This window comes from Pristiophorus japonicus, chromosome 4 (genome assembly GCF_044704955.1).
Source record: "Pristiophorus japonicus isolate sPriJap1 chromosome 4, sPriJap1.hap1, whole genome shotgun sequence".
Lineage (NCBI taxonomy): Eukaryota > Metazoa > Chordata > Chondrichthyes > Pristiophoridae > Pristiophorus > Pristiophorus japonicus.
Genome location: NC_091980.1, coordinates 8495455 through 8567543, shown reverse-complemented (window position 1 = coordinate 8567543; position 72089 = coordinate 8495455). Strand labels below are relative to the sequence as shown.

General features: G+C 49.3%; 1 long non-coding RNA gene across 1 annotated transcript; it reads right to left on the bottom strand.

Moving 5' to 3' along the window:
* Nucleotides 1-11992: 11992 nt before the first annotated feature.
* LOC139261989 (uncharacterized) lies at nucleotides 11993-50759 on the bottom strand. Its single transcript, XR_011592853.1, has 2 exons — nucleotides 50626-50759; nucleotides 11993-13904 (listed from the first exon to the last, which is right to left on the bottom strand). It is a non-coding gene; the product is annotated as an uncharacterized lncRNA (long non-coding RNA).
* Between the last annotated feature and the right edge of the window lie 21330 nt (nucleotides 50760-72089).

Genomic DNA, 72089 nt, shown 5'->3' with positions numbered 1-72089 from the left:
TGTTGTTGCCATTTGTGGGCGCTTGCTGTGCACAAATTGACTGGCGTTTCCTGCACAACAACAGCTACAACACTTCCAATGTACTTCATTGGCCATGAAGCGTTTTGAGACGTCCTGAGGTCGTGAAAGGCGCTATAGAAATGCAAGTTCTTTCTTTTTAACTCTACGATGAAACCAATTGGGCTAGAAATTCGTCTGGGCCTGATTTCGGACCCAGACTTGGTGCTGCGCAGTCAGTGTGTGCCCCCATCCAGAGGCCCGAGGTTGGCTTGAAACCGGGCATCGAGCATCATTAACATTTTAAACTGGTTCCACTCCCCCCTTTACTGACTGCTCCTCCCTCCGTCCCACTCCTCCCCTTTACTGCCAAAGTGCATGACCTCACACTTTCCAACATTATACTCCAGCTGCCAAATTTTTGCCCACTCGCTTAGCCTGTCTATGTCCTTTTGCAGATTTTTTGTGTCCTCCTCACACATTGCTTTTCCTCCCATCTTTGTATCGTCAGCAAACTTGGCTACGTTACACTCAGTCCTTTCTTTCCAAGTTGTTAATGTAGATTGTAACTACTTGGGGTCCCAACTTCAAGGTGCTGCACGATTCATTCACACCACACCATTAAACTCACCGTTATTTGCCCAGCAAATTCAGGGGGCCAATGACGGAGACAGATGACACATAGATTACAACCTGCGTGGTGTATGAGCAAAGCAGCGGTAAGATCCACGCACTAACAGACTGCACAGCTTCCTGCCCGCTGTGTTTCAACAAGTTAGAGTTGGCAAGGGCTGCAGTTATTGTGAGTAACTGTTGACTATGAGGAAGGATAGGATAGGCTGGGGTTGTTTTCTTTGGAACAGAGGAGGCTGAGGCGAACCTGATTGAGGTGTAAAAAAATAATAAGGGGCCTAGGTAGACATATTTCCCTTGGCAGAGGAGTCAACAACCAGGGGCCATAGATTTAAAGTAATTGGGGGGGGGAGGTTTAGAGGGGATTTGAGGGGAAATTTCTTCACCCAGAGGGTGGTGGGGGTCTGGAACTCACGGCCTGAAAGGGTGGTAGAGGCAGAAACCCTCACCACATTTAAAAAGTACTTGGATGTGCTCCTGAAGTGCCGTAACCTGCAGGGCTATGGACCGAGAGCTGGAAAGTGGGATTAGGCCGGGTAGCTCTTGGTCGGCCGGTGAGGACACGATGGGCTGAAATGGCCTCCTTCCGTGCTGTAAATGTCTAACGATTCTATGACGTGAGACTCGATGGGGTCTACAAGGGAGCAGCAGCCAGGAAATGGGAGGGGTACACGGCGGGTGTGGGGGGGGGTGGGGGATGGGAGGGGTGTTAGGGGTCCATGGTTGCGCTGAAGGGAGGATTGTTGAGGGAAGGTGGAGGGGGAGGGAGGGGGAACCGAGGGCCGGAGTGGAGAGCTTTCAGAGTGCAGCGGTGAGCCTGATTGGGTAGATTTCGGCCAGGTGAGACAAGGGCTCGGGATCAGATGTCCCCAGTTCCCGATCTCCCCCCACCCCCCTCTCCCCGGGTTGAGAGATAGAGATGGTGGGGTCCAAACCCAACAATCAGTAACCAAGGCAACACCAGTGACCCCAACATGATGAGGGGTGAGGGGGGGACGTTAGCAGGCAAATTGGTGTCTGCCTTAGTGGGACCCATCCAGTGCCCACACCTGGTTTTACCGTGGGGTGACTGCTGCCAACCTCCAGCCTGCTCCGCCATTCAATACGATCATGGCTGATCTGATCTTGGCCTCAGCTCCACATCCTCGCCCCCTCCCCATAACCCTTCAATTGGCGCTGAAATCCCGGCCTCCCTGGGTCCGTACGGAGTGTGTACGGAATGTGTATGAATTGTGTACGGGTGTGTACGGATTGTGTACGGGGTGTGTACAGGGTGTGTACGGGGTGTGTACGGAGTGTGTACGGAATGTGTATGAATTGTGTACGGGGTGTGTACGGATTGTGTACGGGGTGTGTACAGGGCGTGTACGGGGTGTGTATGGAGTGTGTACGGAGTGTGTACGGGGTGTGTGCGGGGTGTGTACGGAGTGTGTACGGAGTGTGTATGGGGTGTGTACGGGTTGTGTACGGAGTGTGTACGGGGTGTGTACGGATTGTGTACGGAGTGTGTACGGGGTATGTACGGAGTGTGTACGGAGTGTGTACGGAGTGTGTACGGAGTGTGTACGGAGTGTGTACGGGGTATGTACGGATTGTGTACGGAGTGTGTACGGAGTGTGTACGGAGCGAAGGTTCACCAGACTGATTCCCGGGATGGCAGGACTGACAGATGAAGAAAGACTGGATCGACTAAGCTTATATTCACTGGAATGTGGAAGAATGAGAGGGGATCCCATAGAAGCATATAAAATACTGACGGGACTGGACAGGTTAGATGCAGGAAAAATGTTCCTGATATTGGGGAAGTCCAGAACCAGAGGTCGCAGTCTAAGGATAAGGGGTAAGCCATCTAGGACCGAGATGAGGAGAAACTTTTTCACCCAGAGAATTGTGAACCTGTGGAATTCTCTACCACAGAAAGTTGTTGAGTCCGTTGGATATATTGAAAAGTGAGTTAGACGTGGCCCTTACAGCTAAAGGTGATCAAGGGGTATGGAGAGAAAGCAGGAATGGGGTACTGAAGTTGCATGATCAGCCATGATCATATTGAATGGTGGTGCAGGCTCGAAGGGCCGAATGACCTACTCCTGCACCTATTTTCTATGTTTCAATGTTTCATTCCGGAATCAACCTCGTGAACCTTCTCTGAACTGCCTCCAATGCAAGTATATCCCTCCTTAAATATGGAGACCACACTGTATGCAGTATGGAATGCAGAAATTCAAGGAGATACCTTCTCGAGGGCAATTAGGGACGGGCAATAAATGCCAGCCTTACCAGTGACACCCACATCTCAGGAGCAAATTTTTTAAAAAACGGAATCTGCTCAGAAGAATTCTTCACATAACTGTTCGATCCCAAATTTAAATAATAACGTTCGCCACAACAGGCGGAGGATCTGAGAAAGGTTCTGGCTTCCCGGCACTTTTCCTCACAGCCCAATCTCTCCCGGCATTTAAAAAAATAATTTTAACGACCATGCTCCCGTGACGAACCGGCAGCGCGCATGCGCAGTCTACCTCCAGTCCCTTGGCATTATGATAGTTTTCCCTCAACACTGAGGCAGCATTGCTGCTTTCTCTTGCCTCAGCATGCCTGGCCCGGGATCAAGTGTCGTCATACCGTCTCACACAACAAAAGGCAAAGCACACGCCCACCTCGGCCCTGAGCACATCATCATTGCAATGACATTCAGTGATGCAAGTAGACATTCCCGACTCATTCGCCTCTGAGTCAGCAGTTTGTGGGCTCGAGTCCCACTCCAGGGACTCGAGCTCAAAATCTAGGCTGACACTCCCAGTGCCGGAGGGGCAATGCTAAGGGAGTGCCGCACTGTCGGAGGGGCAGTGCTGAGGGAGTACTGCACTGTCAGAGGGGCAGTACTGAGGGAGCGCCGCATTGTCGGAGGGGCAGTACTGAGGGAATGCTGCACTGTCAGAGGGGCAGTACTGAGGGAGTGCCGCACTGTCGGAGGGGCAGTACTGAGGGAGTGCCGCACTGTCGGAGGGGCAGTGCTGAGGGAGTACTGCACTGTCAGAGGGGCAGTACTGAGGGAGCGCCGCACTGTCGGAGGGGCAGTACTGAGGGAATGCTGCACTGTCAGAGGGGCAGTACTGAGGGAGTGCCGCACTGTCGGAGGGGCAGTACTGAGGGAGTGCCGCACTGTCGGAGGGGCAGTGCTGAGGGAGTACTGCACTGTCAGAGGGGCAGTACTGAGGGAATGCTGCACTGTCGGAGGGGCAGTACTGAGGGAGCGCCGCACTGTCGGAGGGGCAGTACTGAGGGAATGCTGCACTGTCAGAGGGGCAGTACTGAGGGAGTGCTGCACTGTCAGAGGGGCAGTACTGAGGGAGCGCCGCACTGTCGGATGGGCAGTACTGAGGGAGTGCTGCACTGTCGGAGGGGCAATACTGAGGGAGTGCTGCACTGTTGGAGGGGCAGTACTGAGGGAGTGCTGCACTGTCGGAGGGGCAGTACTGAGGGAGTGCCGCACTCTCGGTGGGGCAGTACTGAGGGAGCGCCGCACTGTCGGAGAGGCAGTACTGAGGGAGTGCCGCACTGTCAGAGGGGCAGTACTGAGGGAGTGCTGCACTGTCGGAGAGGCAGTACTGAGGGAGCGCTGCACTGTCAGAGGTGCTTTCTTTCAGATGAGACGTTCAATCGAGGACCCGCATGCTCCCTCGGGTGGAGGTAAAAGATCCCATGGCCACTATTTCAAAGAAGAGCAGGGGAGTAATTCTGGTGTCCTGGACAATATTTATCCCTCAATCAACATAACAAAAAAAACAGATTATCAGGTCATTATCACATTGCTCCCTCAGCACTGCAAGTATCAGCCATGATTCATATGCTCAAGATTCTGGAGTGGGAATTGAATCTACACAAACCTTCCTGACTAACTGGGCAAGTGTGCTGCCCACTGAGTCACAGCTGATACTGGCCTGCTCTTGCTCCTATTTCTTATGTACTTCATTAGTTGTAAAGCACTTTGGGACATCCTGAGGTCTGTGCCATATAAATGGAACCTCTTCCTTTCTTTTCTTTCTTTCTGTGTTGAATAAGCTGCCTGTTCAAAGAGTGCTTTATGGCCTTGCGTGAAACTATGTTTAATCCAGTAAGCAGGTTAGTGCAAAGATTACTGAAAATGCACAGTTTCTGATCGGAGGGGAAAATCACTGATGGACCGTTGAGAGACAAAGCAGTTCTCTGTAAAGATCCTAAAATGGTGACTGTGCCTGAAATTTCTTCTACTGTTGTGGCCACAAAGCAGCAAGGTATTTGGGATTGTACAGCGGATTGGATCGTGGGGATCAGGGGGTGGTTAAGCGATTAATAGCCACGGACATGCGCATTGAAATAAAAGAGAGACTTGGGTTTATATAGCACCATTCACGACCACCGGACATCTCAAAGCACTTTACAGCCAATGAAGTACTTTTTGGAGTGCAGTCACTGTTGTAATGTGGGAAATGCGGCAGCCAATTTGCGCACAGCAAGCTCCCACAAACAGCAATGCGATAAGGACCAGATAATCTTTTTTTTTTGTGATGTTGATTGAGGGATAAATATTGGCCCCAGGAAACCGGGGAGAACTCCCCTGCTCTTCTTCGAAATAGTGCCATGGGATCTTTTACGTCCACCCGAGAGAGCAGATGGGGCCTCGGGTTAACGTCTCATCTGAAAGACGGCACCTCCGACAGTGCAGCACTCCCTCAGTACTGCCCCTCCGACAGTGCGGTGCTCCCTCAGAACTGCCCCTGCGACAGTGCAGCACTCCCTCAGTACTGCCCCTCCGACAGTGCGGCACTCCCTCAGTACTGCCCCACCGACAGTGCGGCGCTCCCTCAGTACTGCCTCTCTGACAGTGCAGCACTCCCTCAGTACTGCCCCTCCGACAGTGCGGCGCTCCCTCAGTGCTGCCCCTCCGACAGTGCGGCACTCCTTCAGCACTGCCTCTCCGACAGTGCGGCACTCCCTCAGTACTGCCCCACCGACAGTGCGGCGCTCCCTCAGTACTGCCCCTCTGACAGTGCAGCACTCCCTCAGTACTGCCCCTCCGACAGTGCGGCGCTCCCTCAGTACTGCCCCTCTGACAGTGCAGCACTCCCTCAGTACTGCCCCTCCGACAGTGCGGCGCTCCCTCAGTGCTGCCCCTCCGACAGTGCGGCACTCCTTCAGCACTGCCCCTCCGACAGTGCGGCACTCCCTCAGTACTGCCCCACCGACAGTGCGGCGCTCCCTCAGTACTGCCCCTCTGACAGTGCAGCACTCCCTCAGTACTGCCCCTCCGACAGTGCGGCGCTCCCTCAGTGCTGCCCCTCCGACAGTGCGGCACTCCCTCAGTACTGCCCCTCCGACAGTGCGACGCTCCCTCAGCACTGCCTCACCGACAGTGCGGCACTCCCTCAGCACTGCCCCTCCGACAGTGTGGCGCTCCCTCAGTACTGCCCCTCCGACAGTGCGGCACTCCCTCAGCACTGCCCCTCCGACAGTGCGGCACTCCTTCAGCACTGCCTCTCCGACAGTGCGGCACTCCCTCAGTACTGCCCCTCCGACAGTGCGACGCTCCCTCAGCACTGCCTCACTGACAGTGTGGCGCTCCCTCAGTACTGCACCTCCAACAGTGTGGCACTCCCTTAGTACTACCCCTCCGACAGTGCGGCACTCCCTCAGCACTGCCCCTCCGACAGTGCGGCACTCCGACAGTGCGACGCTCCCTCAGCACTGCCTCACCGACAGTGCAGCGCTCCCTCAGTACTGCACCTCCGACAGTGCAGCACTCCCTTAGTACTACCCCTCCGACAGTGCGGCACTCCCTCAGCACTGCCCCTCCGACAGTGCGGCACTCCCTCAGCACTGCCCCTCCGACAATGCGGCGCTCCCTCAGCACTGCCCCTCCGACAGTGCGGCACTCCCTCAGCACTGCCCCTCCGACAGTGCGGCGCTCCCTCAGCACTGCCCCTCCGACAGTGCGGCACTCCCTCAGCACTGCCCCTCCGACAGTGCGGCACTCCCTCAGCACTGCCCCTCTGACAGTGCGGCGCTCCCTCAGCACTGCCCCTCTGACAGTGCGGCGCTCCCTCAGTACTGCCCCTCCGACAGTGCGGCGCTCCCTCAGCACTGCCCCTCCGACAGTGCGGCGTTCCCTCAGCACTGCCCCTCCGACAGTGCGGCACTCCCTCAGCACTGCCCCTCCGACAGTGCGGCGCTCCCTCAGCACTGCCCCTCCGACAGTGCGGCGCTCCCTCAGCACTGCCCCTCCGACAGTGTGGCGCTCCCTCAGCACTGCCCCTCCGACAGTGCGGCGCTCCCTCAGCACTGCCCCTCCGACAGTGCGGCGCTCCCTCAGCACTGCCCCTCTGACAGTGCGGCGCTCCCTCAGTACTGCCCCTCTGACAGTGCAGCACTCCCTCAGCATTGCATTGGGAGTATCAGCCTAGATTTATGTGCTCAAATCCCTGGAGTGGGGCTTGAACCCACGACCTTCTGACTCAGAGGCGAGAGTGCTGCCCACTGATCCACGGCTGACACAAAAGTAAAACTGCAGCTGGTTAAATGCTCGGAGGCACGGATGATGTGGACAGCAGCGGACGCTGTAAGTCGGAGAGCAAACGTTAAACCAGGCGCACGGTGTCAGCATTACAAAGCCTTGCAGGAGACTGGAGATGGGAAACACTTCCTTGGATGAGCGAATGCGCAACAACAATCTGTGTTCATAGAGCGCCGTTAACGTAGAAAAACGTCGCAGGGCGCTTCTCAGGATATTAATCGGAAAATCAATCAATGCTGCATCAAGGAAGGAGGGGCACCTGAAAGCCCGGTCAGAGAGAACGGTTTTAAGGAAGGTCGTAAAGGAGGAGAGAGGTGCCTCAGCCTGACAGGGACTCTAAATGTGTGACATGTGACCAATACTTTACATGTCTATGATAGGCAATTTACATATGTGAGTTTCCTTGTGTGACAGTGTGACATACACTTTGTCTTGATTCCTGGTATGAGAGGGTTGTCCTATGAGATCATGGTAGATGCAGAGAGGATGTTTCCCCTCGTGGGGGAATCTAGAACTAGGGGGCATAGTTTCAGAATAAGGGGTCGCCCGTTTAAAACTGAGATGAGGAGGAATTTCTTCTCTCAGAGGGCCGTGAATCTGTGGAATTCTCTGCCCCAGAGAGCTGTGGAGACTGGGTCATTGAATATATTTAAGGCGGAGATCGACAGATTTTTGAGCGATAAGGGAGTCAAGGGTTATGGGGAGCAGGCAGGGAAGTGGATTTGAGGCCAAGATCAGATCAGCCATGATCTTATTGAATAGCGGAGCAGGCTCGAGGGGCCGAATGGCCGACTCCTGCTCCTATTTCTTATGTTCTTATGAGGAGAGTATGTGTAGAATAGTCCTATACTCTCCGGAGTTTAGAAGAATGAGAGTTGATCTCATTGAAACATACAAGATTCTGAGGGGGATTGACAGGGTAGATGCTGAGAGGTTGTTTCCCCCAGGCTGGAGAGTCTAGAACTCGGGGGCACAGTTATGTATGTAACTACGTAATACTTGCCACCAGAGGGCATGACTGTTGGAGTCTGTGGAAATGTATTTGCATCTAAGCTGATACCATACGGTATTTGTGTGCCTCTTGCAATATATTACAAGAGGGAGTCCTGGTCCTTCCAGAACTTTCTGCATAAAATCAGTCAGCTTGCGTAAACAGCTAAACCTGGTTGGAGATGGCTGATGGCCATCAGACAGCTAGGAGACAAGTCATGCTGAGACAAGTACCCCCCCCCCCCCCCATGGTGCTCTCCTATTGTCTACATGACAAGAGTTCCATGTCACTCCACCCTTTTCTATGTGCTCAAACCACCAGCCACTATCTCTTGTAGAGACCTTATCCTTTTGATGTAAACAATAAACTGACCAGGAAATTGAACAATCCTGACACAATACAAGACAGGTGATATTACCTCATTCTCTGGTCAACTGATAACCCTGACAAAAGGAAATATCTGTAAACCATGTCAGGACCAGGATATAGTAATTAACTCTTTATCTGTATTCACTGACTGTGAGACAGAGCAATACACAGGGAGAGGCCATAACTTGGGTTTTACTGTATAAATATCTTGTGAAGCTGTACCATTTGGGAGGTGTTCACTTAGCCCTTGACTGAGTGTAACCTGCCCCTTGCTAGCAAGCGAATTAAAGAAACTTCTGCCGGAGCTGTAAGTGCCGGAGTCATTCTTTTCGGAGGTCGAGATTTCGACAAGTCCCAGTGGTCACCTGCACACACGTGCAGGCCCAGTATAAAAGGTTGGCTGCCATGTTGTTTAGGCACTGTGGAGTTGTAATAAAGAAGACTACGGTCACACTAAGTTTAGCTCAGCCTCGTGGAGTTCTTGTATACACAAGAGGCACAGTCTCAGGATAAGGGGTCGGCCATTTAGGACTGAGATGAGGAGGAATTTCTTCACTCAGAGGGTGGTGAATCTTTGGAATTCTCTACACGTGGATAATGAATCATTAGTATATTCAAGGCTGAAATCGATAGATGTTAGGACTCTAAGGGGATCAAGGGATATGGAAATCGGCTGGGAAAGTTGAGGCAGAAGATCAGCCATGATCTCATTGAATGGCGGAGCAGGCTCGAGGAGCCGAGTGACCTCCTCCTGCTCCTATTGCTTGTGTGACAGACAGTTTACAGACACTTTACATGCGTGACATGTCAACACTGACTGAAGAAATCTCTTCCCTCGATTTCCTCCTCCTCCTCATCAACATCATCTGCCTCCTGCTCTACCTTCCATTGCTTCCGGAGCGGAGGACGGAAGCTAAGAAGGGGGTGAGTATTAGCCCCTTGGGGTGGAGGACACACACAGAGACGGGGTGGAACACTTCTGAAGGAGTGCTGCTACACATCAATGCCGTGGCGGCTGTGTAGGGTTGCATGTACCAGCCTGTCTATCACACTTATAAGAGAGTTTTGAGCGATAGGGGAGTCGAGGGTTATGGGGAGCGGGCGGGGAAGTGGATTTGAGGCCAAGATCTGATCAGCCATGATCTTATTGAATGGCGGAGCAGGCTCGAGGGGCCGAATGGCTGACTCCTGCTCCTATTTCTTATGTTCTTATGATCTACTCACCTCACACAGCTAGAGCAACGGCCACTCTTGCTTTCTGTCTCCTGCCAAAGCCGGTCTCTCCAAGGGAACCTCTCCGCAGTCCGCCACTTGAACACACGAGGCACAACATCACGCATGACCCATCGATTTCAGCTACCTGGCAGCTCAATCCCTGAGCCGAAGGCTCCCCTAATGACCTCCTGCGCACCCCCCCCCCCCCCCCCCAATCCGGTACTGCAATCTTCAACCATTCTCCGCTTTCTAAGGGGTTGGCAAAGAGTGGCACCACTATGCCCGGCCGGAATGGAGGTAATTGGGTAATACCCCCTCGTCAGTCACTGCTGTCAGTGACTGGGATTGATTTTACGTACATATCAAACACCCCCAGGGCAGGTACAGCACGGGGTTAGATACAGAGTAAAGCTCTCTCTACACTGTCCCATCAAACACCCCCAGGGCAGGTACAGCACGGGTTAGATACAGAGTAAAGCTCCCTCTACACTGTCCCATCAAACACTCTCAGGGCAGGTACAGCACGGGGTTAGATACAGAGTAAAGCTCTCTCTACACTGTCCCATCAAACACCCCCAGGGCAGGTACAGCACGGGGTTAGATACAGAGTAAAGCTCCCATCTACACTGTCCCATCAAACACTCCCAGGGCAGGTACAGCACGGGGTTAGATACAGAGTATAGCGCCCATCTACACTGCCCCATCAAACACTCCCAGGGCAGGTACAGCACGGGGTTAGATACAGAGTAAAGCTCTCTCTACACTGTCCCATCAAACACCCCCAGGGCAGGTACAGCACGGGGTTAGATACAGAGTATAGCGCCCATCTACACTGCCCCATCAAACACTCCCAGGGCAGGTACAGCACAGGGTTAGATACAGAGTAAAGCTCTCTCTACACTGTCCCATCAAACACTCCCAGGGCAGGTACAGGGGGTTAGATACAGAGTAAAGCTCTCTCTACACTGTCCCATCAAACACTCCCAGGGCAGGTACAGCACGCGGTTAGATACAGAGTAAAGCTCTCGCTACATTGTCCCATCAAACACTCCCAGGGCAGGTACAGCACGGGGTTAGATACAGAGTAAAGCTCCCTCTACACTGTCCCATCAAACACTCCCAGGGCAGGTACAGCACGGGGTTAGATACAGAGTAAAGCTCCCTCTACACTATCCTATCAAACACTCCCAGGGCAGGTACAGCACGGGGTTAGATACAGAGTAAAGCTCCCTCTACACTGTCCCATCAAACACTCCCAGGGCAGGTACAGCACGGGGTTAGATACAGAGTAAAGCTCCCTCTACATTGTCCCATCAAACACCCCCAGGGCAGGTACAGGGGGTTAGATACAGAGTAAAGCTCTCTCTACACTGTCCCATCAAACACTCCCAGGGCAGGTACAGCACGCGGTTAGATACAGAGTAAAGCTCTCTCTACACTGTCCCATCAAACACTCCCAGGGTAGGTACAGCACGGGGTTAGATACAGAGTAAAGCTCCCTCTACACTGTCCCATCAAACACTCCCAGGGCAGGTACAGCATGGGGTTAGATACAGAGTAAAGCTCCCTCTACATTGTCCCATCAAACACCCCCAGGGCAGGTACAGGGGGTTAGATACAGAGTAAAGCTCTCTCTACACTGTCCCATCAAACACTCCCAGGGCAGGTACAGCACGTGGTTAGATACAGAGTAAAGCTCTCTCTACACTGTCCCATCAAACACTCCCAGGGTAGGTACAGCACGTGGTTAGATACAGAGTAAAGCTCCTTCTACACTGTCCCATCAAACACCCCCAGGGCAGGTACAGCACGGGGTTAGATACAGAGTAAAGCTCCCTCTACACTGTCCCATCAAACACTCCCAGGGCAGGTACAGGGGGTTAGATACAGAGTAAAGCTCCCTCTACACTGTCCTATCAAACACTCCCAGGGCAGGTACAGCACGGGGTTAGATACCTTTTTACGCAGCGAGTAGTTAGGATCTGGAATGCGCTGCCCGAAAGGGCGGTGGAGGCAGATTCAATCGTGGCTTTCAAAAGGGAGTTGGATAAGTACCTGAAGGAAAAAATATTTGCAGGGCTACGGGGTAAGGGCGGGGGAGTGGGACTGGCTGAAGTGTTCTTGTAGAGAGCCGGCAAGGGCTCGATGGAGTGAATGGCCTCCTTCTGTGCTGTAACCGTTCTATGGTTCTGTGTCAAATTAGTCACAATATAGAAGAAATACATAGAGTATCAGTGTGCTGTATGTTGCTTTTATTGATTGTAGGTTTTTCTGAATCAAGTGAGAGATGCTTGTCCTAGAGTACGAGGCACTTTCCATTTCACCCAGTGTCAGCCTCAAACACTCCTGATCACAGGTTAGATAGAGTGTAAAGCTCCCTCTATACTGTCCCATCAAACACTCCCAGGGCAGGTACAGCACGGGGTTAGATAGAGTGTAAAGCTCCCTCTACACTGTCCCATCAAACACACCCAGGGCAGGTACAGCACGGGGTTAGATAGAGTGTAAAGCTCCCTCTACACTGTCCCATCAAACACTCCCAGGGCAGGTACAGCACGGGGTTAGATAGAGTGTAAAGCTCCCTCTACACTGTCCCATCAAACACTCCCAGGGCAGGTACAGCACGGGGTTAGATACAGAGTAAATCTCCCTCTACACTGTCCCATCAAACACTCCCAGGGCAGGTACAGCACGGGGTTAGATACAGAGTAAATCTCCCTCTACGCTGTCCCATCAAACAATCCCACGGCAGGTACAGCACGGGGTTAGATACAGAGTAGATCTCCCTCTACAATGCTCCAACAATGTATCTCACTCCCAATCTCAGATGTGTGCATTCCACAGCGGAACTGCGTCAATTTTCTATTCCTCACCTCATTCAATCTCCATTGGCCTCAATACGCATGAGCCAACATTTAGTCCCAACTGGTGAGGAAGTAGGTGGCAGTGGCGAGATGGCCATTGGGACCTAGGCTGGGACCTCAGGTGGGAGCCTTACAGTCAGCAGATTGAGGAGACTGGCCTCCCTGCAGTCCGAGCTAACTTTGCACCAGGCCCCAGGGGGAATGGCCAGTGTTGAACCCACTGCATCAACAAATCTCAGCCTTGTATCAGCTGAGAAACAAAGATGACCCTCTAAGGACAACAGATTAGACAAGAGAACGTCCAGGAAGTACGAGAGAAGATCTTACAGCGGGAGCATATCAATACTGATTTAAAACATTATTCACATCAAACTCCTTCATCTTGATACCATTCATTGTCAGTCTTGTTCTCGGAGAAGTTGTGTGAAGAACTCGTGCTTTCCCAAAAAAGCCCACCCAGAATTGGCCAAAGGGTCATAAGTCACACGTCACGCTGCATCCGATGTCACAAGTCATGCTGTGTTCGATGTCATAGGTCATACTGCCTCTAATGTCACAAGTCATGTTGCGGTGTTCTGATGTCGCAGGTCACACTGCCTCTGATGTCACAGGTCACACTGCCTCTGATGTCACAGGTCACGGTGCTCAGATGTCACAGGTCACGCAGCCTCTGATGTCACAGGTCACGGAGCTCTGATGTCACAGGTCATGCTGCCTCTGATTTCACAGGTCACACTGCCTCTGATGTCACAGGTCACGGAGCTCTGATGTCCCAGGTCATGGTGCTTTGATGTCACAGGTCACACTGCGTACGATGTCACAAGTCACGCTGTGTTCGATGTCAGGGGGTCAATTTGTGTCCAATGTCACAGGTCATGTTGTCTCCGATGTCGGGGTCACGTTGCGTCCAATGTCAATGGTCTCGCCGCCTCCGATGTCAAGGGTCACGCTGCCTCCGATTACAGGGGTCATGCTGCATCCGATGTCAGGGGTCATGGTGCTCTGATGTCACAGGTCATGTTGCCTCTGATGTCAGGAGTCACGCCACCATGGCTCACACCACGCTGCTCTGCGGCGGGTACCTCCAGATTCGGTAGATGATGACGGACAAGGCGGGGCCAAACATGAGGAAGATCATCAGGAAGACGGTGGCCAGGATCACCAGCACAATGGCCCAGATTTCTAGCACGTGCGCGGAAACCGCGACGTCCGGCGCTGAGCTTACACCGTTCATCGTTCACCTTCTCGCACCGCACGGCAAACAAACTCCTTGCGCCGCAACCTCCTGCAACAACAGATAGGGACAAAAAGCAAGAAGGAAAGGTTATTACCAACGTCTCACCATGTCGGACAATCCCAGCCACCCACCTTCCCCGGGCTCCCCCACTCCCACCCGCCCTGGGGTCAACCCACCCACCAGGATTATCCCTGGGGTCTCCAGGAACTGCAGATTCATCTCCAGGACACCTCTGCGCAAAAAAACCCAGGGAGAAAAATGATAGGGCCGTTAAAAAACAAGGTGCTTTTTTGCCATTTTCTGAGATCACCTGTTTATTAAGTATAAAAATATTGGAGATCAGCAGCGGGGGAGCCAGGAAAAGGCTGTTTGACTGAGGGTCAAGAATCATCCAATCAGATGACCAAGAGTCTGCTGGCTTTCCGATTGGCCGAGGGAAGATGGGGCGCCACATGGATGGACGTATTGGGCAACCAATGTCGGCAGAGCATTGGAGGGGGCAGGGTTATGTGAGGAAACTGCCAAAGTCTCACAGAATTGCCGACCCCTGCATCGGAGCAGGATCGGGTTGCCGATATTTAAAATCTAGCCCCGAGCATCGCTCTGTGAGCAGCAAGACTCGGTCCCGTATCGCGTGATTCAATGAGGCGCCCACGCTGTCTCTCTGAAAGGCTGCTGTTTATCTGTTCCTATCTTGTAATGCGAGCCAGTCCTGCCTCTGCCTTATAAATAACTTACAAAGTGCTGGCTTTATCCTTTGTTTGCATTGAATGTAATCTGCAGAGCTCTTTGTGGTTGCCTTGTCACGGTTACAGGACGGTTGATGAACAGTGGTGTATATTTAAGGAGATATTTCACAACTCTCACGAAAAATATATTCCAGTGAGGAGGAAAAGGGTGTGAGAAAAGATAGCCATCCGTGGCTAAATAAAGTAAGCATACAAAGTGGCCAAAACCAGTGGGAGGGCAGAAGACTGGGAAGCGTTTAAAAGCCAGCAAAGAATGACTAAAAAAATGATTAAGAAAGGGAAGATAGACTATGAAAGTAAACTAGCACGAAATATAAAAACAGATAGCAAGAGTTTCTATAGGTATATAAAACGGAAAAGAGTGGCTAAAGTAAATGTTGGTCCCTTAGAGGACGAGACCGGGGAATTAGTAATGGGGAACATGGAACTCTGAACAAATATTTTGTATCAGTCTTTACGGTCGAGGACACTAAAAATATCCCAACAGTGGATAGTCAAGGGGCTATAGGGGGAAGGAACTTAACACAATCACAATCACTAAGGAGATGGTACTCAGTAAGATAATGGGACTAAAGGCAGATAAATCCCCTGGACCTGATGGCTTGCATCCTCGGGACTTAAGAGAAGTAGCGGCAGGGATTGTGGATGCATTGGTTGTTATTTACCAAAATTCCCTGGATTCTGGGGAGGCCCCAGCAGATTAGAAAACTGCAAATGTAACGCCGCTATTTAAAAAAGGAGGCAGACAAAAAACAGGAAACTATAGACCAGTTAGCCTAACATCTGTGGTTGGAAAAATGTTGGAGTCCATTATTAAAGACGCAGTAGCAGGACACTTGGAAAAACATAATTTGGTCAGGCAGAGTCAGCATGGATTTATGAAGGTGAAGTCATGTTTGACAAATTTGCTGGAATTCTTTGAGGATGTAACGAACAGGGTGGATCAAGGGGAACCAGTGGATGTGGTGTATTTGGACTTCCAGAAGGCATTTGACAAGGTGCCACATAAAAGGTTACTGCACAAGGTAAAAGCTCACGGGGTTGGGGGTAATATATCAACATGGATAGAAGATTGGCTAACTAACAGAGAACAGAGAGTCGGGATAAATGGTTCATTCTCGGGCTGGCAATCAGTAACTAGTGGGGTGCCGCAGGGATCAGTGCTGGGACCCCAACTATTTACAATCTATATTAACGACTTGCAAGAAAGGACTGAGTGCAACATAGCCAAGTTTGCTGACGATACAAAGATGGGAGGAAAAGCAATGTGTGAAGAGGACACAAAAAATCTGCAAAAGGACATAGACAGGCTAAGTGAGTGGGCAAAAATTTGGCAGATTGAATATAATGTTGGAAAATGTGAGATCATGCACTTTCGCAGAAAAAAATCAAAGAGCAAGTTATTATTTAAATGGAGAAAGAATGCAAAGAGACTAGAACTAGAGGGCATAATCTTAGAATAAGGGGCCGCCCATTTAAAACTGAGATGAGGAAGAATTTCTTCTCTCAGAGGGTTGTAAATCTGTGGAATTCACTGCCTCAGAGAGCTGTGGAAGCTTGGGCATTGAATAAATTTAAGACAGAGATAGACAGTTTCTTAACGGATAAGGGGTTATGGGGAACGGGCAGGGAAGTGGAGCTGAGGCCAAGATCAGATCAGCCATGAACTTATTGAAGCCGACTCCTGCTCCTATTTCTTATGTTAAATCGAGGCCCCGTCTGCTCTCTCAGATGGATGTAAAAGATCCCGTGGCACTATTTCAAAGCAGAGCAGGGGAGTTATCCTCAGTGTCCTGGGGCCAATATTTATCCCACTCAATCAACATCACTGAGAAAAAACAGATTATCGGGTCATTATCATATTGCTGTTTGTGGGAGTTTGCTGTGCGCTCCACCAAAATATCTCCTTATATGGTTTGGAGTCCAGATTTGACTGATAATTGCTCTTGTGAAATGCTTTGGGAAGTTTTATTACGTTAAAGGCACTATATCATTGCAAGTTGTTGCTGTTGTTGCATTAGGCATTGCCCAGCAAAACACAGAGACAGATTGGGTGCGGAGGATGAAGAGTATGTTACAGAACACGCCAGGTTTCCTCCCTGCTTTCACCAACACTGAGGTCGGAGAGATGACGATCAGCACCGAGTATGTGTAAGGACAGAATAAACGTCGCAAAGTCCAAACTGCCTGTCCCCTTTGTCATAGCCCCCAATCCCACCCACCCACCCTTTCCCCATATTCCCCAACCCCACCCACCCACCCACTCCCCATATCCCTCAATCCCACCTACCAACCTTCTCCCCATATCCCCCTATCCCACCCACCCACCTTCTCCCCTTATCCCCCAATCCCACCCACCCACTTTCTCATCATATCCCCCAACCCCACCTACCCACCTTCTCCCCATATGCTCAATCTCACCCACCCACCTCCTCCCCATATCCCCCAACCCCACCTACCCACCTTCTCCCCATATCCTCAACCCCACCTACCCACCTTCTCCCCGTATCCCCAACCCCACCCACCCACCTTTTCCCCTTATCCCCCAACCCCACCTACCCACCCACTCCCCATATCCCCCAATCCCATCCACCCACCCTTTCCCCATATCCCCCAATCCCACCCACCCACCCTTTCCCCATATCCCCCAATCCCACCCTCCCACTCCCCATAACCCCCAACCCCACCTACCCACCTTCTCCCCATATCCCCCAATCCCACCCACCCACCTTCTCCCCATATCCCCCAATCCCACCCACCCACTCCCCATATCCCCCAATCCCACCCACCCACCTTCTCCCATATCCCCCAATCCCACCCACCTTCTCCCCAGAAAGCTCAATCTGTGGCTTGAATAGAGTGAATGAGGGAGAGACTATTAACGTGAGGAGAGATTGATGTAGATTGGGTCTATCTTCTCTAGAGTTTAAAAGAATGAGACTTAATCTAATTGAAATCTATCAAATTCTTAGAGTGCTTGAAAGGATAGATGCTGAGAAGATGTTTCCCCCTGGCTGGAGAATCTAGAACTATAGGCCCTAGTCTCAGGATAAGGGGTCGGCCATTTAGGACTGAGTTGAGAAGAAATTTCTTCACTCAGAGGGTGGTGAATCTTTGGAGGGCTGTGGAGGCTCAGGCGTTGAGACTATTCAAGATTCAGATCGATAGATTTTTGAGCACAGGGAGAATCGAGGGATATGGGGATCGGGCGGGAAAGTGGAGTTGAGGTCAATAATCAGCCACGATCTTATTGAATAGTGGAGCAGGCTTGAGGGGCCGAATGGTCAACTCCTGCTCCTAATTCTTATGTTCTTATGTCCTGCTTGGGCAGTCAGTGGGGTCAATTTAAAGTTGTCACTAAGAGAGAGAGGAAGAAGGTCAGAAGGACTCCCCCTCAACGATCTCCCCTCGGCCTCGATGACCGACGACAAAATACTTGGAAGAACTGTGATAGACAGAATGGATTCCTTATAGAGGACCCCACAGTACAACCTGAAGGATCAAACCTTCCTCGCAAACAGTGGACAACCATTGACCGCCTCAGAACTGGATAACTCAGATGAATACGTGGCTTGAGGAGTAGTGCAGAAAGGAGGGATTCAAATTTCTGGGACATTGGAACCGGTTCTGGGGGAAGTGGGACCAGTACAAACCGGACAGTCTCCACCTGGGCAGGACCAGAACCAATATCCTATGGGGGACTGTTTGCTAGTGCTGTTGGGGTGGAGTTAAACTAATATGGCAGGGGGATGGGAACCTATGCAAGGAGACAGAGGGAAATAAAAAGGAGGCAGGAGCAAAATATAGAAAGGAGAATAGTAAAAGTGGAGGGCAGAGAAACCCAAGGCAAAAAACAAAAAGGGCCACATTACAGCAAAATTCTAAAGGGGCAAAATGTGTTAAAAAAAAACAAACCTGAAGACTCTGTGCCCCAATACGAGGAGTATTCGGAATAAGGTGGATGAATTAACTGCGCAGATAGCAGTTAACGGATACGATGTGATTGGCATCACGGAGACATGGCTCCAGGGTGACCAAGGCTGGAAACTCAACATCCAATGGTATTCAGCATTTAGGAAGGGTAGACAGAAAGGAAAAGGAGGCGGGGTGGCATTGCTGGTTAAAGATGAAATCAATGCAATAGTAAGGAAGGACATCAGCCTGGATGATGTGGAATCGGTATGGGTGGAGCTGCGGAATTCCAAAGGGCAGAAAACGTTAGTGGGAGTTGTGTACAGACCACCAAACAGTAGTAGTGAGGTTGGGGACAGCATCAAACAAGAAATAAGGGATGTGTGCAATAAAGGTACAGCAGTAATCATGGGCGACTTTAATCTACACATTGATTGGGCTAACTAAACTGGTAGCAATGCGGTGGAGGAGGATTTCCTGGAGTGTATTAGGGATGGTTTTCTAGATCAATATGTCGAGGAACCAACCAGGGAGCTGGCCATGTGAAATGAGAAGGGACTAATTAGCAATCTTGTTGTGCGAGGCCCCTTGGGAAAAAGTGACCATAACATGGTAGAATTCCTTATTAAGATGGAGAGCGACAAAGTCAATTCGGAAACTAGGGTCCTGAACTTAAGGAAAGGTAACTTCGACAGTATGAGGCGTGAATTGGCTAGAATAGACTGGCAAACGATACTGAAAGGGTTGACGGTGGCTAAGTGATGGCAAACATTTAAAGATCACATGGATGAACTTCAGCAAATGTACATCCCTGTCTGGAGTAAAAATAAAACTGGGAAGGTGGATCAACCGTGGCTAACAAGGGAAATTAAGGATAGTGTTAAAGCCAAGGAAGAGGCTTATAAATTGGCTAGAAAAAGCAACAGGTTAGGTGAGTGGGCAAATGCATGGCAGATGCAGTATAATGTGGATAAATGTGAGGTTATCCATTTTGGGGGCAAAAACATGAAGGCAGAATATTATCTGAATGGCGGAAGATTAGGAAAAGGGGAGGTGCAATGAGACCTGGGTGTCATGGTTCATCAGTCACTGAAAATGGGCATGCAGGTACAGCAGGCGGTAAAGAAGGCAAATGGTATGTTGGCCTTCATAGCTAGGGGATTTGAATATCGAAGCAGGGAGGTCTTACTGCAGTTGTACAGGGCCTTAGTGAGGCCTCACCTGGAATATTGTGTTCAGTTTTGGTCTCCTAGTCTGAGGAAGGACGTTCTTGCTATTGAGGGAGTGCTGCGAAGGTTCACCAGACTGATTCCAGGGATGGCTGGGCTGTCATATGAGGAGAGATGGATCAACTGGGCCTTTATTCACTGGAGTTTACGAGGATGAGAGGGGATCTCATAGAAACATATAAGATTCTGACGGGACTGGACAGGTTAGATGCGGGAAGAATGTTCCCGATGTTGGGGAAGTCCAGAACCAGGGGACATAGTCTTAGGATAAGGTGTAGGCCATTTAGGACTGAGATGAGGAGAAACTTCTTCACTCAGAGAGTTGTTAACCTGTGGAATTCCCTGCCGCAGAGAGTTGTTGAGGCCAGTTCACTGGATATATTCAAGAGGGTGTTAGATATGGCCCTTATGGTTAAGGGGATCAAGAGGTATGGAGAGAAAGCAGGAAAGGGATACTGAGGGAATGCTCAGCCATGATCTTATTGAAGGGCGGTGCAGGCTCGAAGGGCCGATTGGCCTACTCCCGCACCTATTTTCTATGTTTCTATGTTTCTATGGTCACGGTCGATGCTGCCACCTTCTCCATAGGTGGAAGGTTCAAGCAACCCCATCATGTGACTGTGGAGCTCCTAATCAGACCCCGGAGCACATCATCGAGCACTGCCCTCAGAGGGAAGTCACAGGCAGCCTACAAGATATCCACGCTGTTACACCGGAAGCTTTGGCCTGGATATCCGACTTAGCTATTAACATTTGATTTGCTTTGCTGCTACCGTATGGAAGAAGAAGAGGAGAACTTTCTTCACACACAGGCTTGCTGGGACATGGGAAGCTCGGCCGTGGGGAGTGGTTGACACAGAGAACATGACCTCTTTTATAAAAGAAAACTGGATAAATATTTGAAATCGATGAAGAGAGCGAGGTGGTTGGGTGAAGTTTGTATTGCTTCAGTAAATCACCAGAACAGATACATAAAATTACATAGAACTACCAACACAGAAACAGGCCATTCGGCCCCATGGGTCCGTGCCGGGGTTTATGCTCCACACCAGCCCCCTCCCACCCCTCTTCATCTCACCCCATCACCATATCCCTCTATTCCTTTCTCCCTCATGTGTTTATCCAGCTTCCCCTTAAATGCATCGATACTATTCGCCTCAACCCCTCCCTGTGGCAGCGAGTTCCACATTCTCACCACTCTCGGGGTGAAGAAGTTTCTCATGAATTCCCCGATTGGCTTTATTAGTGATTATCTTATATTGATGGCCCCCTAGTTCTGGTGTCACCCCACAAGCAGTAACATCTCTACCTCTACCCTATCGAACCCCTCCATAATTTCTGTGGGTTCGCCCCTTGGCCTTCTTTTTCCAAGAGCAAAGAGCCTCAGTCTTTCCGGAGAGATATAATCTCTCAGTGCTGGTATCATTCCTGTGAATCATTTAAGCATCACCTCCAGTGCCTCGAAATCCTTTTTTGTGTTATGGGGACCAGAACTGTGCACGGTGTCCGTGTGGTTCGATAAAAGTTTAGCGTAACTTCCGATATGACGGGCCGAATGGCCTGCTTCGGTGCTATTCATTTCTCCGGTTCTGTGTATGGGAACACTGGCTGGTTCCAATGCACCCTAGCACAAGAGGTCAATCAGAGGTGCAGAGGTGATGCTAATATTTTCCCATGCCGTGTGAGATTTGCTCTCGACCTTTTACAGAAACACACATGATTGCGTCAGAAGCCAAGGGTCACGTTTAATGATGGTGACCATCATTATGAGGAGTGATTAAAATGTCTCATCATTGCATTAGGGGCCTCACGTTGAAATGATCCAGCATTACTGGATAAACAGACAAAACCATGGCAACAATCCAGCCGTGAACCTGGGTAACTCCCTGGGTTAACATTCTGAACATTCAGCCCCGCCACCACGCTATAAATCCACCCCAGAGCGATAGATTAAAGAATTCTCTGCTCCGTCACTCTGCATCTAACCCATTCTGTGCCTACCCTGGGAGTGTTTGATGGGACAGTGTAGAGGGAGCTTTACTCTGTATCTAACCCCCTGTACCTGCCCTGGGAGTGTTTGATGGGACAGTATAGAGGGAGCTTTACTCTGTATCTAACCCCCTGTACCTGACCTGGGAGTGTTTGATGGGGATAGTGTAGAGGGAGCTTTACTCTGTATCTAACCCGTGCTGTACCTGCCCTGGGAGTGTTTGATGGGACAGTGTAGAGGGAGCTTTACTCTGTATCTAACCCCGTGCTGTACCTGCCCTGGGAGTGTTTGATGGGACAGTGTAGAGGGAGCTTTACTCTGTATCTAACCCCGTGCCGAGAGTTTTTTGCTGACACTGGATTGCTGGAATGGGAAGTTTAAATCCACGAATGCTAAATTCTCCTGTCAAAAAAATAACCAATTGAGTGAGTTCTGATAGTTTAAGAAGTGATTGCAATAACAGTGTGGCCTGAGGATATCACACAACAGATGGATAGGGAACTTTGCCCAATAACTCTGCAATAAAGCTCTTGTGCAAGTGTGATTATCTAAACAAATACTCCCTTTCTGCAAACAAAGTACACAAGCGATGCAACTTTCATTATGACTAAACCACACCCTCCCCTGCACAGTAGTTCACTGGGTAGTTTTGGACTCAGTATCGTATCCTAACTCGTGACCTACATTGCCTCCTGGTCCGGCAACCCATCGATTTTTTTCATTCTCAGCCTTGTTTGCAAATTCTTCCTCGGCCTCACCGCTCCCTGTCTCTGTAACCTCCTCCAACCCTTCAACCCTCTCAGATCTCTGTGCTCCTACAATTGTGATCTCTTGCTACCACGTCTGATTTCCATCACTCCACCGTTGGTGGCCGTGCCTTCTGTTGCCTGGGCCCCAAGCTCTGGAACTCCCTCCCTAAACCTCTCCGCCTCTCTACCTCTCTTTTCTCCTTCAAGACGCTCCTTAAAACCTCTTTGACCAACCTTCCCTAATATCTCCTTATGCGGCTGCGTCTCAAATTTTGTTTGATAATCGCTCCTTGGGACGTTTTACTACGTTGACGGTTAATTAGCATGGCCGCCAATGATGGAGTGATGGAAATCGGACGTGGCCAAGAGGTCACAATTGGACGAGCCGAGAGATCTCGGAGAGTTGAAGGGCTGCAGGAGGTTACAGAGATAGGGAGCGGAGAGGCCGAGGAGGGATTTGAAAACAAGGTTGAGTAGGTTGGGCCTCTACTCATTGGAGTTCAGAAGAATGAGAGGTGATCTTATCGAAACGTATAAGATTATGAGGGGTGCTTGACAAGGTTGATGCAGAGAGGATGTTTCCACTGATGGGGGAGACTAGAACTAGAGGGCACGATCTTGGAATAAGGGGCCGCCCATTTAAAACAGAGATGAGGAGAAATTTCTTCTCTCAGAGGGTTGGAAATCTGTGGAATTCACTGCCTCAGAGAGCTGTGGAAGCTGGGACATTGAATACATTTAAGACAGAGATAGACAGTTTCTTAAACGATAAGGGGATAAGGGGTTATGGGAAGCGGGCGGGGAAGTGGAACTGAGTCCATGATCGGATCAGCCATGGCCTTATTGAATGGCTCGAGGGGCCGTATGGCCTACTCCTGCTCCTATTTCTCATGTTCTTATGTTAAAGGCGCTATATAAATACAAGTTGTTGCAGTATATGCGAATGTACAACCAGCGATACTGAATGGGAAGCCCGTTTTATATCGCTCCCTATTTATACAGCCGTAAAACTCAATAGAAAGGTAAAAAGAAAAAGAAAGGACCTGCATTTATACACCGTCTTTCACAATCTCGGGACGTCGCAAAGCTCTTTACAGCCGATGATGTAATTTTTGAAGTGTAGTCACTGTTGTAATGTAGGAAACGCCGCAGACAAATTGCGCGGATCAAGATGGGGAGGGGTGTAAAACTACGCTGCCGTCTCGCTAGCTCCCATTGTCCACTGTCGCACAAAGACAAGATCTGCCCCGATACATTTATCGAGTGAGTAACTGAGATAAACTGGCCAGGAATTTCCCAGACTCAATCCCTGGACCTGCTCTGAGCCAGGGAGCTAGTACCCACCCTAGAGAGGAGGGAATAATAGCTCAGGGTTCCTTTTTTTAAAAATTTGTTCACGGGATGTGGGCATCGTTGACAAGGCCGGCATTTATTGCCCATCCTTAATTGCCCCTTGGGAAGGTGGTGGTGGGCCGCCTTCTTGAACCGCTGCAGTCCGTGTGGTGAAGGTGCTCCCACAGTGCTGTTAGGGAGGGAGTTCCAGGATTCTGACCCAGTGTTGATGAAGGAACGGCCGATATATTTCCAAGTCTGCATGCTTTGTGACTTGGAGGGGAACTTGCAGGTGATAAGAACATAATAACATAATAAATAGGAGCAGGAGTCGGCCATTTGGCCCTTTGAGCCTGTTCCGCCATTTAATAAGATCTTGGCTGATCTGATCTTGGCTTCAATTCCACTTCCCTGCCCGCTCCTCATTACCCTTGACTCCCTTATGGTTCAAAAATCTGTCTATCTCCGCCTTAAATATATCCAATGACCCAGCCTCCACAGCTCCCTGGGGCAGAGAATTCCAAAGATTCACGACCCTCTGAGAGAAGAAATTCCTCCTCATCTCCGTTTTAAATGGGCAGCCCCTTATTCTGAGACTATGCCCCCTCGTTCTAGATTTCCCCCACGAGGGGAAACATCCTCTCTGCATCTACTGTGTCAAGCCCCCTCAGAATCTTACATGTTTCAATGAGGTCACCTCTCAATCTTCTAAACTCCAATGAGTACAGGCCCAACCTGCTCAACCTTTCTTCATAGGACAACCCCTTCATCTCAGGAATCAACCGGGTGAACCTTCTCTGAGCTGCTTCCAGTGAACTTTTCTCCCTCCCCTCCTGACGACAATGGCACGTGCTGAGGTTCTGAGCATGGTGCCAGCTCGCCGCGATCTGGCAATGGGCTTTCATCCAGGTCGTGGAGAGCTGGCACCACCGTGATTGGAGAAAACCTAAGCCTAGTTTTTAAAGTATGATTTCATCTATCCCTCTCCACAAACTGGATGTTAGTGTGCCATATGATTACAAGAGTAAAGATGTCTTACTGCAATTATATCAGGCCCTGGTGAGACCACACCTGGAGTGTTGTGCACAGTTTTGGTCTCCTTACCTAAGGAAGGATATACTTGCCACAGAGGGAGTGCAACGAAGGTTCACCAGACTGATTCCTGGGATGGGGGGATTATCCTATGAGGAGAGATTGAGCACACTAGGCCTATATTCTCTCGGGTTTAGAAGAATGAGAGATGATCTCATTGAAACATACAAAATTCTTACAGGGATTGACAGGGTAGATGCAGGGAGGATGTTTCCCCCCCGGGCTGGGGAGTCTAGAACCAGGGGTCACAGTCTCAGGATAAGGACTGAGATGAGGAGGAATTTCTTCACTCAAGAGGGTGGTGAATCTTTGGAATTATCTGCCCCAGAGGGCTGTGGAGGCTCAGTCTTTGAGTATATTCAAGGCTGAGATCGATAGATTTTTGGATATTAAGGGAAACAAGGGATATGGGGACAGTGCAGGAAAGTGGAGTTGAGGTAGAAGATCAGCCATGATCTCACTGAATGGCAGAGCAGGCTCGAGGGGCCAAATAGCCTACTCCTGCTCCTAATTCTTTTGTTCTTCTGTTCTTATGTATGATTGATACATCTAAGAACCAACAAATGGTTGATTTCTGTTCTTGTCTGGAGCTTTCCAATCACTCAATGCGCAGAGAGGCGATGCTTATTGAGGTTAGCGGGGATGGCGGTAGGTTATAATTAGTGTTGAATTGGGCTCCGGTCAAAAACCTTTTCATTTCAATATATCTCATACTGGTGCCGATGATGGATTACAACAACAACATCAACAACTTGTCTTTAAAATGTCCCAAGGTGTTGTAAAACAAATCAAATAAATTTAACACCGAGCCACATAAGAAGAAATTAGGGCAGGTGACCAAAAGCTTGGTCAAAGAGATAGGTTTTAAGGATCGTCTTAACAGGAGGAAAGAGAGGTGGAGAGGCGGAGAGGTTTAGGGAGGGAGTTCCAGAGCTTGGGGCCCAGGCAACAGAAGGTACGGCCACCGATGGTGGAGCGATTATAATCAGGGATGCTCAGGGGGGCAGAATTAGAGGAATGCAGACATCTCAGGGGGTTATGGGGCTGGAGGAGATTACAGAGATAGGGAGGGGCGAGGGCCATGGAGGGATTTGTAAACAAGGATGAGAATTTTGAAATCGAGGCATTGCTTAACCGGGAGCCAATGTAGGTCAGCGAGCACAGGGGGTGATGGGTGAGCGGGACTTGGTGCGGGTTCGGACACAGGGCAGCGAGCACAGGGGGTGATGGGCGAACGGGACTCGGTGCGAGTTAGGACACGGGGCAGCGAGCGCAGGGGGTGATGGGTGAGCGGGACTTGGTGCGAGTTAGGACACGGGGCAGCGAGCACAGGGGGTGATGGGTGAGCGGGACTTGGTGTGAGTTAGGACACGGGACAGTGAGCACAGGGGATGATGGGTGAGCAGGACTGGGTGTGGGTTCGGACACAGGGCAGCGAGCACAGGGGGTGATGGGTGAACGGGACTCGGTGTGAGTTAGGACACGGGGCAGCGAGCGCAGGGGGTGATGGGTGAGCAGGACTGGGTGCGAGTTAGGACATGGGGCAGCGAGCACAGGGGGTGATGGGTGAGCGGGACTTGGTGCGAGTTAGGACACGGGACAGTGAGCACAGGGGATGATGGGTGAGCAGGACTGGGTGCGAGTTAGGACATGGGGCAGCGAGCACAGGGGGTGATGGGTGAGCGGGACTTGGTGTGAGTTAGGACACGGGGCAGCGAGCACAGGGGGTGATGGGTGAACGGGACTTGGTGCGAGTTAGGACACAGGTCAGCGAGCACAGTGGGTGATGGGTGAGTGGGACTCGGTGCGAGTTAGGACATGGGGCAGCGAGCACAGGGGGTGATGGGTGAGTGGGACTTGGTGCGAGTTAGGACACAAGGCAGCGAGCACAGGGGATGATGGGTGAGCAGGACTGGGTGCGAGTTAGGACACAGGGCAGCGAGCACAGGGGGTGATGGGTGAGCGGGACTTGGTGTGAGTTAGGACACGGGGCAGCGAGCACAGGGGGTGATGGGTGAGCGGGACTTGGTGCGAGTTAGGACATGGGGCAGTGAGCACAGGGGGTGATGGGTGAGCGGGACTTGGTGCGAGTTAGGACACGGGACAGTGAGCACAGGGGATGATGGGTGAGCAGGACTGGGTGCGAGTTAGGACATGGGGCAGCGAGCACAGGGGGTGATGGGTGAGCGGGACTTGGTGTGAGTTAGGACACGGGGCAGCGAGCACAGGGGGTGATGGGTGAACGGGACTTGGTGCGAGTTAGGACACAGGTCAGCGAGCACAGTGGGTGATGGGTGAGTGGGACTCGGTGCGAGTTAGGACATGGGGCAGCGAGCACAGGGGGTGATGGGTGAGTGGGACTTGGTGCGAGTTAGGACACAAGGCAGCGAGCACAGGGGATGATGGGTGAGCAGGACTGGGTGCGAGTTAGGACACAGGGCAGCGAGCACAGGGGGTGATGGGTGAGCAGGACTGGGTGCGAGTTAGGACATGGGGCAGCAAGCACAGGGGGTGATGGGTGAGCGGGACTTGGTGTGAGTTAGGACACGGGGCAGCGAGCACAGGGGGTGATGGGTGAGCGGGACTTGGTGTGAGTTAGGACACGGGGCAGCGAGCACAGTGGGTGATGGGTGAACGGGACTTGGTGCGAGTTAGGACACAGGTCAGCGAGCACAGTGGGTGATGGGTGAGTGGGACTCGGTGCGAGTTAGGACACGGGGCACTGAGCACAGGGGGTGATGGATGAGCAGGACTTGGTGTGACTTAGGACATGGGGCAGCCGAGTTTATGTAGGGTAGGATGTGTTTAGTTTGCTGACGCCCCCGTAAAGTCTCTACGGACCGTACTTTGAGGACCGGCGGTCTATATAACGTGCAGAGTAAGACAAGAGAGGGCATGAACGGCTGGCCCACCGTTAGATACAGGCGCACAAATCACTCTGAGACCTATCAGATTCCCAGGCGTGCACACTCGGAGAAAGGTGGGCTGGAAAGATGGACTTCAACAGGCTGCGATCTTCTCCGTCCATTGGGTGCCATCATCCGAATACAAAAAACCTAGGAATTCACACACAGGGACGTCAAAAATAAGGGCGTTCATTATAAAGACCATTATTACATCTCTCCGTGGACGAAGTGTATCCGGGAGGGCGCTGAGCACCTCGAGTCTCATCGCCGAGAGCATGCAGAAATCAAGCGCAGGCAGTGGAAGGAGCGTGCAGCAAACCAGTCTCCCCACCCACCCTTTCCCTCAACAACTATCTATCCCACCTGTGACCGGGACTGTGGTTCTTGCATTGGACTGTTCAGCCACCTAAGGACTCATGTTAAGAGTGGAAGCAAGTCTTCCTCGATTCCGAGGGACTTGCCTATGATAACATTCCTGAATTTGCTGAACACAAATATTCACAAGGTGATAGACATTGGCGCCGAGGATCTCCTTGGAGCTTTCTCCCGATCTGTCGCTGATTAACGCAGAAATGTGCAAAGTGATATGTTTGGGTAGGAAGAACAAGGAGAGGCAATATAAACTTGTAATGTATTTGCTTCAAGGGTTCTTTGCTGAAGAATTCATAGCAACACATTGCTATTCAGAACTAGTTGGTTTATTAGCGAAAGGTTTAACAATCACACTACACATTACCAGTTCATCCACCAGGCTCACAACCACCTGCCTCATTGTGGATCCCCCGAACCCAACTGGCTGGGGTTTTATTGAGTCCTGTGAACATCACGTGACTGGCTAAGCCACTCACAACTCAACAGCTCTAACAACCTGTGAGCATACTCACCAGTGCACACGTTACACCCCCCCCAAATAACGTGCGACCAAACCCAACCATTCTGTTTTGGAGTCTCGGGGAATCAAGGGATATGGAGATGGGCGGGAATGTGGAGTTGAGGTCGATGATCAGCCATGATCTTATTAAATGGCAGAACAGGCTCGAGAGTCCATAGGGCCTACTCCTGCTCCTATTTCTTATGTTCTTATGTTCCCAACTCACCAGCTCAACAAACCTGTGAGCATACTCGCAGGTGCATACATTACAAATGTAATATAGTTCCACCTAGTGGACTACTGTGGTAATGCAGCCTCTGCTGTATATAATAAAAAGGTCAGGTCACCTGACAAGTTTGTGTGTTAAGAGCCATCTTGCAAAGTCTGAGTGCGTTGTGATGTTGTAAGGAATATCACATTGGCGACATAGGATCAAATTTCTGAATACCCAGGCTGAAATTTTTGTTGGTGAATGATTCAGCCAACTGATAGAGAGAATTTGAGAGCTTATTTGTTTGCAGACCAGCTAAAAATCCATAGTGAATTACAAGCACAATTGGCTGAAATGAAGAGTCCAGATGGCTGTGCCGATGGGAATAAAAGGGCGCTTAGGTGCATTTCAACGCGACGGTGAGACTTTTGAAGCATATATGGAGTGGCTAGAAATGTTTTTCACCACAAACAATATAATCAAAGTCCCCAATGATGAAAACAGTAATCGTGTGGTTTTCGAAAGAAAACGAGCTATTTTCCTGACTGAAGCAGGCCCCGAGATGTATGAAACCCTGAAAAATGTGCTTGTTCCCGTCAAGCCAAAGGACACATCACTTATGGAGATTCTAAGCAAGTTAGAACAGCAATACAGTCCTGAGCCCCTGAAAATCGCTGAAAGTTACTGTTTTGGAATTCAAGATCTATTAATTGAGGAAAGATTCAGTGAGTACATTGTAGCATTAAAGAAGCTATTCACTGTCATTTCGGAAACTTTCAGGGCCAAGCATTGCTTGACCGCTTTGTTTGTGGGATGAAAAATGAAGCAATCAGAAAAAAGTTGTTCACAACTCCTAACTTGACTTTTGATTTAGCTTGTCAGACAGTTATGTCAATGGATATGGCCGACCAATACTCTCGAGAATTTTGAGCCATTTCCAGTCATCAAACAACCGAGGTGAATCGCCTGCAGGTTAAAAGTAAAAGGCAGTTGGGCCCCAAGCCCTCAGCAATTGGCCAAGGTAACAGAGCATTGAAGTCGTGCTATCGGTTTCTGGGACGACACTTTGCTCAAAGTTGTCCATATGTGAAGGAAGAGTGTTTCTTCTGCAGGAAAACTGGGCATCTTGCGAAGGCAGGCCGACTGAAGAGTAAACCAGCTTTCAAGGCTATAAGTAGAATTCCCCAGAGACTATATAGCATGGATGAAAAGCAACAGGATGAGGAGATACACGTCATCAGGAGCACGAGGGTATCTCACAACAATTCGCGAAGTATCGTCATCCAAGCAGACATTGCAGGAACCAAGATATCCATGGAAATCGACACTGGTGAGCGTGGCACTGCAATTGCTATACCTCGACAAATTGCGTGATTTCCCACTGGAGAAATCCAAGATAGAGCTGTGAGGCTACTCGGGAGAGAACATTTCTGTGGTAGGTCGTATCACCGTACCGGTGAAATACAAGGATCAATTTCAGAGCTTGCCTCTAATAGTAGTGGCAGGAGACAAGCCTGCCTTACTAGGTAGAAATTGATTGGGATCACTGAAGCTGGATTGGAATGAGATTTTTCATGTTGAAGCAAGATTTGCATCGAAGGATGATATTATCAAGAAGTATCCGAAGGTGTTCTGCGAAACAGGCTGTGCGATCCAAGGCTTCAAAGCGAGTGTCAGGGTACAGAAGGACACTAGACCAGTTTACTACAAGCCACGTCCCGTACCATATGCACTCAAGGAGAAAGTTGAGCAAGAACTCAAAAGACTAGAGACTGAGAACATTATCTCTAAGATAGATCTATGTAATTAGGCTACACCCATTGTTGTTGTACCTAAGTCCGATGATAAGGTATGGTTGTGTGGTGATTATAAAGAAACCATAAATCAGGTTCAAAAGGGTAATGTCCCCAATACATTGCCAAATATAGAAGTTTTTTTTTTAAAACGCTGACAGGTGGTCAGATTATCTCAAAGTGATATCTCACAAATGCCTACTTACAGCTGGAACTAGATGAGGAGTCCAAGTCATGCTTGACTATAAATACCCATCTAGACCTATATCAATTTAATAAGCTACCGTTTGGAGTGCCTTCCGCCCCTGCCATATTACAAGGGGTAATGAACCAGATTTTGCAAGGTATTGAAGGGGTAGTATGTTATTTAGATGACATACTAATTTCACCAAATAGGAAAATTCATAAGAACATATTGAAAGAAGTGCTCAATGACTAGAGAAGCATAGAGTATGAGTGACTGCTCGCAAGTGTGAGTTATTTCAAAACTCAGTGGAGTACTTAGGGTACAGAGTAGATAAAGATGGTTTACATCCAACCAAGGGAAAGCTGGATGCAATCAGAAATGCACTCACTCCCAAGAATGTCACTGAACTTCAATCATTTTTGGGTCTTTTGAACTATTATGGAAAGTTCCTATCAAATTTGGCTACAGTATTACATCCACTGAATGAGCTGTTGAAAAAACAGGTCCATTGGAAGTGGTCAGAAGAATGCGATGCAGCATTCAAGGATTGTAAAACCTAGTTGGTAGAGAGCACCATGTTAGTTCACTATGACGTATCTAAGGAGATCAAGCTAGCATGTGACGCCGCTCCATGTGGAGTTGGGGCAGTGATCTCTCATGTACTACATAGTGGGGAGGAGAGACCAATTGCTTTTGCTTCACGAACTCTCAGTGCCAGTGAGAGTAATTATGCGCAAATCGAAAGGGAAGCTTTGGCATTCATTTTTGGAGTCAAGAACTTCCACAAATACTTATTATGGACTGTAAGCCCCTGACAGCAATCCTCCATCCAAAGTCCCCAGTTCCAACATTAGCTGCAGCCTGAATGCAAAGATGGGCTTTGATTTTGTCAGCATATACATGTGACATTGAGTACAGATGATCAGCCGATCGATCTTGAATGTACTCAAAGACTGAGCATCCACAGATGATGCATCACATGCTAGCACAAGTCTTTTACACGGGTTATACAATACAAGCAGCTTGTTGCAGCATAAAATGTTTCTGGCTTTCTCAAAAGCAATTACTTGTTTTTTACCCTATACCCAGTTCTCACCTTTATGCAATAACACATGTAGGGGCTCTGTGGGTGCTTAACCCATTAGGAAGTTACCAAAATAGTTGAGGAGTCCCAGGAACGACCGTAGCTCCGTGACGTTCTGTGGCCTGGGCGTGTTCCTGATAGCCTCTTGGCGTCTATGGGCTGAATGCCGTCCGCCACGATCTTTCTCCCCAAAAACTCCACTTCTGTGGCCATGAAGACGCATTTCGACCTCTTCAGCCGCAGCCCAACGCGATCCAGTCGCTGGAAGACCTCCTCCAGGTTTTGTAGGTGCTCGGCGGTGTCCCGAACCGTGACCAATATGTCGTCCTGAAAGACCACCGTGTGTGGTACCGACTTGAGTAGGCTCTCCATGTTTCTCTGGAAGATTGCTGCAGCCGACCGAATTCCAAACGGGCATCTGTTGTAGATGAAGTCCCTTGTCCGTGTTGATGCAGGTGAGGCTCTTTGAAGACTCCTCCAGCTCCTGCGTCATGTAGGCCGAAGTCAGGTTGAGCTTGGTGAACGTCTTGCCTCCTGCCAACGTCGCAAATAGGTCGTCTGCCTTAGGTAGCGGATATTGGTCCTGTAGCGAGAAACGATTCATAGTTACTTTATAATTGCCGCAAATCCTGACCGTGCCATCACTTTTGAGTACTGAAACAATCGGACTGGCCCAATCGCTGAATTCCACTGGGAAGATGATGCCCTCGCGTTGCAGCCTGTCCAGCTCGATTTCCACTCTCTCCCTCATCATGTGAGGTACCGCTCGCACATTGTGGTGAATGGGTCATGCCTCTGGGACCAAGTGGATCCACACCTTCGCCCCGGAAAAGTTTCCATTGCCTGGCTCAAAGAGGGAAGGAAATTTGTTAAGAACCTAGGTACATGAGGCCTCATCGACATGTGATAGTGCTCGGATATCATCCCAGTTCCAGCGGATTTTGCCCAGCCAGCTCCTTCCAAGCAGTGTGGGGCCATCGCCCAGACAATCCAGAGTGGCAGTTCGTGCACCGTGCCCTCGTAGGTGACTTTGACCATGGCGCTGCCCAGGACCATGGCCTTTGGTGTACGTTCTCAGTTTCGTGTGGATGGGGCTCAGGGCTAATTTGAATGCCTTGTGGCACCACAGTCTCTCAAACATCTTTTTACTCATGATGGATTGGCTAGCGCCAGTGTCCAGTTCCATGGCTACGGGTAAGCCATTGAATTTTACGTTTAGCATTATAGGTGGACATTTCATCGAAAATGTGTGCACCCCATGTACTTCAGCATCTGCCTCCTCTCTCTGAGGCTCAAAATTGCTTTGATCCATCATGGACTGATCTTCCTCTGCCACGTGGTGGTTAGCAGGTTTTGCAGAGCTTGCAGCTCGTTTGGAAGCTCGTTGGAGGTGTCCCATTGTTCCACAGCTCTTGCAAACATACCCTTTGAAGCAGCATGAATAGGCTGAATGGAAGCCTCCACAACACCAACAAGGTGTGAATTGCCTTACATTCATCCTTTGTTGCGGACTCTGAGTAATCTGGGTCACCTGAGGCCTGCTGGCAGTTGCAGACTCGTGGTTTCTGCCCTGTACATTTCTGCTCGCAAACACAGTTCCAGTTAATTTATGAACATTGCTAGCACTTGTGTGCTGAGAGATTTGTTTGGTGTTATCACTGGTGGACATAAACGCCTGTGCTATCGCAATGGCCTTACTGAGGGTCGGTGTCTCTACAGTCAAAAGTTTTTGTAGGGTGGTCTCGTACAATGCCCAGTACAAAATAGTCTCTGAACATTTGCTCCAGGTAGCCATCAAACTCACATTGTCCTGCAAGTCGCCTTAGCTCAGCGACGTAGCTCGCCGCTTCCTGACCTTCAGATCGCTGGCACGTGTAGAACTGATACCTCACCATCAGCATGGTCTCTCTCGGGTTAAGATGCTCCTGAATCAGTGTACACAGCTCCTCATACGACTTATCTGTGCGTTTCACTGGAGCCAGAAGATTCTTCATGAGGCTGTAGGTCGGTGCCCCGCAGACTGTGAGGAGGACCGCTCTCCTTTTTGCAGCGCTTCCTTCTCCGTCCAGCTTGTTGGCTACAAAGTACTGGTCTAGCCGTTCGACATAGGCTTCCCAGTCCTCACCCTCCGAGAACTTCTCTAGGATGCCCACAGTTTGCTGCATCTTTGCGTTAGATTCATATTCTCGTCGCCAGTTATTGTGCTCCGAACACACATGAGACTGCACACAGGGAGGTTAAAGTAACAGTGACCTCAGTCTTTAGTAAGACACTCCAGAGTGAGGAACAGGCCTTAGGGGCCGGCATATATACAGCTTCCAAGAGATGCTGGGATCCCTTGGGACTTCAGGGGATGAACTCCCTGGTGGCGGAACATGGGAGTGCCTGCTTTACAGATACACAACAGGATGAGTCTACATTTTAAAGTTAAAACTTTAATGAATAAATACAATCTGATAGAGAATTCAAGCTCTGCAGCCCGGCTGCAGTTTTGAAAAAACACAGAGCACATTGCATTAAGTCATCAATCAACTTGACATTTTAGGACCTTGGGTAGCGGGCCAATTAAAGGTTAACAGACTATCAATTGAGCCAATAAGGTCAAAGAAGGTGAGTTCTTTTCTGTAAATTGAACCAGGTATAAGTACAGCCATTTTGGCCATGTGGTCTCAGAAGGACAAAGGCCTGGCTTAAAGCCAAGAGCTTGTTGCTGCTGCCAGAATAAAATTACATTAAAACTACAACCGGAGTTCGTATTTCATTGAAAATTAACAGATCTAACAATTTTGGCATCACGAACACGATCGTCAAGGGAAGAAACTGAATTTTGGACATCGGACCTACATACTGAGGTAAGGACTCCTCTTTATAAAAGTCCTCGGTCAAAAGTCTAAATTCGCCTCTCCTTCTACGCGATTCCGAAAGCCTCCGGTTTGTGAACCCTCCGGTTGGTAGTCGGCTCGAGGTCCCATAGACGTCTAACTTCGGCGGTGTGTTAGTTAATTAATCACCGACCCACTGATCGGCTGGAAAGCCTACGACTCGAGACCCCAGTAAAGAAATCAGTATTATGGCAGCAGGAGATAAGAGCAAAGAATTGCCTACAACTGTTAAAGGCGGACGGGCACCACCTGAGGTTTCGATAGATGAAATCCTCCAACAGTTGAAAGAATACATAGAACAACAATTCAACTTATCTAAAACCTGTATTAAGATCGAACAAAAATACGGTACCTCCAAAGGACAATGGTCCTTGGACGAGATTAAAAGGGTCTGAGGTAAAAACGACCCGTATGAAAAATAAAGAGCGAACTAGATGGTCTCTATGGGACAGATCCGACAGCGGAATGAAATTATACTGCATTCCCAACATGATAGGGACCTGACCAGTACAAAGGACCAATTGCAAGCTGTTTGTGCACAGCTGCGACAGAAAAGATTTGAACTTGAAAAGTCGGAAGCGGAAGTTAAAGATCTTAAAGGTGAAATTAAAGAATGGAAAAAATCATTCGGTCAAGAGACAGTAATAGGAAAAGGAAAATGTATCGGTCAATTCCCAGGGTACCCATGTTTGGAAAAATTAAAAGCACAAACCCGAAGACACGACCGAGGAATAGATACGGATTCTGAATCCTCTGACGATACAGGGTTGGAGGATGAAGAATTAGGGGTGCGCTTTGCCCTGTTTAAAAAATGACGAGTTGTAGTCAAATCAGAATTGACCGCGAATGAGGGCGGAACCAAAAAAACGAGGAAAAGGGTGTATGCAGAATACTTAGTTCATGATCCGGCAGACCCAGAGAAAATTGATAAATGGTCCAAGAAATTGCCCAATCCAAAGAAAGGGTGAGTAAAAACGTGGGACCAATTGGACCGCTTAAGAAACATATATCAACTTCATCCCTGGGACGGAGTGCAAATTTTCACCATAATGGTGCCAAAAACACAGGGAAGAAAATTGCACGACAAGGTAGATGAAGCTTTGGGGCAGAATGAGCAAGAATTAGACGCAGGATGGGAGGCGATTAAACACTGGCTGCAAGCCTTCAGTCCAGCTAAGACAGACTGGGGAAAAATTGCAGCCTGCCAACAGAAAGGAACAGAGGAGGTCCTGGAGTATGACGAGCGGTTTAGATGCACGTGGCTAGATCATTCGGGTATGAATAATACGGATGAGGAAATGGATGAACAAGTGTTTGGACCCCTGAAAGCAGCTTTCGTGGCAGGTCTAAAGCCAGAACTGTCCAAAATGCTTAAGGTAGTGTTACCGGACTGGGAAGGTAGAGGAACTACCTTTGCAGCATTGGTGGATCGATGTAACCAATTAGATCGGGATATGGGAGCTAAAGTCCGAGCTGTACAGGCTATGGGATGGAAATCCCAGGATTCCGATAAACAGTCATTCGGAAAATTACCCGGAAAATGTCATTATTGTGGGAAAGAAGGTCACTGGGCCAAGACGTGCAGGGCAAAACAGCAAGGCCGTGGCTGGGGAAGAGGACGCAGCCAGGGATACAATTCAGCCAACAAGCCAGACTTGTCACAAGATAACGACCTCATAGAAGCATTTAAGCGACTGACAATACAACAACAGAAGGAGTTACTTGGGATAGCAAAAAACGATTAGAGCCCACCCTGGCCCCCCTCCTCGCACTAATACAACAAAGGGGAGATGGGCTATATATAACTGTGAGGGTGGGCGATAAGGATGTGGACTGTCTTTTAGACACAGGGGCGGAATTAACATGCTTACCCCTACAGTATGGAGACTTTTTGCCGTTGGATGGTAGGGCACGTACAGCCTATGGAGAAGTTAAAAGGACAACACCGGTACTTATAGGGCTGGGTCCACATGAACTAACCACGCCGGTCTGGATAGGCCCAATAGATCAACCCCTTTTGGGAATGGACGTTCTAATCCAAATAGATTCATCGTTGCATTTCGAGGATGGTCGGGTGACATGGTCAATTAGAACTTTGAAGAAAGAAGAATTGAAGGAACACCCGATATGGGCTAAAGATAAGAATGATTGTGGCCGACTCCAGATGGAGCCTGCGTCATTTACCAGGACCAAGCCTCCATGCACTAAACAGTATCCCATCAGTCCAACTGCCATCGCGGGAATCTTACCGGTTATTCAGCAATTGGAGAAACAAGGGGTGCTTATTAAAACGTATAGCTCCTCCAATAGCCCCATGTGGCTGGTACAGAAATCTAATGAAATTTGGCGTTTGACTGTCGATTATAGGAAAGCTAACCAGTGTATTGATCAAAAAGCTCCTTTGGTCGCAGATCCCTCCACCATTTTTAATGCCCTCAAACCGGAACATAAATATTTCTCGGTTATAGATATGGCCAATGGATTTTGGTCGGTGCCGCTGGCACCGGAGGTTCGACAGTGGTTTGCTTTCAAGGTCCAAGGACAACAGTATACTTGGACCCGGTTACCGCAGGGTTTCCACAACAGTCCTACGGTATTCCACATGGCTTTACAAAGCCATTTGCGAGAATTACCTCCCGTCATCCACAGTCATCCAATATGTAGACGATATCCTGCTAGCTTCAAACACGGAAGACCAGCATGAACAAGATTTACGAGCTTTGCTGGACCACCTTTGGCTGAAAGGACATAAAGCCAGCATCGGCAAAGCACAAATATCCCAAGAAGAGGTTGTATACCTGGGACAAAAGATTTCACAAGGAAAGAGAGAACTTACCCAGGATAGAACTGCAGCCATTCGGGCTGCTAAAAAACCCACCACTATTCAGGAACTAAGGTCTTTTTTGGGATTATGTAACGTTAACAGAAATTGGATTGACTCCTTCACACAGCTTGCTCAGCCATTGAATGATATCTTAAAGGGGAAACGTGCCTCTAAAGAAGCCATCACCCTCACTAAGGAACAGCAAGAGGCCTTCCTGAGTTTGAAAAAGACTTTGTGTTCGGCACTGGCTCTGGGAATCCCCGACAATGGTAAGCTATTTACCCTGTTTGTCCATGAGAAAGAAGGATATATGACAGCTATATTGACACAAGAACATGGGGATCGGCAAAGACCTATTGGCTATTATTCGGCAAAACTGGATGCGGTAGCCCTCGGATGGGGAAGTTGCCTAAGGGCCATGGAAGCTACATGTTGAGCGGTAATGATCATTGCAGGTCTAGTCCTCGACCAAAAGCTGATTGTCAAGTGTCCCCACACCGTGCACATTTTGCTGTCTATGAATAGAATGTCTCAGGTGACGGCAGCTAGATGGACCCACTGGACAGCAGTTTTGGAAGCTCCTAATCTCCATATTGTCCGGGCCAGCCCGGTTAATCCCATGTCAGAATCGAGGGAGCAAGAGGGGAGAGAATGTGAAGAGCATGACTGCATGGAGATTTTAAAAGAAACAGAAGAAGCAGCCTTAGCAGCAGAGGAGCCTCTACACAACCCAGACCTCATCCTGTTTACAGATGGTTCCTCCTTTGTTGACAATGGTACCAGAAAAGCAGGATGGGCAGTTACAACCTTATATGACGTAGTGGCAAAAGGATGTTTACCCTCAGGAACGTCAGCACAACAGGCCGAGTTACGGGCCCTGTCAGAAGCATGTCGAATAGCAGGAGGACAGACAGCTAATGTCTACACAGATTCGCGTTATGTTTTGGAGTCGCTCACGACTTTGGTCTGTTATGGCGGAAAAGAGGATTCCTCACTGCTGCTGGTACACCTATCCGAAATGGAAAAGAAGTCCGAGACTTACTAGAGGCCATACAATTACCTCAGGAAGTGTCCATCCTGAAGTGTAAGGCCCATACTAAGGAAAATACCACAGAAGCACAGAGAAATGACCAAGCCGACCAGGCAGCTAAAGATGCCGCCTCACAGGGCGTTCCCCCAGAAGAACCAAGAGATTGAAAGCACTCAGGACTCTGACACGAGACCTTCAAACAATGCAAGGCGAGTGCTCCCGAGAGGAAAAATGGACATGGATTGAGGCAGGAATGAAGCTATGTGAAGATGGTGTCTGGAGACAAAGAGTTACCGACAAGCCAGTCGCGCCACAAGCGCTTATGCCTTTTTTAGCCCAACAGATCCACTCGTGGGGGCACTTGGCCTCACAACAGATGACGGCACGGTTCCAGAAAAGCTGGTGGGGTCGGGGATTTAAAAAACATGCCCAGCTGGTAACAGACCGCTGTGTGGTCTGCCAGAAAAATAATTCTGGACCCATCACGGTAATGCCCCAACTGAGGCCCCCTGCCCCTGTCGGACCATTCCAGCATCTGCAGGTTGATTATATATCTCTTCCTTCATGCCAAGGATACACTAACATTCTTGTCATGATCGACAGATTCTCTAGATGGATAGAAGCTGTCCCAACTAAAAGAGCCACAGCCAATCACACAGCAAAGGTCTTGTGTAAGGATTACATTCCCCGATGGGGAGTCCCGAGTAGCATTGACTCAGATCAGGGAACACACTTCACAGGTGCTGTCTGCCAAGAAGTCTGTAGGTTACTGAACATTACGTGGGATTTACACTGTCCTTATCATCCACAATCATCAGGACAAGTAGAGCGAATGAATCGAACTCTGAAACAACAGCTTGCCAAATATCACCAAGAAGGAACACCATGGCCCCAGGCACTACCAATAGTGCTATGTAGCATTAGGGCAACTCCGAACAGAACTACGGGTCTAAGCCCATTTGAAATTATAACAGGAAGACTCATGTCGCTGCCAGGAACTATTGATTTACGGAAAGCTGATGTTCACTTAATGAGTGACACTTTGTTATCACACTGTCAGAACTTAACCAATGCTATTAGTTCTGTTTCCCGACAGGTATCGGCAGCTTGGGGTAATCCACCCGAAGGAGGACACGGCATCATCCCGGGAGTCTGGGTGTATGTGAAAAAGTTGCATAAAGAACCTTTGGGTGCCAAGTGGGAGAGACCTTATCAAGTGTTATTGACCACCCAGGCAGCTGTTAAAGTCCAAGGAAAGAAAGCCTGGATCCACGCTTCACACGTTAAACGAGTACCCGTAACTGAAGCTGAAATCTAATAAGGACAATTACTTTTTGCGAAAATGTATAAATTTACTGTATTACCGACTGTAGGTTTTCTAGGCATAGGCCTACTTCTTACTAGCCGACCCTCTGCACCAAAGGGAAATAGTAGGGTAGTAAGGGAATTATATGTAAATACCTTTTTATATATGTCATACATTTATGCCAAACAAGGTAACATTTCTAGTTGTTGGGTGTGTGCGCATATTCCTATTCACTCAAAGGGAGGGGTTCCCTTGAGGCCAGTTCCCTTGAATATCTCGGAAATGGCTGAGTGGATAATTAATCAAAACAAAACAGGCAATGCGTTTCAGGATACGGAAAACTGGGCACGTAAATGGAAGTCAGCAGGTTACAATCTGACTATCTTTGAAGGGGGATACCAACCGTGCTACAATAATTCCAAACGGCCCCCATTTTTTGTTGTCACTAATACAACGGGAATAGGAAGACCGGGGGAATCGGTCTGTCTGATTAGAAACATCAAAGGAGGCCAAAATATGGGGTATAGTAACTGCTTCCAGAATTATAATGTAATCAAGCCACGGAACCGTCCAAACTGGGCCGATGTGGGAATTCTTAACGTAACAGGGATTCTGAATAAAACAGATGGAAAAGCCTGGACAGGCCCCGGAGTGTTGCTGACAAAGAAACAGCTAACCTTCATTGCCTATAATGGCACCTATTGGGTGTGTGGCCACAAGGCCTACCCTTGGCTGCCCCAGAATTGGACGGGATCCTGCTATTTAGCCTACATTGTGCCTTATATGTATCATATAAAGTTACTGTCGGAACATTTACACTGTCCTAAGAGAGCTATCACAGAAACAGAGAGCTTCTTTGCCATTCTGATTCCCAGGTATGGGACCGCCAGATTGGCAAGGGAATCCATTAACATGGCATCCGTTGTGGAACGAGTAGCCAATGATACCTCAGAGGCCCTAGTTAAAATCAATGCAGAAATGGTAGCAATCCGCACAGTAACCCTATAGAATAGACTTGCCCTTGATTACATCCTGGCTGAAAAGGGAGGTACTTGCACCCTACTCGGAACTGAGTGTTGCACATATATCCCAGATAGCTCCGAAGAAATTACCCACTTAGCGGAGCATATCCAAAAGGAGGTAGAAAAACTTAAGCAACCCCCATCATTCACTTTGTGGAGTGGAGTCACTGAATGGCTAGGTTCAACAGGAACTTCATTGGTGGAAGGTTTAATTCTATTTGTTGTAATTGTTTTACTTTTATATTGTTTGTTTATGTTGATTAAATGTTGTTGCGACCAGGCGGCTGTAGCTGCTGTCCCGCAGGTGAGACACCTTGCAGGTCCCAGCAGACCGTCTGTACATGGCACAGGGGTATGTTATGCTTAGGGGAAGGTTGTTTACTGGTTGAATTAAGATATTGATTTGGATTAAATTGAAATAAGTTTAATTAACCTACTAAAACCAGACTTCCATTGTGGCCACGATGGAACTCGGGTTGGTGTAAATTTGTGTGGAAGCTACTAGTCCGGACATGTGGCGAAACACATCGACAAATTTTAGAAGGAAACTCTATTAACATGTATGAAATTATTTTGTAGAATGTTTAACCAGTGATACCTGATGTTTTATGATTCAGTTTGTGAAAGAATCAAAGGGGGGATTGATAGAGAATTCAAGCTCTGCAGCCCGGCTGCAGTTTTGAAAAAACACAGAGCACATTGCATTAAGTCATCAATCAACTTGACATTTTAGGATCTTGGGTAGCGAGCCAATTAAAGGTTAACAGACTATCAATTGAGCCAATAAGGTCAAAGAAGGCGAGTTCTTTTCTGTAAATTGAATCAGGTATAAGTACAGCCATTTTGGCCATGTGGTCTCAGAAGGACAAAGGCCTGGCTCAAAGCCAAGGGCTTGTTGCTGCTGCCAGAATAAAATTACATTAAAACTACAATCAGAGTTCGTATTTCATTGGAAATTAAGAGATCTAACACAATCGTTAGGGCGAGTTTACATTTATAAGTTAAAACTTTAATGAATCAATACAATCAGCTACAAACAGTAGCAAAAGATGGACATTACCAGCGTGCATGTACAGGTTCTGTGCCTGGAACCCGGTGCCGGCCCTGCTCCCGTTCCCAACGTCAGCGGCGGCCACGAGAGACAGCGGCTGCAACAGCGTGTACACACACTGGCAAAGTGAGGGCAGAGGAGGATGATTACGATGACTGAGAGAGAGTGTCTGAGAGAGAGAGAGAGAGAGAGAGAGTGTGTGAGAGAGAGAATGTGCGAGAGAGAGAGAGAGAGAATGTGTGAGAGAGAGAATGTGCGAGAGAGAGAGAGAATGTGAGAGAGAGAACGTGCGAGTGTGAGAGAGAGAGAGTGTGTGAGAGAGAGAATGTGCGAGTGTGAGAGAGAGAGAGTGTGTGAGAGAGAGAATGTGCGAGTGTGAGAGAGAGAGAATGTGAGAGAGAGAATGTGCGAGTGTGAGAGAGAGAGAGAGTGTGTGTGAGAGAGAGAATGTACGAGTGTGAGAGAGAGAGAGAGAGAGAGAATGTGAGAGAGAATGTGCGAGTGTGAGAGTGTGTGAGAGAGAGAATGTGAGAGAGAGAATGTGCGAGTGTGAGAGAGAGAGAGAGTGTGTGAGAGAGAGAATGTGCGAGTGTGAGAGTGTGTGAGAGAGAGAATGTGAGAGAGAGAATGTGCGAGTTGAGAGTGTGTGAGAGAGAGAATGTACGAGTGTGAGAGAGAGAATGTGAGAGAGAGAGAGTATGTGAGAGAGAGAATGTGCGAGTGTGAGAGAGAGAGAATGTGAGAGAGAATGTGCGAGTGTGAGAGAGAGAGTGTGTGAGAGAGAGAATGTACGAGTGTGAGAGAGAGAGAGAGAGAGAATGTGAGAGAGAGAATGTGCAAGTGTGAGAGTGTGTGAGAGAGAAAATGTACGAGTGTGAGAGAGAGAATGTGAGAGAGAGAATGTGCGAGTGTGAGAGAGAGAGAGTGTGTGAGAGAGAGAATGTGCGAGCGTGAGAGAGAGAGAGAGAGAGAGTGTGTGAGAGAATGTGCGAGTGTGAGAGAGAGTGTGTGAGAGAATGTATGAGTGTGAGAGAGAGAGAGAATGTGAGAGAGAGAATGTGCGAGTGTGAGAGAGAGAGAAAGAGTGTGTGAGAGAATGTATGAGTGTGAGAGAGAGAATGTGAGAAAGAGAATGTGCAAGCGTGAGAGAGAGAGAGAGTGTGTGAGAGAATGTACGAGTGTGAGAGAGAGAGAGAGAATGTGAGAGAGAGAATATGCGAGCGTGAGAGAGAGAGAGAGAGTGTGTGAGAGAGAGAATGTGCGAGTGTGAGAGGGTGTGTGAGAGAATGTATGAGTGTGAGAGAGAGAGAGAATGAGAGAGAGAATGTGCGAGTGTGAGAGAGACAGTGTGTGAGAGAATGTGCGAGCGTGAGAGAGAGAGTGTGAGAGAGAGAATGTACGAGTGTGAGAGAGAGTGTGTGAGAGAGAGAATGTGCGAGTGTGAGAGAGACAGTGTGTGAGAGAGAGAATGTGCGAGTGTGAGAGAGACAGTGTGTGAGAGAATGTGCGAGCGTGAGAGAGTGTGAGAGAGAGAATGTACGAGCGTGAGAGAGAGAGAGTGTGTGAGAGAGAGAATGAGCAAATACATATGAGCACAGTGTTTGGTAGGCCATTTTTCCAAATTATTTGGAGCTGTCTTTTCACTTGTTGGCAACAGAATTTTAAATCTTGTTACAACGGTTTTCCGTCGGATCCGTGTACGGATAATCGAGGGTTGCCTGTACATCTTTTTTTAATCAACCCATGAACTCAGAAGGAGGACATCACTAAGCAGCAAAACCATCAAAATGAATTCTTAATCTTTCCCATGCCCTGTCTCTGCTTACTCAACCACATCCGGGCGTCACGTGTGGGCTGCAGCCCTCTGAGACCGAGACTCACAGATTAGCTTTCCTTCATTTCTCTGAAGCTGCATTATATCCAGTCTCCAAGCACATTCATTGACTCCTCCTCCCACAGACACATTGTCACCCAGCCAGAGGTAGACTCACCCTCCCGTCCTCGCGCTAATACGGACCACGAGAACACCAGTGATAGGAGCAGGAGTAGGCCAGACGCCCCTCGAGCCTGCTCTGCCATGCAGGATCCCACAGGGACCCTGGTTCCGAATGGTTCGAAGCTGACCCGCACTGCTGATCATCGACCTCAACTCCACTGTCCCGCCTGATCCCATATCCCTCGATTCCCTTAGTGCCCAAAATGTTATCGATCTTGAATGTACTCAAAGACTGAGCATCCACAGCCCTCTGGGGTAGAGAATAACAAAGATTTGTAACCCTCTGAGTGGAAATTTCTCTTCATCTCAATATCCTGAGACTATTTCCCCCTGGTTCTAGACTCCCCAGCCCGGGGAAACATCCTCCCTGCATCTACCCTGTCAAGCCCTGTAAGAATTTTGTACATGTGACTGTTTATCAATTTTTCCATCTTTTCGAGGTTAGTATGCACACACGCCACATACTGCACAAAAGTTGGTCATCTGATAACCTGAAGGGTTACCACAGTCGATCTATTTTCAGCCTGTGTGAAACACAAATCTTTTATAAAGAAAGAGGAAGTCTTGACTTCGACATGGAGGGTGGGCGATTTGAAGTTAGGCTAATGGTGTAAAATGGGCGATAGCATATTATGCATAAGGAGGGATATACAGGCAACTCTCAACAATCCGGGTCCCTCGGGCATTGGGCTATGCCGGGTAAATGATTTCTGCGTTAGAGCGATTAACATTAGAAAGTTAAAACCCGATGCCTTCCCGGGCCGAAATTTTAGAACATAAGAACATAAGAATTAGGAGCAGGAGTAGGTCATCTAGCCCCTCGAGCCTGCTCCGCCATTCAACAAGATCATGGCTGATCTGGCCGTGGACTCAGCTCCACTTACCCGCCCATTCCCCATAACCCTTAATTCCCTTATTGGTTAAAAATCTATCTATCTGTGACTTGAATACATTCAATGAGCTAGCCTCAACTGCTTTGGAAGAAATTCCTTCTCAACTCGGTTTTAAATTGGCTCCCCCGTATTTTGAGGCTGTGCCCCCTAGTTCTAGTCTCCCCGACCAGTGGAAACAACCTCTCTGCCTCTATCTTGTCTATCCCTTTCATTATTTTAAATGTTTCTATAAGATCACCCCTCATCCTTCTGAACTCCAACGAGTAAAGACCCAGTCTACTCAATCTATCATCATAAGGTAACCCCCTCATCTCCGGAATCAGCCTCGTGAATCGTCTCTGTACCCCCTCCAAAGCTAGTATATCCTTCCTTAAGTAAGGTGACCAAAACTTTAAATCCCTTATTTTAAATCCGGTTACAACAGTTTCCCATGTGCGGATAATCGCGCGTTGCCTGTACTTGCATTGGAGGCAGTTCAGAGAAGGTTCACGAGAAGTCCTTCATTGAAACACCTGTGAACTCATCCCTTTTTGGCGTGGAAGCAAGTCATCCTCGATTCGAGGGACTGCCTATGATATGAAGAGGGTTCCGGATTTGAATCCTAGGCCTCTGCTGAGTTTGGGGAAGGTAGTACAATTGATCTCAATGCCCCTGGGATAGAACGGGAAAACAATACGGATCGCTTTCTTGAGACCATCCTGGGAAGCGCACTTCTGTGAATATCTCAGGAGGATAGGACTGAACACAACTCTGAGGCCCTCCACAATGGAATAGCCGGCTGAGGCTCATATCGAGACACATACACGACGAAAGCCCATTGCCAGATCGCGGTGAGCTGGCACCATGCTCAGAACCTCAGCACGTGCCATTGCCTCCAGGAGAGGAGGGGGAAAAGTGCATTGGAGGCAGCTCAGAGAAGGTTCACTCAGTTGATTCCTGAGATGAAGGGGTTGTCTTATGAAGAAAGGTTGAGCAGGTTGGGCCTACACTCATTGGAGTTCAGAAGAATGAGAGGTGATCTCATTGAAACCTATAAGATTCTGAGGAGGCTCGACAGGGTAGATGCAGAGAGGATGTTTCCCCTCATGGGGAGAAACCAGAACCAGGGGGCATAGTTTCAGAATAAGGGGCCACCCATTTAAAACGGAGATGAGGAGAAATTTCTTCTCTCAGAGGGTCGTGAATCTTTGGAATTCTCTGCCCCAGAGAGCTGTGGAGGCTGGGTCATTGAATATATTTAAGGCGGAGATAGACAGATTTTTGAACCATAAGGGAGTCAAGGGTTATGGGGAGCGGGCGGGGAAGTGGAGCTGAGCCCAAGATCAGATCAGCCATGAGCTTATTAAATGGCGGAGCAGGCTCGAGGGGCCAAATGGCCGACTCCTGCTCCTATTTCTCCCGATAGTCAATTCCTTGGAGAGGGTACAAAAGAGATTCATCATTGAATCATAGAATGAGACAGCGCAGGAGGCCATTCGGCCCATCGTTCCTGTGCTGGCTCTTTGTTTGAGCTCTCCAATTAGTCCCACTCCCCCTGCTCTTTCCCCTTAGCCCTGTCATTTTTTTCCCCTTTCACATACTTATGTGTTGACCTTGGCTCAGTAGCACTCTCGTCTCTGAGTCAAAAGGTCATGGGTTGAAGTCCCACTCCAGGACAATACTGAGGGAACGCTGCTCTGTTGGAGGGGCAGTACTGAGGGAGTGCTGCACTGTCAGAGGGGCAGTACTGAGGGAGTGCTGCACTGTCGGAGGGGCAGTACTGAGGGAGTGCTGCACTGTCAGAGGGGCAGTACTGAGGGAGTGCTGCATTGTCGGAGGGGCAGTACTAAGGGAGCGCCGCACTGTCGGAGGGACAGTACTGAGGGAGCGCCGCACTGTCGGAGGAGCAGTACTGAAGGAGTGCCGCACTGTCAGAGGGGCAGTACTGAGGGAGTGCTGCACTGTCGGAGGGGCAGTACTGAGAGAGTGCGGCATTGTCGGAGGGACAGTACTGAGGGAACGCTGCACTGTCGGAGGGGCAGTACTGAGGGAGTGCGGCATTGTCGGAGGGACAGTACTGAGGGAACGCTGCACTGTCGGAGGGGCAGTACTGAGAGAGTGCGGCATTGTCGGAGGGACAGTACTGAGGGAGCGGCGCACTGTCGGAGGGGCAGTACTGAGGGAGTGCTGCACTGTCAGAAGGGCAGTACTGAGGGAGTGCTGCACTGTCAGAGGGGCAGTACTGAGGGAGTGCTGCATTGTCGGAGGGGCAGTACTAAGGGAGCGCCGCACTGTCGGAGGGACAGTACTGAGGGAGCGCCGCACTGTCGGAGGAGCAGTACTGAAGGAGTGCCGCACTGTCAGAGGGGCAGTACTGAGGGAGTGCTGCACTGTCGGAGGGGCAGTACTGAGAGAGTGCGGCATTGTCGGAGGGACAGTACTGAGGGAACGCTGCACTGTCGGAGGGGCAGTACTGAGGGAGTGCGGCATTGTCGGAGGGACAGTACTGAGGGAACGCTGCACTGTCGGAGGGGCAGTACTGAGAGAGTGCGGCATTGTCGGAGGGACAGTACTGAGGGAGCGGCGCACTGTCGGAGGGGCAGTACTGAGGGAGTGCTGCACTGTCAGAGGGGCAGTACTGAGAGAGTGCGGCATTGTCGGAGGGGCAGTACTGAGGGAGCGGCGCACTGTCGGAGGGGCAGTACTGAGGGAGTGCTGCACTGTCAGAGGGGCAGTACTGAGAGAGTGCGGCATTGTCGGAGGGACAGTACTGAGGGAACGCTGCACTGTCGGAGGGGCAGTACTGAGGGAGTGCGGCACTGTCGGAGGGGCAGTACTGAGGGAGCGGCGCACTGTCGGAGGGGCAGTGCTGAGGGAGCGCTGCACTGTTGGAAGGGCAGTACTGAGGGAGCGCCGCATTGTCGGAGGGCAGTACTGAGGGAGCGCTGCACTGTCAGAAGGGCAGTACTGAGGGAGCGCTGCACTGTTGGAAGGGCAGTACTGAGGGAGCACTGCACTGTTGGAAGGGCAGTACTGAGGGAGCGCTGCACTGTCGGAGGGGCAGTACTGAGTGAGCGCTGCACTGTCGGAGGGGCAGTACTGAGGGAGCGCTGCACTGTCAGAGGTGTCGTCTTCTCGATATAACCCTCAACAAACATCACTAAAAAAACAGATCATGGGGCCATTATCACATTGCTGTGGGAGCTTGCTGTGCCCAAATTGGCTGCCACGATTCCTACATTTAAACAGTGACTGCGCTTCAAAAAAAGTATTTCATTGGCCGTAAAGTGTTTTGGGACGTCCTGAGGTAGTGAAAGGCGCTATAGAAATGCAAATTGTTTCATTATTAGACTGTCGTTGAGTGCTGGCGATTTGGCAATCTAATCCTGTAATGACACATTAGCACTATCGTGGTTAGGTATGACTGCCTTTCGATCTCTTCCTTTCCATGGCTACTGTTCTCTGAGACGTTTTAACAGGAGCAAGAGGACGCAGATTAGATTATAAGTAGCCTGTTCCCAAACGACAGCAGTCTCGCTATCAGAGAAGGCGGGCTTGAATGCAAATAGCTTTTACAATGACGTTATCTTATTAAACAGAACAAAAACATCCCCAGCATCGAGGCATTGACCACGCTCGACCAGCTCCGGTGGGCGGGCCACATTGTCCGCTTGTCCGATGCTAGACTCCCGAAACAAGCGCTCTACTCTGAGCTACGTCACGGCAAGCGAGCTCCTGGAGGGCAGAGAAAACGCTTCAAGGACACCCGCGAAGCCTCCTTGAAAAAATGAAATATCCCCACCGACACCTGGGAGTCCCTGGCCCCATACCTCATAGGGTTGTGTTTTCCTCAATCTTTTTACACTGGTTTAAGATTCAATACACCCGGATCAGGCCCCGCTACACTGCACTGGCCACACGTCCCCATAAGAACATAAGAAATAGGAGCAGGAGTCGGCCATTCGGCCCCTCGAGCCTGCTCCGCCATTCAATACGATCATGGCTGATCTGATCATGGACTCAGCTCCACTTCCCCGCCCGCTCCCCATAACCCTTGACTCCCTTATCGCTCAAAAATCTGTCTATCTCCACCTTAAATATATTCAATGACCCAGCCTCCACAGCTCTCTGGGGCAGAGAATTCCACAGATTTACGACCCTCTGAAAGAAGAAATTCCTCCTCATCTCCATTCTAAATGGGCGACCCCTTATTGTGAAACTATGCCCCCTAGTTCTAGATTCCCCCACGAGGGGAAACATCCTCTCTGCATCTACGACCCAGGTCGACATTGCGTGGTTTACGCCGATTGCGCTGGTTCGAGGCGGCTCTTCAAATTGCGGCCATTTCTTTTCTTAGGTCCCTCGGACAGGCACGTCTTAAAAGTTTTGTCATATCAAAAAATATTTGATTTACCAAGAAACTGACTGGTGTCCACCACCGGAACTAGTAAGTGTTTCAGTACAGGTTGTTTTAAGTGATCTGCAGTGATTTAAAAGCGGGTTATTCTCAGGGGGAGCACAAGGCACTCATTAAAAATGCTTACTTTTGGCAATAAACCTCTTTTCAGCCAAGCTAGTAAAACTGCACCAGGTCACCGCCAACGTTCCCGCTGAGCTGCGCTGCTGTACAGTGCTCTGGAGATCCTGCACAGGCCTCTCGCCGGCTCGTGCACGGGGGAAACCGTGCATGCGCGGAAATCTGAACGGGCCGCATGGCCACTTAAAGGGACCACGCACCAAAACAAATAAGCGGGAATGTATGGTGACCACTCTTGGATACATCGGGGAACACTTTGAATGGAAAAATATTTTGTAAACGTTCTATTGCGCTGACTGATTGCGCTGGTTCATGGGAGATTTTACGTTTTGTGATGAACTTGCAGCCTAACGTAACTGGTGTAATTCCAAGCACATTTAGGGTGCAATTTAAGTGCATTTTTGTTGCAATTTCAAGCGCATTTATGTTGCAATTTCAAGTACATTTTTGTTGCAAGTTCAGCGCATTTTGGGTGGTATTTCAGCACATTTTAGGCGCAATTTTAAGTGCATTTTTGTTGCAATTTCAAGTACATTTTTGTTGCAATTTCATATGCATTTTGGGTGGTATTTCAGCACATTTTAGGCGCAATTTCAAGCGCATTTTTGTTGCAATTTCAAGTACATTTTTGTTGCAATTTCATATGCATTTTGGGTGGTATTTCAGCACATTTTAGGCGCAATTTTAAGCGCATTTTTGTTGCAATTTTCAGCGCATTTTTGTTGCAATTTCAAGTGCATTTTTGTTGCAAGTTCAGCGCATTTTGGGTGCAATTTCAAGCGATTACACCCAAAGCAGAAACTTTATCCCAAGCTTGGAACTTCGTGAATAAAACACTGATAAGTTTGCCCGAGACACTCTGGTCTTGCTTTTAGCTCTTCGTTTGCTTTTCTCTATTCCAAAGATCGAGCGATTAGTCTCACCGTAGCTCGGCTCCTGAGGCAGTCTCACAGTGACGTCTGAGACACTCAGCTGGGGCTGCTCACGCTGCCTTTTGTTAAATCGACTCAGAGCTGGTGGGGAGGGGAGGGTGGGGAGGGAGAGAAAGCGCATCAAAACAGTCACCGTTGCTTCTGCTGGGGCCGTCCTAGACGCCCGACTAACCCGATCTGTAAGGGGAGGTTAAAAGAAACATTCTACATACCCTGGAGTTATCCCAAGGCGATGGGGCTCGGCGAGACCTGGCCGTGCGTGTGTGTGAATGTCTTCAGGCAAGCTCCCCGTCTGCTTTGCCTGCCTGCTTCCTCTCTCGTACCACATACCCCGCCTGCTCGTGACTGCCCCTATTCAGCAAAAGGCAAGACAGCAACAAGACTCTTCAGGAATAAATCTTACGTTTCACAGACACTTTCCTTCAGTGGAAAGTTTCATTCGCAAGTTTCCTTTTGTCTAGCTTTGGCGAGGCAGGTTATGGAAATTAAAATGGGAAGTGCTATAAATAATGGGACAGAAACCCAAGTCCGTGCGGAGTGTCTACGCACCCGGGAAGGCATCACAAAAGCCGGTTTTCGGCGTGCAATGCGTATGCGCTGAAAACCAGCTTTTCCGATCTCTTCCGCATCTCGGGAGCGAGGACATTTCCACAGGCAAGATTGCGGGATTTACCCATATCTTGCCCAGCAAATGTCCTCAAAGTTCTTGCATCTGATAAAAGCCGGCGCATAGGCTACTGTTACAGGGATAAGAGTTTAAAAACATACAAAAATATAATTAAATGAAATTAAAAAACACATTATTTTTGAAAACTCTGCCCACTTTAACCATAATTTTAAAAACTTTAAAAACTCGGAAATGTTTTTTTTCTCTAAGATATTTATGAACTTTTAATTTTAAATTATGTGAGGTGTGTTTTTTTTTATTATGTGTTTAGTGCGTTGGTTATTTTTTTCCTCATTAATAGCAATGGGAACTGGTAGATACGGAGTTATTGCTATTAATGGGAAAGCTGTGGAACGCTGCACCTGATTGGCTGAGCAGTCACACGTGACTGCACCGTCTCCGTGGGAACCAGGAGGACGGAAGCGCGCTCCGCAGCGCGGGAAGAGAAGGCCCCCCCCCACCGGAATCCCACGCTACTCCCGGGACCACCAGGCACTTTCGTAGAAACGTTTCAGGTCGAAAGGCAATTGCCCCCGCGGGAAGCCTGTGACCCCAATAAAACCGGAAAGTCCACAACAACAACTTGTATTTATATAGCGCCTTTAATGCCGTGAAACGTCCCAAGGTGCTTCACAGGAGTGTTGTGAGACAAAAACTTTGACACTGTTATCTATGCAATAAAGGTAAAAAAAACTGAGTACTGTTTAACTGAACAAGGTCCACCCTTGGCTCTGCTTTATTTAGGCCCAAAGTGCCTGACTCACAAAAATGGCTGGCCTTTTATACCAGAGCAGCACCATGTGTGTGCTGGCCAGTGGCCTCCGACAATGGCACCATCTGGTGGCTACAAACAGCATGAACATACATGACAGACACCGAGCCAGAGAAGGAGAAATTAGCGCAGGTGACCAAAAGTCAGAGAGGTGGGTTTTAAGGAGCGTCTTGAAGGAGGAAAGAGAGCCGATGATTTGAGTGTCAGCTGTGGCTCAGTGGGTAGCACTCTCAACACTTTTATTAATACTGGACAGCTGAAAATGGGTTTATCACCCAAAATAAAAGGAGGAGAAGGTTATGCTGCTGATGGGGTGAGATGAAGCAGAAAATGGGAGGAGGCTGGTGTGGAGCATAAACACCGGCACGGACCCGTTTCTGTGCTGGACACACAATGTAATTCCACGTAATTTGCCTCCGAATCAGAAGGCAATGGGTTCAAGTCCCACTTCAGTACTCCCCTGCTCTTCTTCACACGGCTCCGGTTGGGGTGGAGTGTAGAATGTTTCAGTATAAGGGGTGTCGCAGTTATGTGGGGCGGACTGGTTGGGCTGGGTGCTCTTTGCCTTTCCGCCATTGTTCATTGTTCATAGGTTTATATGTAACCTCCAGGGCTGCTGACCGAGGGCCGTGCGGCTCTGTGTCAGCCGGCGCGGACACGATGGGCTGAAATGGCCTCCATCTGCGCTGTAAATTTCTATCCCCATTGCAAATTCCAGGCTACATTCTCTATTCATTCCATCAAACTGCTTCATAATTCTTTAAATCATGCATCGATGGGCAATATTGTTTCCTCCAGTGTACAGGTGTACAGACAATGTATTGAAGTGGAAGGTGCAATTTCTTCATGAGTTCGACGGCTGCGAAGCCAGGTCGCCGATTGCAGTGCGGGCAGGCACAGCAGGAGGGGCGAAGGAACGGCAAGAGTTTGTTGAGGGAAGTGACCGGGGCCCAGGAGAGGCGTGAGTCTGGGGCCCAGAAGAGGCGAGGCCCTTGCACGGTAAAGCGTCACCAACACCTGCCTGCATGCCTGCAGTGCTAACGTGGGATAAGCTCAACCAGAAAAAAACCCCAACTGACGATAGATCCACCCACACCAACATTCCCCCACACTGCAGCCTGCTGGACAGTATTTCAGCTCGCTGCTACACCACATGTAACCAGCAAACCATGTTCTCCAATATAGCTCTCGTCCCATCTCAAGTGTCAGCCGGGGCTGAGTGAAGCACTTTGGTCGCAGTCAGAAGGTTGTGGCTTCGAGCCCCTCTTCAGGACTTGAGCACGTAATCCAGGCTGGCACTGCAGTGCAGTACTGTGCGAGTGCGCTGTATTGTCAGCTCCTGGCCTTAGGACAACAGAGGTTCCCCTGTCTGCTTGCTCTGCTGCTCTCCCGGTTAAAGACCCCATGGGATTAATTGAAGAGCATGGTTCTCTCTCATCCAACAGCACTGAAAAAAACTCCCAACTTAAAAAATTTTTTATTCATCCCTGGGATGTGGGCGTCACTGGCAAGGCCAGCATTTATTGCCCATCCCTAATCGTCCTCGAGGTGGTGGTGGTGAGCCGCCTTCTTGAGCCCCTGCAGTCCGTGTAGTGAAGGTGCTCCCACAGTGCCGTTAGGGAGGGAGTTCCAGGATTTTGACCCAACCACAATGAATACACCTGGAGTACTGCGTGCAGTTTTGGTTTCCATATTTAAGAAAGGATACACTTGCTTTGGAGGCAGTTCAGAGAAGGTTCACTAGGTTGATTCCGGAGATGAGGGGGTTGACTTATGAGGTTGGGCCTCTACTCATTGGAATTCAGAAGAATGAGAGGTGATCTTATAAGATTATGAGGGGGCTTGACAAGGTGGATGCATTGAGGATGTTTCCACTAATAGGGGAGACTAGAACCAGGGGGCATAGCTTTAGAATAAGGGGCCGCCCATTTAAAACAGAGAGGAGGAGAAATTTCTTCTCAGAGGGTTGTGGATCTGTGGAATTCGCTGCCTCAGAGAGCTGTGGAAGCTGGGTCATTGAATAAATTTAAACGATAAGGGAATAAGGGGTTATGGAGAGCAGGCAGGGAAGTGGACCTGAGTCTATGATCGGATCAGCCATGATCTTACTGAATGGTGGAGCAGGCTTGAGGAGCCGTATGGCCTACTCCTGCTCCTATTTCTTATGTTCTTATGAAGGAACGGCAATATATTTCCAAGTTAGGATGGTGTGTGACTTGGAGGAGAACGTGGAGACGGTAGTATTCACATGCGTCTGCTGCCCTTGTCCTTCGAGGTGTTTGGGAGTTGCTGCAGTGTTTCTTGTGGATGGTCAAGGGTTATGGGGAGCGGGCAGGAAAGAGGAGTTGAGGCCAAGATCAGATCAGCCATGATCTTATTGAATGGCAGAGCAGGCTCGAGGGGCCAAATGGCCGACTCCTGCTCCTATTACTTACGTGCACACTGCAGCCGCGGTGCGCCAGTGGTGGAGGGAGGAAACGTTTAAGGTCATTCGCCTCACTGACGATTGTGGGACCTTTTACTGTGCACACACTAACTGCTGCATACCCCGATAAAACAAGCGACTGCAGATCAAAGCAATGGATAGGACTCTGGGCTGGCCTGGGACACTAATATATATATATATATATAATGACGAGTTATTTCTCTCCGCAAGGCACTGACTCCTGCCAGTGTTTGGCTGCGAGGTCATTGGTCGCCCACCAATACTTCACCCAAGTGACCGCTCCCGTCAGCAGGCTGAGACCCCGTGTCAGAGAGCATCAACAATTAGCTCAATCTGGGCTGGCCCAATGTCCACATATGTGCACCTTCTAGCAGCAATCGTGGGCTGACTGATTTATTGCCCCATCCCTTCCCCTCCATTTCCCCAGAACACCAAGAACTGCAAAGCTTCCGCCCACATGCAAGGGATCATCCAGCCAGCTCACCAGACACAGGGGACTGAACCTGGACCAGTCTACTCTGATTGGCTCACTACCACATCTGGCAATGCACTTACGCAACAAATCAGTCGGGGAAAGCACAATAAGCACGGATTACTATCGTGTGGGATCATCACTTGATTTTGGCCGGATTATTGTACCACAAACATCTGTCTGCAAGGATTTTATCCATGAAGTCTGCATTACTCCATCAGAAGGAACAATAATGTTCTTGCATTAAAGTTAGTTACACAAAGATTGGATAGGCTGGGGTTGTTTTCTTTGGAACAGACGAGGCTGAGGGGAGACCATATTGAGGTGTATAAAATTATGAGGGGCCTGGATAGAGAAGATAGGAAGGAACTATTTCCCTTAGTAGAGGGGTCAACAACCAGGGGGCATAGATTTAAAGGGGCCTAGAAGAGGCGAGGGCCCAGGGGCAGCACGGGCCCAGCCCACACTGCGATATTTGTGCACACTAGGTCCGTGCAGCAGAGCAGGTCTCCAGTCGTCTTGGTTAACCCTTGCCACTGGACCCTTGCTCTGTCAAGGCCCGTGTGGTGGCTGGTGTGCAACGGTCACCCCACGTTAAATAAATCCACGCACAGGCACCTTCCACCCTTCAACATGTAGTTCGGGATCTGGAATATTAGGTCCTTCATTGAAACACCTGTGAACTCATCCCTTTTTGGCGTGGAAGCAAGTCATCCTCGATGTGAGGTACCTCCTATGATGATGAGACTTCTATGTTTCTATGTAAAATAGTGCGGTGAGATCTTTTACATCCACCTGAGGGGGGAAATGGCACCTCAGTTTAACGTTCCATCTGAAAAACAGTGCCTCCGACAGTGCAGCACTCACTCAGCACCGCACTGGAGTGTCAGTCTGGATTTCTGTGCTCAGGTCTCTGGCGTGGGACTTGAACACACAACCTTCTGACCTCAGAGGTGAGAGAGAGACAGAGAGCTGCCCACTGAGCCACAGCTGACACTGCAATCAAAGGGATTGTGGGTCAATGCTTGACCATACCGCCTTCATTCATTCTCTGACCCGTGCTCCCCTGGACTTCCCACAGAGAGCACCGGGATCATGCTTCTGCAGGTGATATGGGAGATGGATTGTAACGCAGAATTGTAAGGATTATACTTGTATTTATACCGTGTCTTATCATAAGAACATAAGAAATAGAAACAGGATAAGGCCATACGGCTCCTCGAGCCTGCTCCGCCATTTAATACGATCATGGCTGATCTGATCATGGACTCAGGTCCACTTCCCCGCCCGCTCCCCGTAACCCCTTATCCCCTTATCATTTAAGAAACTGTCTATTTCTGTCTTAAATTTATTCAATGTCCCAGTTTTCACAGCTCTCCGAGGCAGCGAATTCCACAGATTTACAACCCTCTGAGAGAAGAAATTCCTCATCATCTCTGTTCTAAATAGGCGGATCCTTATTCTCAGGTCATGCCCCCTAGTTCTAGTCTCCCCCATCAGTGGAAACATCCTCTCTGCATCCACCTTGTCAAGACCCCTCATAATCTTATACATTTCGATAAGATCACCTCTCATTCTGCTGAATTCCAATGAGTAGAGGCCCAACCTCCTCAACCTTTCCTCATAAGTCAACCCCCTCATCTCTGGAATTAACCTAGTGAACCTTCTCTGAACTGCCTCCAAAGCAAGTATATCCTTTCATAAATATGGAAACTAAAACTGCACGCAGTATTCCAGGTGTGGCCTCACCAATACTCTGTATAGCTGTAGCAAGACTTCCCTGCTTTTATACTCCATCCCCTTTGCAATAAAGGCTAAGATACCATTGGCCTTTCTGATCACTTGCTGTATCTTTATACCATCCTTTTGTGTTTCACGCACAAGTACCCCCAGGTCCCGCTGTACTGCGGCACTTTGCAATATTTCTCCATTTAAATAATAACTTGCTCTTTGATTTTTTCTGCCAAAGTGCATGACCTCACACTTTCCAACATTATACTCCATCTGCCAAATATTTTGCCCACTCACTTAGCCTGTCTATGTCCTTTTGCAGATTTTTTGTGTCCTCCTCACACATTGCTTTTCCTCCCATCTTTGTATCATCAGCAAACTTGGCTACGTTACACTCGGTCCCTTCTTCCAAGTCGTTAATATCGTGTTATGAATGCAATAAAGGTTCAAACTGAGTACTATTTAACTAAGCAAGGTACAACCTTGGCTCTGCTTTATTTCGGCCCAAATTGCCTGACTCTCAAAATGGCTGGCCTTTTATACCAGAGCAGCACCATGTGCGCGCTGCTCAGTGGCCTCCAACAATGACGCCATCTGGTGGCTACAAACAGAATGTACATACATGACAATACCCTCCTCTGAGATCTTATCACAGTCTTTCACAGGTTGAGGCGGTCCGGTGCTTTGCGCTCTCAGGTTGACCGTCTCAGTTCGATTCCGGCCTTGGGTGAATGTGCGGAGTCTGTTGTGGCTGGTGGCTGGACGACTGACTTGTTGGGGGTGGCAGTGGCCATGTCAGGAATTGCAAGTCCACTTTTATTGAACAAGTCCATGATGGAAATTCCGGGTTCACTGATGCCCCTTGAGTCCTCTGAAGGCCGCTGGTTGGTCGTCGGTGGTTTCTTCGTCCAACTTTCTGGCTCATCTGTGTGCCTCAGCTTTGTCTGGTCCACGTGTTTCCTGCAAGTTTGCCCATTCTTGAGCTTAATAACGAATACTCTGTTGCCCTCCTTGGCCATGACCGTACCAGTGATCCATTTGGGACCCTGAGTATAGTTCAACACATATACAGGATCATTAACAGAAATCTCGCGTGACGCAGTTGCACGATCGTAGTACCCTTGTTGACTTTGTCTTCTGTATTCAACATGATTATTTAAATCCGGGTGTACCAGAGATAGCTTGGTCTTAAGACCACTTTTCATTATGATTTCAGTAGGCAAGACCCCTGTGAGTATGTGGGGTCTTGTCCTGTAACTCAGCAGTATGCAGGACAAGCGGGTCTGCAGTGACCCTTGGGTTACTCTCCTCATGCTTTGCTTGATGATTTGTACTTGCCCGTTGGATGCAGGCTTGAACGGTGCTGACCTTACATGTTTTATGCCATTAAGTTTCACAAACTCCTAAAACTCCTGACTGGTGAAGCATGACCCATTGTCGCTCACCACTGTCAGGTAGACCATGTATTGCGAACATGACATTGAGATTCTCTATGGTTGCCATGGACATGCTGGATGACATGATTATGCATTCTATCCACTTCGAATAAACATCCACCACCACTAAAAACATTTTGCCCAGGAAGGGACCTGCAAAATCTACATGGATCCTGGACCAAGGTTTGGATGGCCATGACCACAGACTCAGCGGCGATTCCGCTGGTGCTTTGCTGAGCTGCATGCAGGTGTTGCACTGATGCACGCATGCTTCTAGCTCAGAATCAATTCCTGGCCACCATACATGGGACCTGGTGATGGCCTTCATCATCACTATACCAAGATGTGTGCTGTCTAACTCACGCACGAACTTCTCTCTCCCTTTCTTGGGCATTACAACGTGATTGCCCCACAATCTGCAATCTGCTTGAAGAGACATTTCGTCCTTGCGACAAATGTACGGTTTGGCCTCCTCGCACATCTGCTTAGGTATGGCAGACCAATCCCCTTTGAGGATGCAATCTTTTACCACTGATAAAATTGGGTCTCGGGCAGCACTGTGATATACAAAGGGAGGTCTCAGGCAAGTGCAGCACTGGGAAGCTGGAATTAAAGGTGCAGTTCCTGAGTGGCCTTGACTTCAGCATGTGTCTCGAGTAAGTCAGTACATTAGAGTCAGGACTTAACAGTGGCGACGAGTTACGGGATCACAGAATCCACAGAATGGCTCCTAACAGCTCAGATGAGAAATACAATGCTGGAGATAATTGGGATGACTTTATAGAAAGGCTCCAGCAAAGCTTTGTGACCAAAGACTGGCTGGGCGACAAGAGAGGAGCCCATCTCTTGACCAGCCGTGGCTCGAAAACATACGCTTTAATGAAAGACCTGCTGGCACCCGAGAAACCAGCAAGCAAGTCATTTGAGGAGTTGAGCACACTGGTGAGAGACCACCTGAAGCCAGTGAGCAGCCTACACATGGCCAGACACAGGTTCTACAACTACAGACGCTGTGTGGGCCAAAGCATACCCGACTTCGTGGCGGAACTTCGGAGGCTGGCTAGTTCATGTGAGTTCCCCGATGAACTAAGGAGAGAAGTACTGAGATACTTTTTTATTGAAGGAATCGGCCACGCAGGCATATTCCGAAAGCTTATAGAGACTAAGAACTTGACTCTAGAGGCAGCAGCACTGGTCACACAGACGTTCTTGGCAGGCGAAGATGAAACGAGGCTGATCTATACTTCGGGTACGACAACCAATGAGGCATCGGAACAAGGGGTTCACATTGTGAAACAAACCGCTACCCCCACACACAGACAAAGGCAGGAGAGCAGGCCTTCAACAGCAGACAGTGGCGCCAGAAGCCATCAAACTCAAGGGCCACATGAACGGCCGATCACACCTCATCAACCCACAATGCGAGCAATCAACAACAGATTGAGAGAAGCTCAAGGGAGATCAGCCAGACGCAGCTCATCCTTCGGAAACAATGGAAACGGTCTGTGTTGGAGATGTGGGGGAAGGCACTCAACCAGGGTGTGTCGATTTCAGCATGCCGTTTGCAGAAACTGCAACTACACAGGGCATCTGGCTCGCATGTGCAGAAAAACAGCAGCTCGGCTGGTATACGAATCGGAAGGGTCGGAAAGCGGACCAGAAGACGGTTGGAACAGTACACGGGACGCCGAGGTACAGCGGGTTAACACGATCAATGTCCACTGTTCTTACACCAAGATGCCTCCAATTATGATGAGGATTCTACTCAACGGGATACTCGTCAACATGGAACTGGATACGGGGGCCAGTCAATCCCTCATGAGCGTTCAACAATTTGAACAGCTATGGCCGCACAAAAGCAACAGACCAAAACTCACAAAGGTCGACACCAAACTAAGGACCTATACTAAAGAAATCGTCCCAGTCCTTGGCAGCGCCATGCTCTCAGTCACACACAAAGGGATGGTGAACCGACTTTCCCTGTGGATTGTCCCCGGGGATCTCCCAGCACTGTTGGGGAGAAGCTGGCTAGCAGAACTTAATTGGAAATGGGATGATGTTCACGCCATGTCGTCAGAGGAACGGACCTCCTGCTCAACAGTTCTAAGCCGTTTTGAACATCTCTTTCAGCCAGGTGTGGGCACCTTCAAAGGGGCTAAAGTTAGAATCTACATCACACAGAATGCCAGACCGGTCCATCACAAGGCTAGAGCTGTGCCTTTTGTGATGAGGGAAAAGATTGAAAACGAACTGGACCGGCTTCTGCGGGAAGGCATAATTTCTCCCGTGGAATTCAGCGACTGGGCAAGTCCCATTGTCCCCGTCATGAAGCCTGATGGATCCGTGCGAATCTGTGGGGATTACAAGTCGACCATAAACAGAGTCTCCCTACAGGACCAATACCCACTGCCCAGAGCAGAGGACCTATTTGCCACGTTGGCTGGAGGAAAACTTTTCTCGAAACTTGACCACACATCTGCGTATATGACGCAAGAACTGACCGAAGAGTCTAAGCTACTCACCACCATCAAAACACAGCGAGGCCTTTTTGTGTACAATCGATGCCCATTCGGCATCAGGTCAGCAGCTGCTATATTCCAGCGCAACATGGAGAGTCTGCTCAAGTCCATCCTGGGGACGGTTGTGTTTCAAGATGACACACTCATCACGGGCAGGGACACCGACTCTCATCTCCGCAATCTTGAGGAAGCACTAAGTCGATTGGATTGGGTAGGCCTAAGAGTTAAGAAATACAAGTGTCTGTTTTTCGCGTCTGAGGTTGAATTTTTGGGCAGAAGGATTGCCGTTGATGGAATCCACCCAACCGAATCCAAAACCAAAGCGATTCGCCTGGCACCCAGGCCCCGGAATGTCTCAGAACTGCGCGCCTTTCTCGGGCTACTCAATTACTTTGGGAACTTTATGCAGAACTTGAGCACGCTGCTGGAGCCTCTCCATGTGCTACTCAGAAAGGGGTGCGATTGGTTTTGGGGGGACGCCCAAGAACGCGCCTTCAATAAGGCAAGCAACCTTGTATGTTCCAAGAGTGTTTTAGCCTTTTTTGACCCAGTTAAAAGTTAGTCCTTACATGTGATGCGTCAGCATACGGGGTCAGCTGCGTTTTACAGCTCATCAATGAAGCGGGTAAATTGCAGCCCGTTGCTTATGCCTCCAGGTTACTTTCGCGGGCAGAGTGCGGATACGGTATGGTTGAGAAGGAGGCGCTCGCGTGCGTGTACGGTGTCAAAAAGATGCACCAATACATTTTCGGGCCAAGTTTGCGTTAGAAACCAACCACAAACCCCTCACATCCCTACTATCCGAGTGCAAGGCCCAGCGCGCATTCAGCGGTGGGCACTCATGCTGGCGGCTTACGACTACACGATAAGGCACAGACCAGGCACAGACAACTGTGCTGACGCGCTTAGCAGGCTACCCCTGGCGACCACAGAAGGGTCCGACGAACAGGATTGTGAGATGGTCATGGCAATCAATGCCTTTGAATCCACAGGTTCGCCCATGACGGCTCGCCAAATCAGAGCCTGGACGACCAGCGACCCCACGTTATCTCTAGTTAAAAGATGCATTTTAACCGGTGACTGGGCAGAGAGCTCGCGATGCCTGCCCCGAGGAGGTCAAGCCCTTCCATTGGCGTACCCGAAGTATAGATCAGCCTCGTTTCTTCTTCGCCTGCCAAGAACGTCTGTGCGACCAGTGCGGTTGCCTCTTGAGTCAAGTTCTTAGTCTCTATAAGCTTTTGGAATATGCCTGCGTGGCCTATTCCTTCAATAAAAAAGTATCTCAGTACTTCTCTCCTTAGTTCATCGGGGAACTCATATGAACTAGCCAGCCTCCGAAGTTCCGCCACGAAGTCGGGTATGCTCTGGCCCACACAGCGTCTGTAGTTGTAGAACCTGTGCCTGGCCATGTGTAGGCTGCTCGCTGGCTTCAGGTGGTCTCTCACCAGTGTGCTCAACTCCTCAAACGACTTGCTTGCTGGTTTCTCGGGTGCCAGCAGGTCTTTCATTAAAGCGTATGTTTTCGAGCCACAGCTGGTCAAGAGATGGGCTCTTCTCTTGTCTGCCTTATCATCGCCCAGCCAGTCTTTGGTTACAAAGCTTTGCTGGAGCCTTTCTATAAAGTCATCCCAATTGTCTCCAGCGTTGTATTTCTCATGTGAGCTGTTGGTAGCCATTCTGTGGATTCTGTGATCCCGTAATTCGTCGCCACTGTTAAGGCCTGACTCTAATGTACTGACTTACACGAGACACATGCTGACGTCAAGGTCACTCAGGACCTGCACCTTTAATTCCAGCTCTCCAGTGCTGCACTTGCCTGAGACCTCCCTTTATATATCACAGTGGGACAGGTATGGAGTGTCTCCTGCAAGTGCACCCCTGGTGGTAAGGTTATGCTTATTGTTACAGGTCATAGCCAGTTACAGCCATGTATAGCATGGTAAGATACAGTTATATACAGTAATGTGAGATACATGGCACTGGCTGGTCCAGGTCTTAACTTGTTGAGCCGTGACAGGGGTTCCTTCACTCTCAAAAGCACCCATGATTAACATTAGATCTGCTGGTTGTGGCATTTCCACCTCCGGTGTGGGAAACGGCAACCGGCTCAAAGCATCGGCACAATTCTCTGTGCCAGGTCTGTGGCGAATAACATAATCATAGGCAGATAATGTCAGTGCGCACCTTTGGATGCAGGATGAAGCGTTGGTATTGATACCTTTGCTCTTGGAAAACAACAAAATGAGCGGCTTGTTCGAACCTCAGACCGAGCAGGTATTGATGCATCTTTTTAACACCGTACACACACGCTAAAGCTTCTTTTTCTACCATACTGTAGGCTCTTTCTGCTTTAGACAAATTTTTGGATGCATACGCGACAGGTTGAAGCTTCCCCGACTCATTGGCTTGTTGTAACACGCAACCAATTCCATACGACGATGCGTCACAGGCCAAAACTAAACATTTACATGGGTCATAATGTACCAGCAGCTTGTTCGAGCAAAGCAGATTGGTGGCTTTCTCGAAAGCTCTGTCTTGCAATGCGCCCCACACGCAGTTGTTGCCTTTTCTAATAGCATGTGCAGTGGTTCAAGTAAGGTGCTCAATTTAGGTAGGAAGTTACCAAAGTAGTTGAGGAGGCCCAAGAACAAATGCAGCTCCGTCATGTTCTGCAGCTTGGGTGCATTCTTGATATCTTTGGTTTTCACATCAGTAGGTCTGATGCCAGCAGCGGCAATTTTCCTCCCGAGGAATTCGACCTCCGCTGCCATGAAAACGCACTTCGAGCATTTAAGTCTGAGTCCCACTCTGTCCAAACGCAGTAGAACCTCTTCCAAGTTGTTCAGATGTTCCTTCGAGTCATGACCGGTGATCAGGATGTCATCTTGGAACACGACCTTTCTGGGAACGGGCTTCAGTCGACTTTCCATATTCCTCTGGAATATTGCTGCAGCCGAGCGAATTCCAAACGGGCTCCTTTGTGCGTGTTGATGCACGTAAGTCTCTTGGATGTCTCGACCAACTCCTGCGTCATATAGGCCTACGTCAAGTCCAGTTTTGTGAACGACTTCCCTGTGGCTAGCGTCGCAAACAAGTCATCAGCTTTTGGTAACGGGTACTGAACTTGTTTCAGAACCATGTTGATCGTAGCCTTGTAGTCTCCACAGATTCTGACTGTGCCATTACTTTTCAGCACAGGAACAATGGGGCTGGCCCATTCATTAAATTCAACCGGTGATATGATCCTTTCACGCTAGAATCTATCCAGTTCAATTTTGACCTTCTCCCTCATCATATACGGAACTGCCCGAGCTTTATGATGGACGGGTCTTGCATCTGAGTCCACGTGGATCAGCACCTTGGCTCCTGTGAAGTTGCCGATACCCGGTTCAAACAGCGAGGGGAACTTGCTCAATACTTGGGCACATGTATCTTTCTCCGACGACAACGCCTTTATGTCGTTCCAGTAGCATCTGATCTTCTCCAACCAGCTCCTGCCGAGCAGCATTGGGCCATTGCCTGGAACAATCCACAGCGGTATCTCGTGAACCGCACCGTTATACGACACTTTAATTTGTGCACTGCCAAATCACCTTTCTCAGTTCTTTGGTGTACGTGTGCAGCTTGGTGTTAACAGCGCTCAGCCTGGGCCTCACAGTCTTAGTATCCCACAGCTTATTAAATGCCCTCTCGTTCATGATCGATTGACTTGCCCCTTGGTCCCGTTTCATCGATACCGGTGTCCTGTTAAACTTCACTTTACTCTTGGTTATGAAGGAGTTACAGTCCATACACTTCCTCCTCTGGCATCTCGGATTGGTATCCGGATCTGCGCTAGTCTGACTCTCATCCTCCACGTGGTGTGTCGCAGCACGCTTGCTCATCTGCGGACACGTGCGCTGGAGATGTCCCACTCTCAGACAACCTTTGCAACTATATTGCTTAAATCGGCACTGCTGGTGCCGGTGATTTCCCCCACAACGCCAACACGGAGAAGACGGATACATTCCCGCTGGCGGACTTTGGCCAGCCACAAGATTTGCGAACACAGCCGGAGAGGCCCTGCCATGTGCCGCTCTGCCGAACGGTGAATCAATCGCATTTACCGTACTTGCCGAGGTTCGGTTCTTCACCGCTATATGCATTAAAATCCTGTCCATCATCACACATGATTGAGTGATCTGGATAGCCCTTTTTAAATCCAACTCCTCCACCGCCAGAAGTTTGTGCAGGATCACCTCGTGGTTGATACCGATAACAAAGAAGTCCCGCAGCATATCTGCCAACACCGTCCCGAACTTGCACGGTCCCGCTAGACGTCTCAGTTCGGCAACAAATTCCGCCGCGCTCTGGCTCGCCGATCGAACGTGTGTATAAAACCTGTATCTCGAGATGATGATGCCGTCGTCAGGCTTGAGGTGCTCCCGTACCAATGTACACAACTCCTCGTACGTTTTCTCTGTTGGTTCACTCGGCATGAGTAGATTCTTTATCAGACCGTAGATCTTCGAACCGCACACAGTGAGGAACACGGCCCGGCGCTGATCTGCATCGTCGACCCCCTTCATTTTGTGGGCCACGAAGTACTGGTTCAAACGGCTCACAAAGTCTGACCAATCTTCTCCCTCCATGAACTGTTCTAAAAATCCAATCGTGCTCATTTTGCAAACAAAGGTTCTTGTATTCTTGTCGCTAAATGTTATGTATGCAATAAAAGTTCAAACTGAGTACTGTTTAACTGAACAGGGTACACCCTTGGCTCTGCTTTATTTAGGTCCAAAGTGCCTGACTCACAAAATGGCTGGCCTTTTATACCAGAGCAGCACCATGTGCGCGCTGCTCAGTGGCCTCCGACAATGACACCATCTGGTGGCTACAAACAGCATGTACATACATGACAGAGGAAAAGAGTGTTGGAAGATCAGGCCCTCCAATCTGCCACCAAGCTCATGGTCTACAGGGCTGTAGTAATACCCGCCCTCCTGTATGGCTCAGGGACGTGGATCAGAAACAGTAGACACCTCAAATCGCTGGAGAAATACCACCAACGATGTCTCCGCAAGATCTTGTAAAGACCCTGAGAAGACAGACGCACCAACTTTAGCGCCCTCGACCAGGCCAACATCCCCAGCATCGAAGCACTGACCACACTCGCATCAGCTCCATTGGGCGGGCCACATTGTCCGCATGCCTGACACGAGACTCCCAAAGCAAGCGCTCTACTCGGAACTCCTACACGGCAAGCGAGCCCCGGGTGGGCAGAGGAAATGTTTCAAGGACGCCCTCAAAGCCTCCCTGATAAAGGGCAACTTCCCCACCGACACCTGGGAATCCCTGGCCAAAGACAACCCTAGGTAGAGGAAGAGCATCCGGGAGGGCGCTGAGCACCTCGAGTCTCGTCGCCGAGAGCATGCAGAAACCAAGCGCAGGCAGCGGAAGGAGCGTGCGGCAAACCAGACTCCCCACCCTCCCTTTCCCTCAACCACTGTCTGTCCCACCTGTGACAGAGACTGTAATCCCCGTATGGGACTGTTCAGTCACCTGAGAACTCACTTTTAGAGTGGAAGCAAGTCTTCCTCGATTTCGAGGGACTGCCTATGATGCTGATTGGAGGAGTGACTTCTGGTGACCAAGTAGCATTCTCTGATCTTTAACATAGCAACCATTCGGAAGTTCTCCGCCCGATATTCCCGCTAAGGTGCGCGCGTGTGCAGCCGCGCAGTAACCTGCACGGTCCCGCACAGGGCACTCACCGGCTTTTACACTGCACGTACCGCGCATGCGCAGAACGTTAAAGGAACCACGCGTTAAAAGAAACAGGCAGCGCAGAACAACGCGCGGCTCACAGGCAACATTGCCTCTGACATTGTGCGTTGTGCATTGGACGAAGAAAAGTGCTGGGTGCCGTGAGCAGCCAGAGTTTCAGAAGGAGCTGCTCAGGTACTGAAGCAGGAGCAGTGGGGGTTAACACCGCCCGCATTGTCCAGATATATGCACTGCGATATGTGAGCGCACTAGGTCCGTGCAGCAGAGCTGGTCTCCAGTCGTCCTGGTTAACCCTTGCCACTGGACCAAGACCTAGCTCTGTCAAGCCCCGTGTGGTGGCTGGTGTGCAACGGTCACCCCACGTTAAAAAAATCCACGCACAGACATCTTCCACTCCCTCAATTGGAGTTCAGGACTGTGTTATATATGTGGACTTGTGTATATACTCTGTACAGCCACCAGAGGGCTCATCCCCTGGAGTCCCAAGGGATCCCATAATCCCTTGGGAGCACAGGTATTTAAGGAGGCTTCACAGGTCGGAGAGGCACTCTGGAGACCTGCAATAAAAGACTAAGGTCACACTTTACTTTGAGCTCACAGTGTTCAGTCTGACTCTTTCTCCATACACTGGAACATCGGGTCCTTCATTGAAACATCTGTGAACTCTTGTGGAAGCAAGTCATCCTCGTTCGAGGGACCGCCTGTGATGATGATGTCCAGGTAGTCGACAAGACAGGGTCGGGAAGTGTCGCCGCTGCCTGGGAGCTAGGAAGGATCATTTTTCCAGACGGCAGCAACATCTCAGAGGAAGACAGCTTGAGATATATGGACCAGCCCCTGGACAGAGGCCAATCACGACATCAGTAGCACAGCTCGGCTCCCAGAGCCAGGCTGTGTGCGGAGGAGTAAATCAACTAGCGGGCAGCAGGGTCACTGAGAGCATCCAACGACCCCCTGCGACCATCTCTCGCTCCGGGCAATGCTTCCTCAGCTGAAACCGGGAACCCAGAGAAGCACGGAGGACTCACACAGAATTACATCGAGCGTACAGCACAGAAACAGGCCATTCGGCCCGACCACTCCAGGTCAACCCTCAGCCTTCGCTTTTCTCGAGCCTGTTCAATCTTTCATGACTTGAATTTCTATAGCACCCTTCACAACCTCAGGACATCCCAAAGCGCTTTACAGCCAATGAAATGCTTTAGATGTACATTACTGACAGGAGTGGTGTTTGCTTTTAACTGCACTTTCTGACAAGCCAGAGTCATTTATTTCGACAGATGAATAATCCCTTCTCTGTGTTTGCAGCTTGTACGGTAGCGCTCCATATTTCACTAATGCATTTGTGGTCATGATGAACTCAGCACCAGACCAGATAATCTTTCACTGGCGTGTAACAAACAAGAAAGCAGGAATGGGGTACTGAAGTTGAACAATCAGCCATGATCATATTGAATGGCGGTGAAGGCTCGAAGGGCCGAATAGCCTGCTCCTGCACCTATTTTCTATGTTTCTATATAGCCACAGGATAAAGAAATATCATTTTGTCTATCAAAACAACTCCTCCCATGTACACTCGCCCCTATCATGGACCCTACCCACCCATTTAATCTCCTCCCACAGCCCGTGCACACTCCACCCTATCCAGTCTTTTTTTTCTACCCATTTAATGAGGCAAGGTGAAAGAAAAGATACTGAGGGGGCTCGACAAGGTCGCTGCAGAGAGGATGTTTCCCCTCGTGGAGGAATCTAGAACTAGGGGACATAGTTTCAGAATAAGGGGTCATAGAAACAAAGAAACATAGAAAATAGGTGCAGGAGTAGGCCATTCGGCCCTTCGAGCCTGCACCGCCATTCAATGAGTTCATGGCTGAACATGCAACTTCAGTACCCCATTCCTGCTTTCTCACCATATCCTTGATCTCCCTAGTAGTAAGGACTACATCTAACTCCTTTTTGAATATATTTAGTGAATTGGCCTCAACAACTTTCTGTGGTAGAGAATTCCACAGGTTCACCACTCTCTGGGTGAAGAAGTTTCTCCTCATCTCGGTCCTAAATGGCTTACCCCTTATCCTTAGACTGTGACCATTTAAAACTGAGATGAGGAGGAATTTCTTCTCTCAGAAGGTTGTAAATCTGTGGAATTGTCTGCCCCAGAGAGCTGTGGAGGCTGGGTCATGAGTTAAGGTGGTGATAGGCAGATTTTTGAGTGATAAGGGATTGAAGGGTTATGGGGAGCAGGCAGGGAAGTGGAGTCCATGATCAGATCAACCATGACCTTATTGAATGATGGAGCAGGCTCGAGGGGCCAAATGGCCGACACCTGCTCCTATTTCTTATGTTCTTATGTAAAGACTTGGATTTATATATGGTCTTTCACATCCAGCTGACGTCTCAAAATGCTTTGCAGCTAATGAAGTACTTTTTGAAGTGTAGACACTTGTAATGCAGGAAACGTGGCAGCCAATTTGTGCACAGCAAGCTCCTACAAACAGCAACGTGATAAATTACCAGATAATCTGTATTTTTTAGTGATGTTGATCGAGGGATAAACATTGGTGCAGGACATCGGGGAGAAGTCCCCTGCTCTTCTTCCATGGGATCTTTTATGTCCTCTTGAGAGAGCAGACGAGGACCTCGATTTAACGTCTCACCCGAGAGACGTTACCTCCGACAATGCAGCGCTCCCTCAGCACCGCACTGGAATGTCGGCCTGGATTTTTGTGCTCTAGGCAAGGTGGCATTCTCCGGTGCTGAAGGAGGCCGTACAAATTTGCCAGCACCCTACCACAAGGGCTGGGTTGGGTTCGGCTGATTTGCCCGTATGACGTCATGGCACAGACAGGGCATTATGTCATAAGAACGTAAGAAACAGGAGCAGGAGTCGGCCATACAGCCCCTTGAGCCTGCTCCGTCATTCAATAAGATCATGGCTGATCATTGACCTCAACTCCACTTTCCCATCTAATCTCCATATCCCTTGAGTCCCCTTGTTGTGTCTTGGATAAAGAGTCAGACTAGATACTGCAAGCTCAAAGTAAGTGTGACCATAGTCCTTTATTGCAAGGCCTCCTTATATACAGGTGCTCCCAAAGGATTGTGGGAATCTCTTGGGAATCCAGAGGATAAGTCCTCTGATGGTAGACATGGTAGTTACAGGTTTACATACATAACAATACGTGTCCCCCCGCCCCCCCCCCAAAGTCAATAGTGTAACTATTTACAATGTGAGTTGATCTGGGGCTTTCCTTTCCCTGGTTGATCGTCTCGGTGCAAAGGCTAGTGTTGGTGAGTCGTTCATTGGGCCTTCGTTGGGCTGCTGCGCAGCTGGGCTGCGTGGCATGGTGAGTCCTGCTGGGCTGCTGCATGTGATGGGTTCTGCTTCGTGGTCAACCACTGGGTCAGTTGCCACTTGTGTGTGTGTTGGAGGGTCGAAAAAGGTAGAGTCTATTGTGGGCTGTTCTGGATAGTCCGTAAATCTGAGTTTGGTTTGGTCCAAGTGTTTTCTGCAGGTGAGTCCATTTGCGAACACCCTACTCCCCTCTTTGGCCAAAACAGTGTCAGCAATCCACTTGGGACCTTGTCCATAGTTCAACACAAATACAGGATCATTTACTTCAATTTCGCGTGATACATTTGCGGGATCATGATATGTGTTCTGTTGAAGCCGCCTGCTCGCTACCTGTTCGTGTAGATAAGGGTGAACTAACGAGAGCCTTGTCTTAAGTGCCCTTTTCATGAGCAGTTCAGCGGGAGGGACCACAGTGAGTGAGTGGGGTCTTGTGCAGTAACTAAGCAGGACTCGGGATATGTAAGTCTTCAGTTACCTTTTTCAAGCTCTGTTTGATTATTTGAACTGCTCGTTCTGGCTGACCGTTGGATACTGGCTTAAACGGGGCAGATGTGACATATTTGACCCCATTACGGGTCATGAATTCCTTGAATTCGGCACTGGTAAAGCACAGCCCATTGTCACTTACAAGGACATCAGGCAGGCCGTGCGTGGCAAATATGGCCCGTAGGCTTTCAATGGTGGCAGCGGACGTGCTTGCCGACCTTATCTCACATTCAATCCACTTGGAGTACGCATCTACAACCACTCAAAACATTTTTCCCAAGAATGGGCCTGCATAGTCGACATGAACCCGAGACCACGGTTTGGAGGGCCAAGACTAATATGTCCTGACTATACGGTATAAATGCACACGAGGCTTATACTTGAGAGAAGGTCACTCTGTGACCAGTTACCTTTATTACCAAGACCTCAAGAGGCAGACGGTGGGTGGAGCTTCCCCTGGAAAGTCCAGGTTAGGAGTGTCTCCCACAAGTTCGCCCCCTGTGGTCAATGTTCTCAAGGTGTACGACGTAGGTCAGTTTATACATGGGTTACAATGACCGTTGAATACATAACATCACCTCCCCTCCAAAGTCTTATTAGGATCACAGGTTAAGTCTCTCTGGTGGTTTACGCTTCCTTGTAGAGTTGGGGCTCCGGTTGTTGGGCGCTGGCCTGAGTGTCTGCTGTTTGCGGTGCCTCAGGCCTGTCCGGACTGCCCACAGTGACTGGGCTCTCCTCCACTTGGTTCCGGTGTTCGGTCACCTGTGGTGGAGTAAACTCTACGTCGTGTTCTTCCTCTGCTTCTTCTATGGGGTTGCTGAACCTCCTTTGAGTTTGATCCAAGTGTTTGCGGCAGATTTGTCCATTGGTAAGTTTAACTACCAAAACCCTATTCCCCTCTTTGGCAATCACCGTGCCTGCGAGCCATTTGGGCCCTGCAGCGTAATTAAGGACAAAAACAGGGTCATTGACATCAATACATCGTGCCCTCGCATTCCTGTCATGGTAGTCACATTGAGACTGACGCCTGCTCTCAACAATTTCTTTCATAGTGGGGTGTATAAGGGATAACCTGGTTTTGAGCAGCTCTGCGGGTGGAACCCCTGTGAGTGAGTGTGGTCGGGATCTATTGGCCAACAGGAGGCATGATAAGCGGGTTTGTAGGGAACCCCCTTGGATTCTGAGCATCCCCTGTTTGATTATCTGCACTGCTCGTTCCGCCTGGCCGTTTGAGGCCGGCTTGAACGGTGCCGTTCTGACATGGTTAATTCCATTGCCTGCCATGTAGTCCTGGAATTCAGTGCTTGTGAAGCACGGGCCATTGTCGCTGACCAAGATGTCCGGTAGACCATGGGCGGCGAACATTGCCCGTAGACATTCTACCGTGGCAGAGGATGTGCCTGAATTTAAAATGGCACACTGGATCCATTTGGAGTAGGCGTCTACTACAACCAAAAACATTTTTCCCTTGAAAGGACCTGCGTAGTCCACATGGATGCGTGACCATGGCTTGCCGGGCCAGGACCAGGGGCTAAGAGGGGCTTCCCTGCGTGCGTTGCCCAGCTGAGCACACGTGTTGCACCTGCGAACATTAAGTTCCAGATCTGCGTCTATCCCTGGCCACCAAACGTGTGACCTGGCAATTGCCTTCATCATGACAATGCCCGGGTGCTCATTGTAAAGTTCTCTGATAAACACCTCTTTGCCCTTCTGGGGCATGACTACTTGGTTTCCCCACAGTAGGCAATCGGCCATAATCGAGAGTTCATCATTGCGCCTATGAAACGGTTTAAACTCCTCAGGGCATGCCCCGTACATGGCTGCCCAGTCCCCATTCAGGACACATTTTTTAACTAAAGACAGTCGCGGGGCTTTATTTGTCCAGACTTTAATCTGATGGGCTGTCAAAGGTGAGCCTTCGCTTTTGAAAGCTTCAACAGCCATGACCAACTCAGCATCATGCTCAGCTGCACCCTCAGTGGTGGCTAGTGGTAGCCTGCTGAGTGCATCGGCGCAGTTTTCAGTG